The following is a 72,089-nucleotide window of genomic DNA, read 5'->3' on the forward strand; positions in this document are numbered from 1 at the left end:
GAAACATAATATATTTGGGTTTTGTTCACTCCTTAAGTAAAAATGGTAAAATGAAAAAAAAGTGAAAATCTGCCAGATGGGGTAGGGATGTAATGTTTCATTTTTTTGGGGTAAGAAATGAGTGCAGACTAGTATTCTTTATTGTAATATGTTCCAAAGTAAGAAGTCTATGAATCATAGGTGTCATAACTGGTTTCAAGTTTGATATGTCTTGGTTAAGGGGGATATATATTTTTACACTAAATCAATAAAGGAACTTTTTTTACCCATGCAATTTGTAAGTTTATCAATAAAAAGTTGATTAAGGGCAACTATGATAAAAACAAGCCTTAAATTCCACCCATGAGAGTAAAAATTGCTGATTCAGCAAATTTTGACTGATATGTAGGTAATAATGTAAAAATTTACCTAGAAAGTAGAACTTCATTATTTTTATGTAACTTGCAAAATATTTGTAATTATAAATGCTCGCTTTAACTTTTCGCAGTGTCTGACACATGTGCAACCACTGAAATTTGAGACGCGACATTCTTCGGTTGCATGTACATCCTATTATTTTCACCGAAATAAATAAATTGCATAATTTCTTATATTTTTCCAACACAAGTACAGCTATACTAGTTTTCTTGAGGTTTAATTTGTAGTTCTAATGTAAAATGACACCAGAAGGAGCTTTTGGGGAACCAGTAAGTGGTTAAGGGGTTCTTACTTAGTCATTTATCTCTCATATTGGTCTGAAAAAGAGATAGAAATAGGGGTTTCTGTACATTAACTAGACATTATTTTTGACAAAGAATGTATTTATAATGCTATATCAGTAAGATTAAATGGTTTATTCATTTTCCATGCAAATACCATTAGTTGTTAATATTTTCTGACAGTGAAAAGCACAATTAAGGCAAATTGATTATGTAAGGGGACATAATTTAACTTAATGCATACATGAGAAATAGACAAACAGTCAACTTAGAGATGTATTCTAGTACATGTATTGTCAAACAGATTTTGGAATAATAGTTAACTGCAATATAAAGACTCTTGTTGTATTGCCCTCATAATCTGGAAATGTTTAAAGTAATATAAGGCATGCTGTAAAATGTGGAATGGACTTTAATATCAGTTTTCATGATTTGGTGCTTAAACTGTTTCTTTTAGTCAGATTAACCATAAACATAGTTGGCAATCCAATAATTCCTCCTGAATCACCATGTTTGACTTCTGTGTAGATTTGAAACATAATATATTTGGGTTTTGTTCACTCCTTAAGTAAAAATGGTAAAATGAAAAAAAAGTGAAAATCTGCCAGATGGGGTAGGGATGTAATGTTTCATTTTTTTGGGGTAAGAAATGAGTGCAGACTAGTATTCTTTATTGTAATATGTTCCAAAGTAAGAAGTCTATGAATCATAGGTGTCATAACTGGTTTCAAGTTTGATATGTCTTGGTTAAGGTGGCACGGTAGTATTTGCATTCCAGAATTTAGGTTGCTCTTTTGTGTACCCTACTTAGGTAAATATATCTAAACAGTGTGATTGGACAAAAAATACAGTATCAACTGAACATACTTTCCCAAACTGAGGGATGAATCAGGTGTAGAAAAATATGAAATAATTTTACATACAGATGAAAATGAATTTTTGAGAATTTTTTTAAATTTTGTATTCACTGCACCATAAAATACCTAAAAGTACTAGTGGCCTTAGGTTTTTAAAAATAGCAAAAAAAGTAAACGGTCATGATACATATTCAAATTCATTTCTGAATAGTAAAATGAAAGTACTTCAGTTAACTGTGAATGTAGAATTTTTTGCAGTGTTAGAAAGTGGTGAAAATTCTAAAAAGGCTATCATTATCCCTTATGGGCCAGGAAATACTACCGTGCCACCTTAAGGGGGATATATATTTTTACACTAAATCAATAAAGGAACTTTTTTTACCCATGCAATTTGTAAGTTTATCAATAAAAAGTTGATTAAGGGCAACTATGATAAAAACAAGCCTTAAATTCCACCCATGAGAGTAAAAATTGCTGATTCAGCAAATTTTGACTGATATGTAGGTAATAATGTAAAAATTTACCTAGAAAGTAGAACTTCATTATTTTTATGTAACTTGCAAAATATTTGTAATTATAAATGCTCGCTTTAACTTTTCGCAGTGTCTGACACATGTGCAACCACTGAAATTTGAGACGCGACATTCTTCGGTTGCATGTACATCCTATTATTTTCACCGAAATAAATAAATTGCATAATTTCTTATATTTTTCCAACACAAGTACAGCTATACTAGTTTTCTTGAGGTTTAATTTGTAGTTCTAATGTAAAATGACACCAGAAGGAGCTTTTGGGGAACCAGTAAGTGGTTAAGGGGTTCTTACTTAGTCATTTATCTCTCATATTGGTCTGAAAAAGAGATAGAAATAGGGGTTTCTGTACATTAACTAGACATTATTTTTGACAAAGAATGTATTTATAATGCTATATCAGTAAGATTAAATGGTTTATTCATTTTCCATGCAAATACCATTAGTTGTTAATATTTTCTGACAGTGAAAAGCACAATTAAGGCAAATTGATTATGTAAGGGGACATAATTTAACTTAATGCATACATGAGAAATAGACAAACAGTCAACTTAGAGATGTATTCTAGTACATGTATTGTCAAACAGATTTTGGAATAATAGTTAACTGCAATATAAAGACTCTTGTTGTATTGCCCTCATAATCTGGAAATGTTTAAAGTAATATAAGGCATGCTGTAAAATGTGGAATGGACTTTAATATCAGTTTTCATGATTTGGTGCTTAAACTGTTTCTTTTAGTCAGATTAACCATAAACATAGTTGGCAATCCAATAATTCCTCCTGAATCACCATGTTTGACTTCTGTGTAGATTTGAAACATAATATATTTGGGTTTTGTTCACTCCTTAAGTAAAAATGGTAAAATGAAAAAAAAGTGAAAATCTGCCAGATGGGGTAGGGATGTAATGTTTCATTTTTTTGGGGTAAGAAATGAGTGCAGACTAGTATTCTTTATTGTAATATGTTCCAAAGTAAGAAGTCTATGAATCATAGGTGTCATAACTGGTTTCAAGTTTGATATGTCTTGGTTAAGGGGGATATATATTTTTACACTAAATCAATAAAGGAACTTTTTTTACCCATGCAATTTGTAAGTTTATCAATAAAAAGTTGATTAAGGGCAACTATGATAAAAACAAGCCTTAAATTCCACCCATGAGAGTAAAAATTGCTGATTCAGCAAATTTTGACTGATATGTAGGTAATAATGTAAAAATTTACCTAGAAAGTAGAACTTCATTATTTTTATGTAACTTGCAAAATATTTGTAATTATAAATGCTCGCTTTAACTTTTCGCAGTGTCTGACACATGTGCAACCACTGAAATTTGAGACGCGACATTCTTCGGTTGCATGTACATCCTATTATTTTCACCGAAATAAATAAATTGCATAATTTCTTATATTTTTCCAACACAAGTACAGCTATACTAGTTTTCTTGAGGTTTAATTTGTAGTTCTAATGTAAAATGACACCAGAAGGAGCTTTTGGGGAACCAGTAAGTGGTTAAGGGGTTCTTACTTAGTCATTTATCTCTCATATTGGTCTGAAAAAGAGATAGAAATAGGGGTTTCTGTACATTAACTAGACATTATTTTTGACAAAGAATGTATTTATAATGCTATATCAGTAAGATTAAATGGTTTATTCATTTTCCATGCAAATACCATTAGTTGTTAATATTTTCTGACAGTGAAAAGCACAATTAAGGCAAATTGATTATGTAAGGGGACATAATTTAACTTAATGCATACATGAGAAATAGACAAACAGTCAACTTAGAGATGTATTCTAGTACATGTATTGTCAAACAGATTTTGGAATAATAGTTAACTGCAATATAAAGACTCTTGTTGTATTGCCCTCATAATCTGGAAATGTTTAAAGTAATATAAGGCATGCTGTAAAATGTGGAATGGACTTTAATATCAGTTTTCATGATTTGGTGCTTAAACTGTTTCTTTTAGTCAGATTAACCATAAACATAGTTGGCAATCCAATAATTCCTCCTGAATCACCATGTTTGACTTCTGTGTAGATTTGAAACATAATATATTTGGGTTTTGTTCACTCCTTAAGTAAAAATGGTAAAATGAAAAAAAAGTGAAAATCTGCCAGATGGGGTAGGGATGTAATGTTTCATTTTTTTGGGGTAAGAAATGAGTGCAGACTAGTATTCTTTATTGTAATATGTTCCAAAGTAAGAAGTCTATGAATCATAGGTGTCATAACTGGTTTCAAGTTTGATATGTCTTGGTTAAGGTGGCACGGTAGTATTTGCATTCCAGAATTTAGGTTGCTCTTTTGTGTACCCTACTTAGGTAAATATATCTAAACAGTGTGATTGGACAAAAAATACAGTATCAACTGAACATACTTTCCCAAACTGAGGGATGAATCAGGTGTAGAAAAATATGAAATAATTTTACATACAGATGAAAATGAATTTTTGAGAATTTTTTTAAATTTTGTATTCACTGCACCATAAAATACCTAAAAGTACTAGTGGCCTTAGGTTTTTAAAAATAGCAAAAAAAGTAAACGGTCATGATACATATTCAAATTCATTTCTGAATAGTAAAATGAAAGTACTTCAGTTAACTGTGAATGTAGAATTTTTTGCAGTGTTAGAAAGTGGTGAAAATTCTAAAAAGGCTATCATTATCCCTTATGGGCCAGGAAATACTACCGTGCCACCTTAAGGGGGATATATATTTTTACACTAAATCAATAAAGGAACTTTTTTTACCCATGCAATTTGTAAGTTTATCAATAAAAAGTTGATTAAGGGCAACTATGATAAAAACAAGCCTTAAATTCCACCCATGAGAGTAAAAATTGCTGATTCAGCAAATTTTGACTGATATGTAGGTAATAATGTAAAAATTTACCTAGAAAGTAGAACTTCATTATTTTTATGTAACTTGCAAAATATTTGTAATTATAAATGCTCGCTTTAACTTTTCGCAGTGTCTGACACATGTGCAACCACTGAAATTTGAGACGCGACATTCTTCGGTTGCATGTACATCCTATTATTTTCACCGAAATAAATAAATTGCATAATTTCTTATATTTTTCCAACACAAGTACAGCTATACTAGTTTTCTTGAGGTTTAATTTGTAGTTCTAATGTAAAATGACACCAGAAGGAGCTTTTGGGGAACCAGTAAGTGGTTAAGGGGTTCTTACTTAGTCATTTATCTCTCATATTGGTCTGAAAAAGAGATAGAAATAGGGGTTTCTGTACATTAACTAGACATTATTTTTGACAAAGAATGTATTTATAATGCTATATCAGTAAGATTAAATGGTTTATTCATTTTCCATGCAAATACCATTAGTTGTTAATATTTTCTGACAGTGAAAAGCACAATTAAGGCAAATTGATTATGTAAGGGGACATAATTTAACTTAATGCATACATGAGAAATAGACAAACAGTCAACTTAGAGATGTATTCTAGTACATGTATTGTCAAACAGATTTTGGAATAATAGTTAACTGCAATATAAAGACTCTTGTTGTATTGCCCTCATAATCTGGAAATGTTTAAAGTAATATAAGGCATGCTGTAAAATGTGGAATGGACTTTAATATCAGTTTTCATGATTTGGTGCTTAAACTGTTTCTTTTAGTCAGATTAACCATAAACATAGTTGGCAATCCAATAATTCCTCCTGAATCACCATGTTTGACTTCTGTGTAGATTTGAAACATAATATATTTGGGTTTTGTTCACTCCTTAAGTAAAAATGGTAAAATGAAAAAAAAGTGAAAATCTGCCAGATGGGGTAGGGATGTAATGTTTCATTTTTTTGGGGTAAGAAATGAGTGCAGACTAGTATTCTTTATTGTAATATGTTCCAAAGTAAGAAGTCTATGAATCATAGGTGTCATAACTGGTTTCAAGTTTGATATGTCTTGGTTAAGGGGGATATATATTTTTACACTAAATCAATAAAGGAACTTTTTTTACCCATGCAATTTGTAAGTTTATCAATAAAAAGTTGATTAAGGGCAACTATGATAAAAACAAGCCTTAAATTCCACCCATGAGAGTAAAAATTGCTGATTCAGCAAATTTTGACTGATATGTAGGTAATAATGTAAAAATTTACCTAGAAAGTAGAACTTCATTATTTTTATGTAACTTGCAAAATATTTGTAATTATAAATGCTCGCTTTAACTTTTCGCAGTGTCTGACACATGTGCAACCACTGAAATTTGAGACGCGACATTCTTCGGTTGCATGTACATCCTATTATTTTCACCGAAATAAATAAATTGCATAATTTCTTATATTTTTCCAACACAAGTACAGCTATACTAGTTTTCTTGAGGTTTAATTTGTAGTTCTAATGTAAAATGACACCAGAAGGAGCTTTTGGGGAACCAGTAAGTGGTTAAGGGGTTCTTACTTAGTCATTTATCTCTCATATTGGTCTGAAAAAGAGATAGAAATAGGGGTTTCTGTACATTAACTAGACATTATTTTTGACAAAGAATGTATTTATAATGCTATATCAGTAAGATTAAATGGTTTATTCATTTTCCATGCAAATACCATTAGTTGTTAATATTTTCTGACAGTGAAAAGCACAATTAAGGCAAATTGATTATGTAAGGGGACATAATTTAACTTAATGCATACATGAGAAATAGACAAACAGTCAACTTAGAGATGTATTCTAGTACATGTATTGTCAAACAGATTTTGGAATAATAGTTAACTGCAATATAAAGACTCTTGTTGTATTGCCCTCATAATCTGGAAATGTTTAAAGTAATATAAGGCATGCTGTAAAATGTGGAATGGACTTTAATATCAGTTTTCATGATTTGGTGCTTAAACTGTTTCTTTTAGTCAGATTAACCATAAACATAGTTGGCAATCCAATAATTCCTCCTGAATCACCATGTTTGACTTCTGTGTAGATTTGAAACATAATATATTTGGGTTTTGTTCACTCCTTAAGTAAAAATGGTAAAATGAAAAAAAAGTGAAAATCTGCCAGATGGGGTAGGGATGTAATGTTTCATTTTTTTGGGGTAAGAAATGAGTGCAGACTAGTATTCTTTATTGTAATATGTTCCAAAGTAAGAAGTCTATGAATCATAGGTGTCATAACTGGTTTCAAGTTTGATATGTCTTGGTTAAGGTGGCACGGTAGTATTTGCATTCCAGAATTTAGGTTGCTCTTTTGTGTACCCTACTTAGGTAAATATATCTAAACAGTGTGATTGGACAAAAAATACAGTATCAACTGAACATACTTTCCCAAACTGAGGGATGAATCAGGTGTAGAAAAATATGAAATAATTTTACATACAGATGAAAATGAATTTTTGAGAATTTTTTTAAATTTTGTATTCACTGCACCATAAAATACCTAAAAGTACTAGTGGCCTTAGGTTTTTAAAAATAGCAAAAAAAGTAAACGGTCATGATACATATTCAAATTCATTTCTGAATAGTAAAATGAAAGTACTTCAGTTAACTGTGAATGTAGAATTTTTTGCAGTGTTAGAAAGTGGTGAAAATTCTAAAAAGGCTATCATTATCCCTTATGGGCCAGGAAATACTACCGTGCCACCTTAAGGGGGATATATATTTTTACACTAAATCAATAAAGGAACTTTTTTTACCCATGCAATTTGTAAGTTTATCAATAAAAAGTTGATTAAGGGCAACTATGATAAAAACAAGCCTTAAATTCCACCCATGAGAGTAAAAATTGCTGATTCAGCAAATTTTGACTGATATGTAGGTAATAATGTAAAAATTTACCTAGAAAGTAGAACTTCATTATTTTTATGTAACTTGCAAAATATTTGTAATTATAAATGCTCGCTTTAACTTTTCGCAGTGTCTGACACATGTGCAACCACTGAAATTTGAGACGCGACATTCTTCGGTTGCATGTACATCCTATTATTTTCACCGAAATAAATAAATTGCATAATTTCTTATATTTTTCCAACACAAGTACAGCTATACTAGTTTTCTTGAGGTTTAATTTGTAGTTCTAATGTAAAATGACACCAGAAGGAGCTTTTGGGGAACCAGTAAGTGGTTAAGGGGTTCTTACTTAGTCATTTATCTCTCATATTGGTCTGAAAAAGAGATAGAAATAGGGGTTTCTGTACATTAACTAGACATTATTTTTGACAAAGAATGTATTTATAATGCTATATCAGTAAGATTAAATGGTTTATTCATTTTCCATGCAAATACCATTAGTTGTTAATATTTTCTGACAGTGAAAAGCACAATTAAGGCAAATTGATTATGTAAGGGGACATAATTTAACTTAATGCATACATGAGAAATAGACAAACAGTCAACTTAGAGATGTATTCTAGTACATGTATTGTCAAACAGATTTTGGAATAATAGTTAACTGCAATATAAAGACTCTTGTTGTATTGCCCTCATAATCTGGAAATGTTTAAAGTAATATAAGGCATGCTGTAAAATGTGGAATGGACTTTAATATCAGTTTTCATGATTTGGTGCTTAAACTGTTTCTTTTAGTCAGATTAACCATAAACATAGTTGGCAATCCAATAATTCCTCCTGAATCACCATGTTTGACTTCTGTGTAGATTTGAAACATAATATATTTGGGTTTTGTTCACTCCTTAAGTAAAAATGGTAAAATGAAAAAAAAGTGAAAATCTGCCAGATGGGGTAGGGATGTAATGTTTCATTTTTTTGGGGTAAGAAATGAGTGCAGACTAGTATTCTTTATTGTAATATGTTCCAAAGTAAGAAGTCTATGAATCATAGGTGTCATAACTGGTTTCAAGTTTGATATGTCTTGGTTAAGGTGGCACGGTAGTATTTGCATTCCAGAATTTAGGTTGCTCTTTTGTGTACCCTACTTAGGTAAATATATCTAAACAGTGTGATTGGACAAAAAATACAGTATCAACTGAACATACTTTCCCAAACTGAGGGATGAATCAGGTGTAGAAAAATATGAAATAATTTTACATACAGATGAAAATGAATTTTTGAGAATTTTTTTAAATTTTGTATTCACTGCACCATAAAATACCTAAAAGTACTAGTGGCCTTAGGTTTTTAAAAATAGCAAAAAAAGTAAACGGTCATGATACATATTCAAATTCATTTCTGAATAGTAAAATGAAAGTACTTCAGTTAACTGTGAATGTAGAATTTTTTGCAGTGTTAGAAAGTGGTGAAAATTCTAAAAAGGCTATCATTATCCCTTATGGGCCAGGAAATACTACCGTGCCACCTTAAGGGGGATATATATTTTTACACTAAATCAATAAAGGAACTTTTTTTACCCATGCAATTTGTAAGTTTATCAATAAAAAGTTGATTAAGGGCAACTATGATAAAAACAAGCCTTAAATTCCACCCATGAGAGTAAAAATTGCTGATTCAGCAAATTTTGACTGATATGTAGGTAATAATGTAAAAATTTACCTAGAAAGTAGAACTTCATTATTTTTATGTAACTTGCAAAATATTTGTAATTATAAATGCTCGCTTTAACTTTTCGCAGTGTCTGACACATGTGCAACCACTGAAATTTGAGACGCGACATTCTTCGGTTGCATGTACATCCTATTATTTTCACCGAAATAAATAAATTGCATAATTTCTTATATTTTTCCAACACAAGTACAGCTATACTAGTTTTCTTGAGGTTTAATTTGTAGTTCTAATGTAAAATGACACCAGAAGGAGCTTTTGGGGAACCAGTAAGTGGTTAAGGGGTTCTTACTTAGTCATTTATCTCTCATATTGGTCTGAAAAAGAGATAGAAATAGGGGTTTCTGTACATTAACTAGACATTATTTTTGACAAAGAATGTATTTATAATGCTATATCAGTAAGATTAAATGGTTTATTCATTTTCCATGCAAATACCATTAGTTGTTAATATTTTCTGACAGTGAAAAGCACAATTAAGGCAAATTGATTATGTAAGGGGACATAATTTAACTTAATGCATACATGAGAAATAGACAAACAGTCAACTTAGAGATGTATTCTAGTACATGTATTGTCAAACAGATTTTGGAATAATAGTTAACTGCAATATAAAGACTCTTGTTGTATTGCCCTCATAATCTGGAAATGTTTAAAGTAATATAAGGCATGCTGTAAAATGTGGAATGGACTTTAATATCAGTTTTCATGATTTGGTGCTTAAACTGTTTCTTTTAGTCAGATTAACCATAAACATAGTTGGCAATCCAATAATTCCTCCTGAATCACCATGTTTGACTTCTGTGTAGATTTGAAACATAATATATTTGGGTTTTGTTCACTCCTTAAGTAAAAATGGTAAAATGAAAAAAAAGTGAAAATCTGCCAGATGGGGTAGGGATGTAATGTTTCATTTTTTTGGGGTAAGAAATGAGTGCAGACTAGTATTCTTTATTGTAATATGTTCCAAAGTAAGAAGTCTATGAATCATAGGTGTCATAACTGGTTTCAAGTTTGATATGTCTTGGTTAAGGTGGCACGGTAGTATTTGCATTCCAGAATTTAGGTTGCTCTTTTGTGTACCCTACTTAGGTAAATATATCTAAACAGTGTGATTGGACAAAAAATACAGTATCAACTGAACATACTTTCCCAAACTGAGGGATGAATCAGGTGTAGAAAAATATGAAATAATTTTACATACAGATGAAAATGAATTTTTGAGAATTTTTTTAAATTTTGTATTCACTGCACCATAAAATACCTAAAAGTACTAGTGGCCTTAGGTTTTTAAAAATAGCAAAAAAAGTAAACGGTCATGATACATATTCAAATTCATTTCTGAATAGTAAAATGAAAGTACTTCAGTTAACTGTGAATGTAGAATTTTTTGCAGTGTTAGAAAGTGGTGAAAATTCTAAAAAGGCTATCATTATCCCTTATGGGCCAGGAAATACTACCGTGCCACCTTAAGGGGGATATATATTTTTACACTAAATCAATAAAGGAACTTTTTTTACCCATGCAATTTGTAAGTTTATCAATAAAAAGTTGATTAAGGGCAACTATGATAAAAACAAGCCTTAAATTCCACCCATGAGAGTAAAAATTGCTGATTCAGCAAATTTTGACTGATATGTAGGTAATAATGTAAAAATTTACCTAGAAAGTAGAACTTCATTATTTTTATGTAACTTGCAAAATATTTGTAATTATAAATGCTCGCTTTAACTTTTCGCAGTGTCTGACACATGTGCAACCACTGAAATTTGAGACGCGACATTCTTCGGTTGCATGTACATCCTATTATTTTCACCGAAATAAATAAATTGCATAATTTCTTATATTTTTCCAACACAAGTACAGCTATACTAGTTTTCTTGAGGTTTAATTTGTAGTTCTAATGTAAAATGACACCAGAAGGAGCTTTTGGGGAACCAGTAAGTGGTTAAGGGGTTCTTACTTAGTCATTTATCTCTCATATTGGTCTGAAAAAGAGATAGAAATAGGGGTTTCTGTACATTAACTAGACATTATTTTTGACAAAGAATGTATTTATAATGCTATATCAGTAAGATTAAATGGTTTATTCATTTTCCATGCAAATACCATTAGTTGTTAATATTTTCTGACAGTGAAAAGCACAATTAAGGCAAATTGATTATGTAAGGGGACATAATTTAACTTAATGCATACATGAGAAATAGACAAACAGTCAACTTAGAGATGTATTCTAGTACATGTATTGTCAAACAGATTTTGGAATAATAGTTAACTGCAATATAAAGACTCTTGTTGTATTGCCCTCATAATCTGGAAATGTTTAAAGTAATATAAGGCATGCTGTAAAATGTGGAATGGACTTTAATATCAGTTTTCATGATTTGGTGCTTAAACTGTTTCTTTTAGTCAGATTAACCATAAACATAGTTGGCAATCCAATAATTCCTCCTGAATCACCATGTTTGACTTCTGTGTAGATTTGAAACATAATATATTTGGGTTTTGTTCACTCCTTAAGTAAAAATGGTAAAATGAAAAAAAAGTGAAAATCTGCCAGATGGGGTAGGGATGTAATGTTTCATTTTTTTGGGGTAAGAAATGAGTGCAGACTAGTATTCTTTATTGTAATATGTTCCAAAGTAAGAAGTCTATGAATCATAGGTGTCATAACTGGTTTCAAGTTTGATATGTCTTGGTTAAGGGGGATATATATTTTTACACTAAATCAATAAAGGAACTTTTTTTACCCATGCAATTTGTAAGTTTATCAATAAAAAGTTGATTAAGGGCAACTATGATAAAAACAAGCCTTAAATTCCACCCATGAGAGTAAAAATTGCTGATTCAGCAAATTTTGACTGATATGTAGGTAATAATGTAAAAATTTACCTAGAAAGTAGAACTTCATTATTTTTATGTAACTTGCAAAATATTTGTAATTATAAATGCTCGCTTTAACTTTTCGCAGTGTCTGACACATGTGCAACCACTGAAATTTGAGACGCGACATTCTTCGGTTGCATGTACATCCTATTATTTTCACCGAAATAAATAAATTGCATAATTTCTTATATTTTTCCAACACAAGTACAGCTATACTAGTTTTCTTGAGGTTTAATTTGTAGTTCTAATGTAAAATGACACCAGAAGGAGCTTTTGGGGAACCAGTAAGTGGTTAAGGGGTTCTTACTTAGTCATTTATCTCTCATATTGGTCTGAAAAAGAGATAGAAATAGGGGTTTCTGTACATTAACTAGACATTATTTTTGACAAAGAATGTATTTATAATGCTATATCAGTAAGATTAAATGGTTTATTCATTTTCCATGCAAATACCATTAGTTGTTAATATTTTCTGACAGTGAAAAGCACAATTAAGGCAAATTGATTATGTAAGGGGACATAATTTAACTTAATGCATACATGAGAAATAGACAAACAGTCAACTTAGAGATGTATTCTAGTACATGTATTGTCAAACAGATTTTGGAATAATAGTTAACTGCAATATAAAGACTCTTGTTGTATTGCCCTCATAATCTGGAAATGTTTAAAGTAATATAAGGCATGCTGTAAAATGTGGAATGGACTTTAATATCAGTTTTCATGATTTGGTGCTTAAACTGTTTCTTTTAGTCAGATTAACCATAAACATAGTTGGCAATCCAATAATTCCTCCTGAATCACCATGTTTGACTTCTGTGTAGATTTGAAACATAATATATTTGGGTTTTGTTCACTCCTTAAGTAAAAATGGTAAAATGAAAAAAAAGTGAAAATCTGCCAGATGGGGTAGGGATGTAATGTTTCATTTTTTTGGGGTAAGAAATGAGTGCAGACTAGTATTCTTTATTGTAATATGTTCCAAAGTAAGAAGTCTATGAATCATAGGTGTCATAACTGGTTTCAAGTTTGATATGTCTTGGTTAAGGTGGCACGGTAGTATTTGCATTCCAGAATTTAGGTTGCTCTTTTGTGTACCCTACTTAGGTAAATATATCTAAACAGTGTGATTGGACAAAAAATACAGTATCAACTGAACATACTTTCCCAAACTGAGGGATGAATCAGGTGTAGAAAAATATGAAATAATTTTACATACAGATGAAAATGAATTTTTGAGAATTTTTTTAAATTTTGTATTCACTGCACCATAAAATACCTAAAAGTACTAGTGGCCTTAGGTTTTTAAAAATAGCAAAAAAAGTAAACGGTCATGATACATATTCAAATTCATTTCTGAATAGTAAAATGAAAGTACTTCAGTTAACTGTGAATGTAGAATTTTTTGCAGTGTTAGAAAGTGGTGAAAATTCTAAAAAGGCTATCATTATCCCTTATGGGCCAGGAAATACTACCGTGCCACCTAGAGGTGGGACATTTAAAGACGTATCGTATCCGTATCTGATACGTTGGCGTATATGCACGTATCTATGGGTTATTGAACTGATAAATCATGTTAAGGAGGGGTATTTGCGAAAAATATCAGTCGAGGGAAATTCATTCTCAAGACTGGTATTTTTTCGCAAATACCCCTCAAGAACATGCGGCTATATCTGTTTACTTACACCGAATGTCAATGCTAAAAAATGCATCAATTGATGATCGTGACGTTACCAGCGTCCAGTCGGATAGAGTATTTTTTGGCAAATACCACGGCAGAGAGGGTAAAAAAGGCATATCCTTTTTTGCATATACCCCGGCGGCGTTAAAAATGAACGATATTCATATGATAACAGTAAATTGGAGAAAATACAGTGGCTATCAACCAATCAAAACCAAGGATTCTTACATAAGGTGTAATTATGCCTATAATTGATTATTTATGTGTTTAGATAGTACATATTTATATGTTTTATTTTTGTTTTGTTAGATGTCTTTCGGTCATTAGCACACTGTTTTTATTACACGATAGTTTTCAATCTATTTATGTTTACTCGTTTATAACTAAACACACAATATTTAAACCTTTAATCATCACTTTTCAGACATAAATTTAAATAAATTTAAGTTAAGCAACAAACAATCAATCAATCAATCAAAATTGTGTTATAGGTAGTGTGAATATGTAACATAGAAACGTAACTTTTAGACCAATTCAGTTATTAAAAATGAAAGAGACAACGATGAAGTCCTTTCACTATGTTTTTCCAACTCTTTGACATATTCTCCCGATTGATTGCTATATATATATGTATTTTAACAATAACCAATATATAAGTTCAGATACGTCAACGTATCAGATACAGATACGATACGTCTTTAAATGTCCCACTTCTATTGGTCGGTCATTTAAAGACGTATCAACCGTATCATATACGTTGACGTATCCGCATCTGCAGGTATACCAAAAAACAGTATATGATCCCGAGCTTTAATTTTCTGTACTTTAAATAATGCAAATGGGCGACTGATTAATTTCTAATGCAGAAATTTACAAAACAATAAGGAAATATCGAGTTTTTGTGGAATATCTAACCCTACTTTTAAAGATATTCCGGATAGTTGGAACAGTTTACAGGCATGATAGGAGTGAATACGGTAAAATCGTTTGTTTGTTTATGAAGTTGTGCTCGCGTAGCATTGACAAATTGTTAATTGTTGATTGACAAATAGAGTGATACTCAGTACTTTCTATTACCTTTTATGATAAAATCGCAAATGAACAATATTCAAAGTGCCTAACATGTATATAAGTAATGTATTTAATTTTATTTTTTTTTTTGTTAATTCATCTTGAAGATCTTGAAATATTTTTTAGCTAGATTATTAAAGGATTGTGTACGATATTCGTGTACCTGCCCTACATTGGATCCTTCTTAAGGGCACGTAAAAGTAGTTGATAGAACCCCTTATTTTTTTTTAACAAAACACCACTATCACAAATATTGAAAGTGTATGTTTAATTTTTTCTAGGAGATTCCAATTTAGTTTTTTTTTAAATAAATTACGGTCTTATTAATAAGCTCGGGATCACATAATATTTTTTTATATATCTGCAGATGCGAATACGTCAACGTATACGATACGGTTGATACGTTTGTAAATGACCGACCTCTATTATGATAGGTTAGTTGTAGAATCGGCGGTCGGTAATTCATTGTTTAATTGGCACAAAAACGGATCAAGCTATTTTTGTAGTACGTTTGTCTTTGGATAATATGTTTATGAAAGGTTATCATAACAAAAACACTGCACCCCACCTAAAATCTAAACTTTTCAAAAGAAGTTTAAGATTCATCCGAGTACTTGCGAGTACTCGAGTATCATGACCGAGTATCCGAGTAATGAATTTCAGATCTTTTGACATCCCTACTATATACATACAATAAGTCTTTCGAGGACCATGTGGTAGATCAACAATAACCTTTCAAAGTTTTGAATTGTTTTGAAAATTCTATAATTCAACATGTTTTAAAACTTATTTGTATCTCAAATAGAAGTAACCCCATGATTGTGGTTAACGTTGTTTTTCCTGGATTTGATACAATTACAATTTTTGGTACACTTTGTGAGTCAGTACTCTGAATAACCACAATTATTGAAGAATGGATTATATGCATGTCATTATGTAATGATAATTCATACAAAGTAACAGCAAATTTATCTTGCTTAATACAAATAATTCTGTTTCAGAATACAATCATTTTGCTTTTGATAAACATATCAATAGGACTTCCCCCTAGTGTTCTATAACGATATAATTTAGTGTAATATTCTTCAAACTATGTATATATTTATAAAATTGCAGACATAATTGTTCTATTTGACTTTCCTCTGGTATCTTTTGTCCCTCTTTTACTGTTAAACCCTAATTTCACAATCATACACTGAGATAGGTAAAATCATTTCCAACTGAAAATCAACCAGTAAATCCAGTTTTCTACTTTTTTTCCATAATCCTAAATACTAATCCATAGCCCTTTTAGCTTGACAAACTAACTTTTCTTTAGCTTTACAGAATGATCCATATGAAATTATTTCAATATATGTAAAATCATTAACAATGTCTATAATTGTACTATTACAAGTAAATGCAAGGCTTTTAAATATCAGTTTAAAAAGTTCATTTTTCAAAATTACAATCTTACTCTTAGCTTCATATGCTTCTAATTTCAACTGTTTGAAAAACAAATAAAAGGAATTCAAGGCAACTTGTTATTTAGAATAAGACTCTGATAAAATAACAGTATCATCAGCACAGAGATGCAATAACAACTTTAAAATAAACAGCAACAATCATCATTATCAAGGAAAATATAAGCAGCATTGACAAACCATTATAAAATTGTTATAAAAATTTAAGTATAAAAAGAAGATTTAGTATGATTGCCAATGAGACAACTCTCCAAAATAGAACAAAAATAACACCGAAATTGACAACTTTAGGTCACCATACGGCCTTCAACAACGAGCAAAGTCCATACCACATAGTCGGATATAAAAGGCCCCGATATGACATTGTAAAACAATTCAAACGAGAAAACTAACGGTCTAATTTATGCACAAAAAAATAAATGAACGAAAAACAAATATGTTACACATAAACAAACGACAACCACTGAATTACAGGCTCCTGACTTGGAACAGGCACATACATACAGAATGTGGCGGAGTTAAACATGTAAGCGGGATCTCCCCCTCCGAACCTGGTACAGTGGTATAACAGTACAACATAAGAACGAACTATCGTTTTAGGTTATATTATTTAAAAACCACAAAAATAGTTGAGCTGACAAATTTTCTTCGCGCACGCCAACATTACGAAAGCGGAAACTTGCAGTTTTACAAACTTAACGTACCTAAATTTTCGCATTCTTATACAAACTCTGATTTACTTTAGACACTTAACCATCAACACATTGTTGGAGAAACTTGTGAACCTTTTTTCTAAACATCATTTTTGGGTTTATATGGCTGTAAAAAAATGATTGGTGCAGAAAAAAAATGTGGTGGTGCGTTTCTTTTTTTGCTACGGTCCTTTGAAAGTACCCAATTTTGATAATTTCCCATTTTTGGGCTATTATCGTTAAAAAAAATAACAGTTCCACAATTAAACTTCTTTTCATACTCTCAATAAAGATGAAGATGACCAATCTGAATAAATTCAACTAAAAAAAATATAGGTAGGTGTTATTATAAGAAAGTTTTATCATATTTTGATGATTTTTCGTGTCAAATTTACCATCTCTGTTTAAAGAACAAAATGCAAATTATTTCAACTTCCTTATTATAAATGATTGAAACAAATACATTATCTAAGACAGTTCAAACGAAAAAATTATATTGGATGTTTTCGCTTCTGGAAAAATCATTTTTTGTATCCCTCACCCATTTTTCTCAAAATTTCAGCTTAAAAGACTGAATTGATAGTAGAATTTAAAAATTTCATTACTAAAAAACTACTTATTTGAAATACACAATTCTTTCACAGAGTTAAGCTTGATAATGATAATTATCAAATTCATTGCTATTTTTCACTGGTATCACATGTTTTTGGAAATAATTCCAGAACGAGATTTCAGTGAGACTGAATGAGACTGAAACGTCAGAAGAATACATCCTTAAGGATGTATTTAGGTGAGGTTTTGGAATTCGTGTCATATTTTCGGACTCCTTGGTGTTTTTCCATACAAAACAAGGTAAAATATTTTGCCCCATAACACCCATTTATTTTCTCATATAAGACTAAATAGCTCATGAAAGGTCATTTACCAAAATTTAAGAAGATTCTTAATTTTCTTTCTTTTGTTTTTGGACCCACATAATACCAATGCAAACATAAAGTAAAAGTCCGAGTCAGCCTTTTCCCGCCATATTTTAAATCTCAAATATCTCGAGAATGAGTTCCATGACCTACAATATTTTGTGCTTATTTATATCCTTAAAGAATGGTCTACCAGCTTATTAAATCAATTTTAAATTCTTGATTTATTAATTTTCACCTTACCTCAACTAAGTACATCCTTAAGTTAAAGGATTATCTTTAATCAACGAAAGCACTAAATAAAGTTTTGCTGAACCTCAAGTAATAATCAATCAAACATTTCATATTAAAAATATGATATAAGTAGTACCATAATGCTTTCTATAGGACCTATGGGGTAATAGTTACTTATTCTTTAATGAACTATTTAGATTTGACCTGGTTATTTGAAAAATCTCATAAACAATAAAATAAGTTTATTTCTCTTCCTGAGTCTAGATTGTGTTGCTTTAAATGCATATCTTGTTTTTACATTAATCAAGTCGTATTCTAATGTGTAAAAAAAAAAAACATTTAAAGCGATTGTGGTTTTTTTTGTATTTTCAACAAAAAACAACAGTTAGTTTTCCCTCCTTTAATCTACAGACGAAAGATGCCAGAGTAACATTCAAATACACAAATCTGACAACGCCATGTCTAAAAAGATAAAAGACAAATCAAACAATAGTACATAAAACACAACATATAATACTAAAGACTAAGCTACTAGAACACCACCAAAACTGGGGGTGGCCTCGGAATTGACAAAGTTGAAACCACTTCTTCTTGGCAATATCTGTCGTCTTTAAATTTTTATCTGAAAATCACGGCGCACGTAATAATCAGAACACGTTGATTGAGACACGTGTCTTGCAAGACTGAATGTCAAAAGAAAAAAGTATAAACATCGATTGTGATACATGTAAAATAACGGCATTCACGTTGCACGAAATTGACCCTTTATCATCTTCTGTATTCAGTGCTGTTAATACGTCTATAATTTACAATCCTTTAGAGCATATGAGTATTGTAAATATTTTTTTTGAGATTCAGTTTTTATTTTCATTGCAGTTCGATCACAATTTATCCAAACCGTAACTGAAACTTTCCATTTTTCCTATGTCTTTTCCGTTTATAAAATTTTCGAATAAGTTTCATAAGTTTGTGATAATTCCAACGTGTACTCATGTTATTCCAAGACAAACTGCTTTTCTTCGATCTATGGAATAATATTTTTCTGTTTTGACGTTCTTGATGTGATTTTGCATTGTCGTCAATCGACCGTCCGTGTCGCAGCTGTATGCTTCCAGATCCGTTTGAATTCTTCCATAACCAGTATTGTTGAAGAGTTTGAGCGGAAGTTGGATCTAGTTGTCGTTTGCCTCTTTCTTTTATATTCCTTGTGTTTAAATGTTTACTAGAAATTACTGACAATAATTTCGAATATGTCATTTGAGAATGTATGCCGGTTATATCATTGTCTTTTGAAATTGGTAATGGTATGACTGATCCATAAACATAGTATATTAACACTAGACTACAACACGCGCATCTTGTAACGTCCTTCCTGCAAAATAATTAAGAACTGTTTAGGCAGACCTATGCAAATGCATTTAAAATGAAAATCCAGCATCACATATAGACTATGCACTAGAATTTTGTAAAGTTGCTGGGTTGTCAGTATTATATATAGAAAATAGAGTAATCATATACAAAATATTTGCACATTTGCATTTGATATAAAGTGAAATTCAATAAAGAATAATATAAAAAAAAACCATACACTTGTTAAGGTTAAATTAAGTTTCTTTACCTCATTGCCAACATGTACAACTTCGGTTATAACAAATGAAGTCAAGTTTCGTATCTAAATACATTGGATAACAATGCAGGAGACATTCCTGTGCTATCGCCCTTCAGATAAATATCTTTAGGGGAGATTCCTCAGGTAATAATTTTTGATTATGGGAGATGATCATGGTGTGTTGTTGATCTACGGGACATCCTGAAATACCATATACCATCATATTCTGGACATAAATGGTGTCTTTAACAAAAATGACTACTCCACATTGCCGTTGGTTCATAAAATATTACAATGTGAATCAACATTGTATAGATTGGACAATTCTACAAAACATGAAAATAAAAACCTGAATTGAAATTGAATAAATAACAGGACATTTAAAAGATGATAAAATGGGTTCTCTCCATTGCCAGTAAAAGCGTAGTAATGACCCATTCGTATTTTGAGGCCGCAGTTAATCGATTGCCACCTTTGTAAACAATCAACAGGAAATCATGGATATTTAGGTAAGAACGTGTATATACATAAAGCTGGGTTCACACTGCCGATCAGATCAACTCGATGATCCCGATTGTCAAAATTTCTACGACCTAGCGTAACCAAATTCGTGATCAGGTCTGTTTACGACTTCTACCCGACCGGTATCCGACTGTACACGACTTTAACTCGACCCGTCACGACTCCTTAATGGCTGTATCAAGACCAAAACCCGACCACTAACAAAAATTGTGTATAGGGCCCAAACATAAACCTATACATGTTACTTGTATATAAGATAAGATAAGATAAGATAAATTTTATTATCCAATTTTGGGCCCCGAAAGGCATAAAGATTATAATAAACAAAGAAAGAAAATCCAACTAATGACAGAATACATATCAAAAGAAACTACAAATTGTAAGAATATATATTTTTATACTGGTATAGCCTTTAGCCTTTTTCCCACATGCTGCAGCGAATGGCCTTCTTCGGTGACAAAAGTTTTAACAATAATGAGATATAATGTATAAGGTGTAAACATAGGTCACTAATAATACAGGTAAGTTTTGGTCGATTGATTTTAATCCAAAATCCTGAATATAATAATATAAACACTAGACTCTTGTATACAATCAGAACCAAAATCAATATCAAAGGAAGAAACAAACACTAATAAGACTGTATCTGCAGAACATTTCAACTTGTCATATGTAATAAAATGATTTCAACTGGCTACTTGTTTTTTAAACCTTTCATAGCCTTCTGACCTCATTTCTCATACAGCTCTATTTAGGTGAGTATTTTAACAACTAATATTTTCTATTTTCTGGTTGTCTTGTATGTTTTTTAATTTAATTTTATTTTATTTAACATGTTTTGGAGTTAAGTGTGATGTAAAAAAAATCAATTTTCACTGAAATGGTACACAAATTTTATTGAGAGACCAGCTGAGGACCAACTCCGGGTGCGTGATTTTCTCTCTGCGTTGAAGACCCATGTGTGGCCGATCGGCTGGTATGTTTGGCTGGGTTGTTGCCTCTTTGACATATTCCCTATAATTTTTTACCTCAAAATTAAAAAAAAATATATATATATCATCATTTTCATCTTGGGAAGAGTTAAGTTTTATAAAATTAATAAAAAATAAATAAATCAATAGACACTTTATAAACAATATAATGTTCAGTCTGAGAGTTACATGCTCTGTTAAAGTCCGGAATGGAGCAGATGTATTCCATTCCTTTGATTAGTTTGACCTTAGGGTTTTGCCATTTAATAAAGGACTTTCAGATTTGAATTTTCTTTAGAGTTCGGTATTTTTGCTATTCTATTTTTTCCTGACTTGGTCCAGACATTTTCTTATATACAAAATGGTAGATTGAACCTGGTTTGATAACTATCTAAACCTCTCACTTGTATGACAGTCGCATAGAATCCATTATATTGACAAGAATGTGCATGCGAAACAAATACATAATAGGTAATAGGTAAAATAATTAGTTATATTGGTTAAAACTTTGATTTTCGAAAAACTAAGAATTTTCTTATCCCAGGAATAGATTACCTTAATCATATTTGGCACAACTTTTTTGAATTTTGAGTCCTCAATGCTCTGCAACTTTGTACTTTTTTAGCTTTAAAACTACTTTGATCTAAGCGTCACTGAACAGTGGTGAGTTTTATGTAGCCGAAAAGCGCGTCTGGCGTATTAAATTATAATCCTGGTACCTTTGATAGCAATTACAGCTGTCAACATTGTGTTATGATCTGCGGTGCTTTGCTTTTGCGCCAATTGGCATTTCATTTGCGCCAAAAAAACCTTCATTTGCACCAATAATTAAACCTTTCATTTGTAAATACGCATGATATAGATTAATACAGGTATTAATTTTAAAAAAAAGTTAAAAAAAAAAAAAAAAAAACACTTTTGATAAAGTTCTTGTTAGTCAAAACATATTCCTCAGAAATAAGTAATCATAAAACCATAAGTAAACTTTTCAATGAGTTTTTGAGATTATACTTTTTGCTGGTTTACCTAATGGTTGCGATTGTTCGAAGTTTTGATAATTGTTTTGTGTTCCATATCAGTTGTACTTTTCACAATTTTTCAGAACATCTGAATTGACAATGTCCATATTGATACATGTACATTTAAAATGTGAACACTATAAAGATCTAAACCTAAGTGACTTTCAGTTTTGTATTTAGAAATGAGTATGATTGAACTGAATCAATTATCCAGAGGTAATACTCTGAGACTACTTGTATTGTATTCTCAGTAATACTGTCTAAAAAATCTTTAATATTCATGATAGAGCGATGATTATTTCTTTCTTGTTATATATAACCTGTATTACCTGTAAAATGGCGCAAATGAAGTAGTTAATTTTTGTCGCAAATGAAATATAACCTTGTGGCGCAAATGGGAAAGACTGGATTTTTCAAAAATTGGTGCAAATGCAATGCGCCCATGATCTGAACGCTTAAATCAATATAAAAACAAGCATCTAGGCAGAAAAGAAAAACAATATGGCATTAAGACACTATACAGACGAAGAACATCAGCAAAATTGAAAGAATATATGATACATAATTATTGATAATATTTCAATAGACCCTATTCAAATTAAAAAAGAATTAATAAAAACCTACTAAAGAGGTTTTGTAGGAATCGGGTCTGTCTGTCTTCAAAGTAAAGATGTTAAACGGCACATACACGTCCCCTGGTTTTACTAACATATACATGCGATATGTCTAAGGACAAATTTTGGATTTTTATCTTCTGAATCGAACTACAATTAAAGTTTCAAGTTTTTCAAGTTTCAAGTTTTTTTATTTCTCAAAGACCCCAACAGGGGTATGTGAACATTTACATAATATAACAAAATAACAAAGTATCAAAGTAATGCAGTGGACATTATAAACATTCATTAACATATATACTTTGAAAAAGTAATGCATTTAAAGGAAGACAGTAAACTTCAAATGGACATATAAATGGTTGAAAAAATATTAGTTTGACAACATCTAGTACAATTTTACAAAATTTTGCAATTTTAAGAACAACATTGTATAAGAGTCAGAATTAAATAACTCATAAAATGTGTCACTTTTGTGGTTGGTAATAAGATTACAAGGTAATAAAGATTTCCTTTCATTATTGAAAAAAAGTACAATTAAATAAATAATGATATTCATCCCCTAGTTGGTTTTTGTTACATATGTCACAAATTCTGTCATCACGTTCTATACCCCAAAAGCGACCCCTTTCAATAGGGAGTCGATGATTTAGACATCTACAATTGCATAAGGCTTTTTTCAAATCATCTGGTAAATTAAGTAAATAATATTCTAAACCATGATTATATTTAAAAATTCTGTAGTTAAGACATTTTGGTGAGTTAAAAATAGTTGTACCCCAATTCTGCTTAAATTGGTCACATAATCTCTGTTTAACAAGTTTTGATAATTTTATACATTTTGGTACATTTTGTGCAATCCAATATTCAGAAAAACCACAATCATTCAAGATATTTTCAATATATGTTATCCACTTAGAATGGAAAAATCTTTCTTATGCATATTAAACAACAATTTGTACAACATAGCAGATATCTTGTCTTGTTTATTACATATGAGCCTTTTCCGCATACCTATCATTTTGCTCTTTATAAATATGTCAGTAGGATATCTACCTAGTTCTCCATATAAAATACAATTGGGAGTAGATTTTTTAAAACCAAGTATAATTTTGTAAAATTGTCAAAACAAAGATTCAACAGCAGAAAAAGATCCATTTGACATAAAAATTATACCAAAATACACAAAGTCATCTACAACATTTAAAATTTCACCATTTAAAGTAAATACAGGTTTGTCAATTATTTTACGTTTATTAAATATAACAACTTTTGTCTTTGAAGCATTAATTTCCAGTGGCGGATCCAGAACTTTTCCTAAGGGGGCCCGCTGACTGACCTAAAGGGGGGGGGGGCGCTCCAGTCATGCTTCAATGATTCCCTATATAATCAACCAAATTTTTCCCACGAAAGGGGGGCCCGGGCCCCCAGCCCCCAACCCTCCCCCCCCCCCTGGATCCGCCTATGATTTCTAAATTCCATAAAGTTATGACACATCGTAACGTGGAACTCTTTCGAAAACATATATATCTTTCGACTATGACATATATGTCCCAAGACCATCGTAAGATATATTAAATTAAGTCATATGATACATTTAACAACCAGGCCCTTGATGTTTCTTTTTCAACTTATTTACAAGTATGCAAGGTTCATTTAATAATAACATGGACTTTCCCTAAAATTAATAGTCACATGATAAAATTAAAACGCTTCTCCCACTACACATACATAATCTATTTATAACAAATAATGATTAAACGTCTTTGTATTTTACCTGGATTTTGGTCTTTAAAATCGATTTATGATATTTGTACACCGGTATATAAAAATGCTGATGCAGAAATTGTGATGTACTTAAATAATCCATACACAGTCATACCAAGTTATTACCCCTGATATCTTAGGAAGAGATACAACAACACATTTGGTGTTTCAGAGATCTTTACTTGCGAAACATGTCGGAAAAGTTACGGCCAAGACTTGAATTGGAACAGGTAGGTGAAAGTTATTTCTCAAATTAGTTTGGTAATTAACAGTCACATATTCATATGACGGTACATATATAGGGGGGGGGGGGGATGACTAAGATTAGCTTAATGTGTAAGCCTTGAATAAATGCGTTTGTTCATATATTCTACATGTACCTCTGATTGCAGGAATTTTAAATGACGAGTTATATACAAACATTCGAATCGTATTCTGATTTTTATTAATTTTGATTAATATAAAATTTCCCTGGAAGCAGGCTCCCAATAAAAATAATTTTGGTAATCGATACTCGTTGTCAATATAATGGAATTTTATGCTATTTTCATACAAGTGAGAGGTTAAGCTAGCTTTAAAACTTGATTTAACCCACCATTTCCTTCAGAACATACTTGTACCGGCCTCTGGATAAAAGAAACCTAAAGAAGTTTTTCGCTTTTTTTCTTATGAGAAATTACTATTACGTTTATCTTTCTTGTCAGATTGACAAACAAAAAATCATGGCAAAAACAAAAGATGACTCCATAAAAACTACATAAAGACTGATGAAAAAGAGCCTAACTAAAAGACGGAACTGACTTGGGATCGGGGTAAGGGTTAGCAGATCGTGCTCCATATGTTACCCCGTCGTATGTTGCTCCTATCAAATAAGTTGATAAGTAATATCATGCTATTTGAATCACATATAGATACTTCTTTTAATCCATGATATATTTCACCGAATTAAAAAGCACAAAGGAACATAACTGAAAACCTAAGCCATAATTTCACACGAACCTGTAAACAGAACTATGAACGAACTTCGAAAGGAAAGCTGAACCTGTACCACATGTGACCCAACAAAACCATATTAAGATTCTACAACTTGATCATGTTGATCAAATCTTTACTCTTGTCATAAACACTTTATCGATACCATTATGTCAACCTGTAACTAACAAGAGTTTATAACCTTTTTCTATATATTACGTTGTCTATCACAGATATGCTATCAACATCTTGTTCTTTAGAAGATAAATACACGCAAGTATAGTTATTTAGTAAATTAGTAGCTGGGTAGAATTACCTGTGAGAGTTCTCCTAACCACCTTCCTAACCAACCCTTTCTCTATATCCATATTATGATATTAATAAAACTGTTTTCCTTTGCAGGCATTCAATATTATTGCCAAACAATTTGAATTTAAAGATGCCCATTTAGAGTTGATGTCTGACGGAAGACAAGCGGACTTGCTAACCTTCATCAAAGAGCATTTTCATCCTGACGAACCGATAATGCGAAGTATCGGTTATACTCCTGACGAAGAATATGATCAACTTGTCACAATGTTTCACAAAGATAATCTGTCTCTCGTGCTTGTTTCTGATAAAACTAATGAGATTATTGCATGCAGAACAATGGGTTTGGCACATAGAGATGAACCATTGGATCCTTCCGAACTAGAAAACGAAAAACTTGTAACACTCTTTAAGTTTTTTACCCATAAACACGAAGAAATGAATGTTTACAAGCGTTTCAACATAGAAACGTCTCTAGATTTTTTTGTTTTAGGCACGCATAGAGACCATAGAAAACAAGGGATTGCTTCCAAAATTTTCCAAGCTGCAATGTTGTTTGCAAAAGAGCTTGGACTGAAGCAAACGTGTATCCATGGTGACGCAACAGGTGTTTTTTCTCAAAAGATATTTGAGAAATTTGGATTTGAGACTTTGCACACTTTTAAATACGACGAGTACAAAGTTGACGGCGAAATCGTGTTTAAAGATACTGGTATTCATAAATCAACGAAAGTGTTTGTGAAAAAATTATAAAAAAAAGTGCAACGTAATAACAAATAAAATACCAATAAAAGCAATGCAAATTAATAACAAATCAACGCTACGAAAATGGTAGTTTTGATAATATAAAGTACTAGTATAGTGTTTTCAAAAAATGACATCTTTATGAACTAGCTGTCATCATGAATAGAATTAAGTATTTGATTTAAAACAGAGGAGAGAATAGATGACAAGACGTCATGGTGCGTTTCAATTCATGTTATTGGACTAAGAGAACCACCAAACTTTTGAAGGAAAACAGGCTATCATAGTCATCCAAGATCGACGTCTGATCTCATAGCCTAAGTGTTGAAAGGCTCGAAATTACTGTAGATGATTCTGGTTGTTAATTTGTATTATTAAATTAAAAAATATCAATATTCAGTGTCGTATATGGCAATGTTTTTGGTGTGTTACAATATGTATAACACCAGGCAAAGGTCTAATAATGACAAATGTCCATTCTATTGAGGAGATATCCTATAAAGTCATCTATGATTCTATACCTTTTACTTTAGCACCCCATTATTCCATTACTTTTGTCTCTAATTTTATTTTAGGGCCCCTTATTCTGCTATTTTGGCTCATTAATTTCAATTCTATAAACCCCATCCAAACCGTAGCTGTTGTATTGCTATAGTCTTCGATGAACATGTTCTCTGTGCAGTAACTGTAATTGTCTTCTTGTACGGGTTCACGGGTGTCTGTGAAACAAAATTCGTTTTCCATCATCGACCTCATGTTGTTTCATTGTATCATTTTGTGTACCCACTGCATTTTGGTGTTTACTGCATCCATTTGTAATAGTACTGGTATGTATTTTTTAACCATGAGGCATTTTTATCGTGTTGTTGAATTTGACCCTTGTAAATAGGTACCAGGATTATAATTTAGTACGCCAGACGCACGTTTCGTCTACACAAGACTTGTCAGTGACGTTCATATCAAAATATTTATAAAGCCATACAAGTACAAAGTTGAAGAGCATTGAGGATCCAAAATGCAAAAAAAGTTGTGCCAAATATGGCTAAGGTAATCTATGCCCGGGATAAGAAAAGCCTAAGTTTTTCGAAAAATTCAAAGTTTTGTAAACAGGAAATTTATAAAAATGACCACATTATTGTTATTTATGTCAACACCGAAGTGTTGACTACTGGGCTTGTAATACCATCGGAGACCGGAAACGTCCACCAGCAGTGGCATCGACCCAGTGGTGTAAATAGTATTCAAAGGTACTAGGATTATAATTTAGTACGCCAGACGCGCGTTTCGTCTACATAAGACTCATCAGTGACGCTCATATCAAAATATTTATAAAGCCATACACGTACAAAGTTGAAGAGCATTGAGGATCCAAAATTCAAAAAAGTTGTGCCAAATACGGCTAAGGTAATCTATGCCTGGGATAAGAACTTTGTCTGTTCCTAGTTTCACATAACATCTCATCCATCAAGTCACATCCTAGCAACAGGTCAACAACTTGGCAAAAAAAAGACAAAAATCAAAAGACAAAAAATATAAACACAAAACACAACTTAAAAAATCTAAATACTGAGCAACATGAACCCCACATACTATAGGGAGTTGGTGTCAGGTACTCTAGAAGGACAAGTAGATCCACTTTCACCTGAGACATTTGTCATGTTACTTTAACTGCTGCTGCTGTTGCTCCTCATCTAACAGTTAAAGAACAGTTATTCCGCCTCAGCCTGGCACCTTGGATTTGTTTTACTTGACATTGATTGTTTGGAAGTTTCCCTTCTTCTCTGGTCTCTTAGCTTTTGTATATATCAAAATGTCAAAACATGTATCTTTGCATTGCACAAGCTCATGTTTTTCTCTTGCAGTTAATGACATGTTTTAAACTTTGAATGTTGGATGTGAATTGACTTATTTTATTTTTGTCTTAGATGCATATTTTTTTTCATTTTTATTGTTACTGGCTTTGAACTAGCTGTAATTGTGAGTACTCTCAGATCTGTCCTTACTTTTTTGTTGTGGAGATGTATATTCTGCCAGGTCCAGTCTGTTTTTATTGGACATTGTTACTGCTGTGTATCTATCTGATAAGTAAAGCCCTTTTCAACTGATTTTTATAGCTTGTTCTTGTGTTGTACGATTGCACCAGTGTCCTATATAAATCATGCAGTTATTTTTCTCATTGAAATTGTTTTACATTTTTCATTTTGGGGGCTTTTTATAGCTGGCTATACAGTATGTGCTTTTCTTATTGAGGAAGGCTGTACAGTGACCTATAGTTGTTAACTGCTATGTTATTTGGACTCTGGTGGAGAATTATCTCATTGGCAATCATATGACATATTCTTATTTTAACAACTGCATTATTTTATTGACTTTATAATAGGTGTTCCTCTTTAAAGTGATACAATGATTAATCATAAAACAATTGTTGTCCTAGCACTCCCTAGGGTTGGGATTGTCCTTGTAAACATTGTTATAAAAAAGTGTGTGACACATCTCCATTAATCCCAAAAGGTGTACACAGATTCCACTGTACCCTCGCAGTTCTCGAGGGGTGCTCTGAATAACGGAGGAATCTACCAGTACATACATACATGGAACCAACATTTATAACACCATGCAGAAGAATGGCTTCCACAGTCTATTCAAGATTGACAAAATTAAATGAAAATGAACAAATTTAATTGCATCTTTAATTATCATCATCAGATATAGTAACAACACTCCCAACAGGTGTGTCCTCTTCCCCACCAGCATCCTCTTCCATTGCTTCTCCCTGTCCTTCTTCGTCTGAGTCTGCAGCAGTTTTTTCTTCTTCTTTCACTTTCTTTTTCCTTTCTGATGCAGCATCCTTTTTACTTTTCTGTTCTTTCCTGTATTCTGTAAAATAATAGTTTTTAACATTAAACAGTTTCAATGTTAATGCACCAGATGTGCAACAAAATTACTACCTAAGGGTCTGGATGGGGTTTACAAAAGAGAGAATAATGAGCAGAATATGCAGAATAAAGGGCCAATAACAGTGTGTGTGTGGTGTGTTTTAAAAATGATAGGTAATAACTTTGATGCACACCTGTTGCCAGAGGGGGGATTCGAGGGGACTGTATCAATCCCCTCCTTGAAAACAAATAAGCAGTTAAAAGTCGACATTCCGTTTGAATTGTCATTGCTAAAGTTGAGAATGATTGTATTGCCAGTCCATGTAACACCTTCTTGGAAATTCTTGTTACAGGCCTGTGATGAATAATAAGAAACTATGGAACAGAAAAAAATATCTTAAATGCTTTACATGGTTAGAAAAGATTTTTATAATCTGTCATTATAAGCTATAGTTATATTAGTATAATTGTATTGTAATGAAGGGTTAATGTTATACAAATAATGATAATAAATTACCTTCTAAAACTTGTTTCAGGGGTTCTACAAACTGGTCAAACTCCATGTCTTCCATTGAATTAATCACATCTGTAGCTGATATTGTCTTTCTTTTTCCTTTCAATGCAAGGTTATTGGCACTAGAAATGAAGATTATAATTTCTTTATTTTATACAATTTTCATAACACAATACAGAAAAGACCACAAGCTATTATTACTTTATGTCATAAAAACAGTTATTTGTTAAAAAGTATGATCAGAGAGAAGATTACAGGTACAATTAAGAAATGTTTGACATGAATGCTGTGGTAACAAAATCTCCTATTTTTACCAAACGTTTATAAATCAATGTATACATATAATTACAAAATAACAAAAAAGAGTATGTTTGAACATATGTACATGTGTGATTATTTTTTTGGTCAGCACAAACAAAAGGCTACAGGGGCGGATCCAGCCATTTTAAGGACAAAGGTGGGTTCCAACTATATGTCCCCATTCAAATGTATTGATCGGCCAAAAAAAAGGGGGGTTCCAGGTCACTGGTCACATTTTTTAAACTAGATACCCCAATGATGATTTTGCCAATTGACCATTTTGCTCATCATGACTTATTTGTAGATCTTACTTTGCTGTACTTAATTGCTGTTTACAGTTTATCTCTATCTATAACAATATTCAAGATAATAACCAAAAACAGCAAAATTTCCTTAAAATTACCAATTCAGGGGCAGGAACCCAACAACTGGTTGTCTGATTCATCTGAAAATTTCAGGGCAGATAGATATTGATCTGATAAACAATTTTACCCCATGTCATAGTCAAAATCTACATTTTACCCCTATGTTCTATTTTTAGCCATGGCAGCCATCTTGGTTGGTTGCCTGGGTCACCAGAAACATTTTTTTAACTAGATACCCCAATGATGATTGTGGCCAAATTTGTGGTTAAATTTGGCCCAGTAGTTTCAGAGGAGAAGATTTTTGTAAAAGTTAACGACGACAACAGACGACAGACGCCAAGTGATGAGAAAAGCTCACTTGGGCCAGGTTAGCTAAAAACAGGAAATGGTTGAATTCCAAGTTTGATGCAAGAGGAACAAATGTTCCAAAAACTAAAAAAAACAATTTTGAATGTTTTCCTTTACATTATTCCTATTTATATACCCTTTCACTGAAAATATTTCATGATACTTTTAAAATTGTGAAACACATTATATTTTATTGATTGTCATTTGCTAAAGGTCACTCACTCACCATGATGTAGCATATAAAACAAACACACTGGCAGCTTTAGATATAGCTAGTCTGGCTTCTTTTGATATATTAACACCTTCTGGGATCTGATAAATAAAAGATCAATATATGTCAAGCAAAATACATTGAAAACACAATAATTAATACACAAATGTCAATATAAGGAAACTAAATTGAAATAGTATAAAAGAGAGCTACTGGGAACTTCAATGGAGAGGCTCACAGGAGCTGGTATTCCTCAATTGGCTTAATTGTATAATTAGAAGTATATATATAATAAAAGTAATAAATTTATCATTTGCATTTCAAAAAATATTCAATTACAATATCACACTTATTTACCATCAAAGTCATGTCATAGGAAATCTCATCAAAAACTACAGGAATGAAGGTTTAAATATCATATTCAGGTTATACATGTCATATAAATAAATTATTTCATTTACTTAGTATGTTCAACACCACTTTTATATGAATAAAACATTCAGGTTGGGTATGTTTAGTAAAACTGGCCCCCAAAGTACAATTGGGTACTCTAATTTCCTTATAAATGTACATTATGTACATTGTATATGACTTTTTGAGTGTCATGTAAGTATACAACAGAAGAACAAATGAACTGAAAAAATAATTTTTATAAATACTTACAGCATCTTTTATAATTCTCGTGACAACTGCATTTGGAAGATTGAGATCTTCAGGTCTTTCTGCCATTGTTCAAAAGTCTAAAATGGACAAAATAATAACATTTATCAAGCTAGTTTTTAATCATATGCACAAGTTTTCTCATTTGAATTGTTTAACATTTCGCAATTTTGGGGCAATAACAGCCAACTAAGCGTTCTGGGGTTTGCTCATTGTTGAGTGCTGTATAGTGACATAGTTGTTAATTTCTGTGTCATTTGGTCTTTTGTATTGTGAAGAGTAGTCTCATTGGCAATTTTACCAGATTTTCTTTTGTATAATTGAGTGTATATCAAAGAGACAGCAGCCTTATGTCACAAACAACCAACAAACATCTAATGGTAAACATGCAGTCTTCAACATAGACACATGTTATATATATACAGTGATTTTCCAACCCTAATTTTGGGGCCGAATTTCGGCCCCATTCCCAAAGAGAAATATGCTCTTTTTTTCCCAATTTTCAGCTCTAAAATTCCCAATCGTATATGGACATCGTCGCGAGATTTTGCTATTGTCGTATCTCCGTATCATGTATTATTTTGTTGACAAATCTCTGAGCGTTCGGGGTATTTCGGGAGTTATCATTATCGTTCACTTAAGACGATGATTGGTTTGCAATCTTTTTTGGATTGCATTGCAATCTACGATATTCTGGTCACGTTTGCGCTTGAAACATCCGAATGAATAATTCAATGACAAAGCAAAAAAATGAGACATAATGTAAACAAAATGAACGTAGATCATGTCTCATAATTCCAAATATTACACAAAGAAGCTAAAGGCGGCGGACGGTAGTAAATGCCGGAAGCTGGAAGCTTTTGGATTCAAAATGTCGTTTCTACTTCCTTCTGATGAAACAAGTGAAAGAAGGAAAAGACCGACTCTCAGATACAGAACTGGAACAACTAGTTGACATGTTTAAAAATAAACATGAAGGAAAACTTGGAATTTTAAATAAAACTAAAAAATAAATGCTTCAGATTTCAAATGTGTCTTTTTAGAATTTCTATAGATTCTCATCATTATAAATAGAATCAGAAGGGATAGGTTGAATTTTACCTTTCAAGAGTAAAGTTACAAAGCTTGAGTGCATGCAAATGTGTCCTCAGACACATTCAACTTTTATTTTTAATCCTTTTCCTTAAAAAGATAGCTTATTTTGTAGGCAATTCATGCAGTTAATCCTTTTCAGAATGCAGGATTTTGCACCTAATTTTCAAAATTTTCTTGGGGGGGGGGGGCATGCCTCCATACCTCCCTAGCGAGGCGCACACGGCTTATGCCGTGTGCCCGCCGTCGTAAAGACCAATCATATTTTTCCCAAACCATAATTTTTTCCCAATTGCATGGGCCCCAGGACCCTTCCCCTAAACACCAGGAAAAACACTGATATACATGTATACAAAGGGTCCACTGTTCATAACATTATTTTTCCCATTCAAAACCTTTCGTAAAATATGGCCATATTCACACCACATTACAAACAATACTCTATGTAAAGAAAACATGTGCACCTGGTCGTGTTCTCCCCAGGATTTTTTATAGGGCTGTGGTAAACCCGAGATTCTCAGTAACTTTTTGGCAGTGCCAGTGCTTGGTTCATATTTTAATGGATTTTTTTCTATGTTTTTATATAATATGCTGCTGACATTGGCTCTTGTAATGTTCAATGTTGTCCTGATTGAAGTTATCCATTTAAAGGATTTGTATAGTAAGATACAAATCAATGCCCATTAAGTGTTTGTAAATGTTATTGTTTCAGAATTATCTTTTTACCTCCAAATGTAAATTCAGATAATTATATATAATCAAGCAAAAATAAGTACTGACAAATTCATTCCATGTCAAAAAGTGGATATTTGCCCTTCCAAAATGGATGCGCCTCTTCATTATTTCTAGAGCCAACTGACAGTTTTGCATCCATATAATCAGGCCTCAATTTGTTAATTTTTCATTTCTCTCTTCATTTACATAAGTTTAATCTTTCTGTCACACGTCTAGTTATTTATGTCTTTATTTTATTCACTTGAATCACCAACACAGTTTTGTTAATATATTTTAATAAATTTTTGGTCAGAAAAATCACATTTGCTAATCTTAGGCACCGAAACAGTGAAAGTCACAAAAATTTTTAGCATTTGCTGAAAAGTAAATTCAATAATGCAATCAATCATTTCTATTATCTTCTGTCGGATGTGTAAGTCGATCTACCTGTTCAATAGTCCGAGATGATGTCCATGGCTATTTTGCCAGACAAGCTGGAAACTTATGTAAACAAATCTTTGGGCCAGGTGAGCTAAAAATGAACAAATTGATACCGGATTTATATAATTCTGAGGTCGCCGTTGGCACCAGAAGCGACGGAGCAGCGCATCTATTTGGAAGGGCAAATATCCACTTTTTGATATGGGACAAGCTCTGACGTCCCACGGCCCCAGCTTGTCTGGCAAAACAGCCGTTGGACGTCAGAGTAATCTTGAACTACCTGTTCAATAGCTCCATCATAAAATAAGGTTAAGGAGGCATATATAACAGGTCAGGAATAACCACCAATTGATGGATTATACCTCAATTGACGTATAATCCACCAATTGACATATAATGATATAGACCAATTGGTGTATAATTCTTTGTTTTTCAAAGCAAATTATTCCACCAAAATGGAGCATTGTTTTCTAAAAACCATGTTTTGGTATGAAAACTTGTCAAATATTTCTAGTTTATTATAGTCACATAACATATTGCATTTAATCAATAATTGTATTTGCAGTTTCTTCTATTGTTATCTTGTCAATTCTTGATTGGAAAGTTAACCACTAATCACCTGTCAATGGACATCAATACTGTGAGCAGTCGTGTGATCAGGAGTACAACTCCACAGGTGAATGGAGCTCTTTGTTAATACTTGACTTTCATTATTAAAAGTCAATCATGGTCAATAGTACAAATGTTTCAACAAAAGAATTGTTGTACACATGCATTCTCAAGAGATGCAGCAGGCTTTGACAAAACTGAAACCTTTGGAGGACTTATAGGGGTCATAAAATAGGTTGCAAGTTGCAAAATCATGCTCCTATCTCACACTAGCATTTTATTACAAAAAACATGCATTATACGTCAATTGGTCTATACCAATATACCTCAATTGGTGGATTATACGTCAATTGAGGTATAATCCACCAATTGGTGGTTATTCCTGACCTGTATAACAAGATTAGAATATTGTGGCCGAATTGACTATTGCAGAAACGACTACGGCTGAACTAGATTTTTTTCACAGCCACTTGTTTCTCTCCATGGGAAGACCCACTATCAACGTTTATTTACGAGTAAACAAGTGCCTGTGATTTTTATTTTAAAATTTGTTAATTTTAAATTTAATTTTTAGTTGTGTTAAAAAATAACACTAACAGCCCCGGACGTCAGTACAATCTTACATTTGTCAAAATGTAGTAGATGAAGAAAACAGGATAGTTGATGTGCAAGTCTCTTGTCGTGTTAATGTTGCAGGACGTTTACTTATGTTGGTATCTTTCTTTGTTTTCTAAGCTTCCCGCCATTTTAATTACTACTGGTGCTGTTAAAAACCGAAAAGACGATCAATCAAATAAAGATAAATTTCTGTCAATATTTATATAAATGATTAATGCAAGTCCATCCAGTTATTATATCTTTCCTTCTTAATTTCGAATTTAAAAGATTTCAAAGGCGAAATTAATATCATTAGTAAATATATTGGTATTTCATTTCTTGCTATATTTTCGGTCCTTTAGATATATTTTCATATATGCAGAAAATTTAATGTTCCATTTTTCCTTTATAATGATCAATGTATAGAAGTGATCGTTAAAACTAATGTTTCATATTTTTATTAATAAGCACTTTATGCACATAATGTGTCATTTGTTTTTAATTTATTCTATGCAGACCATTCCCATAACCGGAAGTTGGAAAAGTGTCAAGAGGCTCGGTCGGTACATAATTACGACTGTCCTAATTTTGGTAAACAGCGAACACTTCATTGGGCTTAAGGTACACCCATAGCACGTAAAGTGAAAGTAATTAACTAATTGCATTTTCTAGTTCAACTTATAACATTTCCTTGTCAAAATTTCAGCTCCAATAAGTTTACAAAAACAGTGCCATGGTCCATTTTGTCTTGTTTTTCTTATTACATGTGCTGTATGCTACTGGTGATTTCTTCATTATATTTCTTTTGACTCTTATAATAATGATTATTCAGGGATACAAGACACAAAATATTAAAACAAAATTTGTAAGAACATGAAGAATGGTACCAGTTGTATGATTGTTTAAGGTTCATCCACAGGGGCTTGTTACAATTGCCGGGTTTACTATCCATAGGAACCCCTAAAAAAACACAAGGGAGGAAGCTCATTTGCGACAATGCTTCAAATTATTGCTGTAAAATTTTTCTAAGACTTACACTTACTTTGTGACCTGGATAAATCTGTTCCCACTTGAATTATCTCTTCAATGACATATATTAATTACCTTAAGTAACCTCTATAACTATTGTAATCCTTAAAACAAACTGGACATTTCTGAAATAGAACGAACCCGGCAATTGTATATATTTTTGCAATCAAGGAAGAATCCAAATTTCAATAAAAGAAGTTTTTATGCCCCACCTACGATAGTAGAGGGGCATTATGTTTTCTGGTCTGTGCGTCCGTTCGTCTGCCTGTCTGTTCGTCCGTCTGTCCCGCTTCAGGTTAAAGTTTTTGGTCAAGGTAGTTTTTGATGAAGTTGAAGTCCAATTGACTTCAAACTTGGTACACATGTTCCCTATGATATGATCTTTTTAATTTTAATGCCAAATTAGAGATTTTACCCGAATTTCACGGTCCACTGAACATAGAAAATGATAGTGCGAGTGGGGCATTCGTGTACTGAGGACACATTCTTGTTTAATTTGTTTAATTTCAATGCCCTGTGCTGAAAAAAGACTTTATAAATAGATCAAAAGGCACTCTACAAATCTTAATCTTTAATGCCATGCATATAACCTATGTTTTAACTTACAAAATGCCCCAAAACAACTTATTTAGATTCTTTTTGTTGACACTTTAAATTTCTTAGCTTCAGGTTTATCCGTCGGTCTTTAATCATGTCTTACAACTTCAATCAGGGCTCATGCTACGAGGCGACTTGGGCGAAGAAGTCGCCTTCCCGACCGTCACTTCGCTTTCCCCGACCCCCAAAAGCGAAAACAAGTCGCCCTGCTCTTGACGACAGTCGCTTTCAGTCGCTTCCGTCATCGGACATTTTCAATTTTTACCAAGTTGATGAAACATCAATTTTTTACTGATAATTAAAGAAATTCAGACATAAACGATTCATTATCTTTAGAAAAGAGGTTGAAGCATTGTCTCCCCAGTGTGTAGCAGGTTATTTGATAAAAATACAACTTTTTATCACTTCGTGCATTTCCAGAAGTCCCGGTGCTTGTTACTCGAAAACGTACATCAACCTTAATTTCGGCGGCAAAATAAGTTTGTTACTTCATTTAAACGTGATAAAAGTTGCCTCCAGTAAATGTTTAATCCATTTATTGCATTAAAACCGTCATGTTCCTTTCCAAATAACTTGTCAAACATCGTTTATTTTTGTAAATTTTCTTGCATTCGTCCGCCATTGACCGATTTCTAAACTACGGATCTGAACCGGACCAGCTTTGACCGAAATCCGTACTTTTACAATAATTACTACGGACGCACGGATGGAACAGCTGACAGAAGAATATTGATCCCAAAGGGAAAAATTACGCATTCCACACACATTAAGAGACTTTTGGTTACATCTAATTGATTGGTGTATATAATTCCCTATATTTTTTTATGGATTGTTTCAAACTATTGATTAAAGTTGCTTAACTCTGAGACTATTCTACTAATATCAATATATTATGGCCCAGCTTAATAACTTTTATATTTTTTTATGAGAAACACTGAATTTCATACACAAGATAATTTTTAATTAAATTGTAATTGATATATTATAATTTCTTTACATTTTTTAAAATAATTTTTTTTTTAGTGCTAGATATTTAGTTGGTTAGTTTCTCACAAGAACCTAAGTAAAACTTAAACAACTTTTAATTTCAAATGTTACTTTAATTGTAATTTTTTACTCATATGAATTGAACAACATAAAAAGAACATTATTTACATATGGCCCTTTATACTATTGTAAAATCCAAACATTGCAGCGCACTGCGCGAATGAGCACTTCTCTTTCAAATCTCACCACTTCTCCCTATCAGTTTCAAAAAGAGAAGTCACTTCTCCCTATAATTCTGAAGTAGTGTGAGCCCTGCCGTCTTACAAGGATAGTTAGTAAAATTAACTAGTCATTGCTAGTAGAAGTTGAATTTTTTATTTGCAATTTTTTTTTTTGAAACATGTTCAAAACAGGGAAGATTATTTGTTGAGATATTAACTGCAGTTTCAATAAAATTGTGCAAATTAAGAGTTAAATTGAGCTCATTTTATCTGGAAAAGCACTTATCCTTATAAAGACCTACAGTTAATGCAATTATCAGAAATATTGCTTTATTAATGTTCTTGTTTGTCCACACCATACCTATATGAATTTATTCAAACTACTCTTCCAATCTTTCCATGAGTGATATCCATCACTTTGATTTACCTGAGGGAGCATCTAAAAGTTGTACCACAACTTAGTTAATTTTCACACCTTATGCATGAAGGGAAAAAAAATGCTCATCAAAATCCAAAAGAGATTTTGTCTTTCTGAAACACAAAATGCATTTAACTTTTATATATCTAGTGGATGCTAGACATTAAAAATTTTCCAAGTTCACAGGTAAGTCTGTAAGTTTTTGGCATGTAAATACATCCATATTTGTCTGTTTGTTATGATGAACCTTAATTAAGAATGTAGGACAGAAAGTCACAGGACAAAAAGTCACCGGACAAAAAGTCACAAACCAGTTGTGAGATTATTTTTCTTTGAACAAGAAAACACTTATTTTGAAAATATTTTATTTGTACTTTTCTTGAAGTTTTACTGTAAACAGGGAAATTTTTCGCACCCTCTTTATTTCGCGATTTACTTACACGATCCAAATTCACACCGTTTTGAATTCGCGATTTCCCAGTGGTCTAGATAAATATTTTCATAAATGATTTGGAAAGTGAACAGCTTTACATATATCTTAAATCAAATGATAAAATCAATCAAAATATTTTGTTTTCGGTTCATTAATGTTAAAGTAGATTGAAAGTTTGGCATGTTTCAATGCTCGTAAAAACACATACACAACAATAGAAAAGTAAACCTAATTAGGAATGAATTAAAATAACGAGCTGTCAGGATAAATACTAATTAGTCGATCTTTTGATCTGATCAATCTTTGTAGTAGATTCAAGGATGTGATACTTTTATTACTGATTGACAGGTGTCATTAACATAATGGTAATGAGTGTTTGTTTACATAACAATATCCGTAATGTTGGCTTCAGTGAAATAACTGATTTGAGTTAAAGACATGACTTTTAACATTGCTTTTCATTAAGAGATACTGTTATAATTTAAATTATATAGTTGTCGTCTTTGAAATCAGTGTTATACAGTATTCCTATATATATTCTATTCATATACGTGGATATAAGAAGATGTGATATGTGTGCCAATGAGGCAACTCTCCATCCAGGTCACAATTTGTAAAAGAAAATGTAATTAAAAGAGTTTTTCCTTGATATTTTCGCGGTCATTTTATTTTTCGCGTTTCATTTTTTACCGCGAAAATAGCGAAAATAAAACTACCGTGAAAATTTCCCTGTTTACAGTATATATGAAGCAACTTTGCAATTAAAATGTATTCATTAATATCAGTAATGATCAAATAATAGTTATGAAAACAAAATGTCAAAGTGGCTTAGTAAAGCTTCCAAAGCACAAAAACACTATGCAACTGAAGCGTTCACTTCTCCCCCTCCAAAATCGTAGATTAGGTCCTGTTTGGTAATTAAAGGAATGAGATTTAAATCTTATTCAGTTATTGGTTAATATTTTGAGATCTTGGAAATTTCAAAGCCAGATAAAATGGACATAAAAAGAATGTTATTGATTTCAACATGTAGGTACACATACATATATATATATAGAACAAACTTCAGCATGTTCACTATAAAAGCAATCCTTTAAAAACACGGTCAACAGGAAAATATGGACCACTCTTTTTTAAGCCAAATGCCCTGCATACAGAAAACTCACTCACAGCGCAAGAAAATGTTTTTATATTATATGTTTCTTTCAATGTAGATGTGCTGTTAAAACCTGATACCATTTACATTTATGTGTATATTTTTAGGTAGAAGATGAGTAGCTCAGAAGAAGTATCATGGATATCTTGGTTTTGTGGATTGAGGGGAAATGAGTTTTTCTGTGAGGTAAAATTGTAATATACTGGGCTTAAATTAAAATATTGTTTGTTTGCAGTTTACCGACCGACCCTTGAAAATCCTCCCGACTGTGAAAATTTTATTGGTTTATATTTAAAGAATTTTTTTTTAATACTTCTATTGACGCGATCCGGAACTTTGGGTCTTTTCCGGAAATGATTTAAAGTCTGGGTCAATTACGCATTTCAAATTCGGTTTTTCTTAGCTTCCCGTCAAGCGTTCATGTGACCATTTAATGATAAAGCACATGGAAATTGTTTATAGGTATCCATGAAGTCACGGAGGAGTACTTTATGCTGTCGTCTCGTGTCAATTTTAAGACAAATAACAAAAAAAAAAAGTTTATTAGTAAACTGTTTATACAGATTCAGGCACATGTAATGATGTGTGATGATATCATTGACGATGATGCAGTGGATATTCATAACTGACTAGATAACCATTCTGTCTCAAACAAATCGGGTACAGAATCTGTGGAGCCTGACTTTATGGAACCAATTTCAGTGGTTAAATAATTCGACAGCAGCTTGAAGTATGGCATAATTTCTACAAATCGTTGTGAAGACGACAAAGATGAAACCACTCCTCCGTGACTTAAATCTTCATGGATATCTGTAAACACGCCTGTACGGAGGAAGGGCTCATTTGAAATGTTCATGGATATAGATCATTCCAAATCAATAAGAAGCAACCCTAACTACACAAAGATGTAGAGAAAATGAATGGTTAGCTTGAAAAATAAATATACTCTCTCTATATTAAATATATCTTCGATTGCAATGAGTATGCTCCTTTAGGATAAGGGGGACTGCCCCACTCATTGCAATTATTCTCTTTCTTACAATATTAAATATACCCAAACTGTGTGGCCTGTGTGAATTCAATTAAAACATGTCCTTAGGAGCTATGCTGCCAATTTCTTTTATGCATTAATGGGGTGCTATGGATTTCACCCCAAACTTTAGATTTCTTTGGTTTTAATTAAAGCCTGGCAAAAATATAACCTTATCACATATAATTAAATATTGTTAGAAATATGAAAACAGTCGAATGTCTTAATACTTTTTTTTCAAGTTGCATTTTTTCAATTGAGGAAGATTCAATGGTTATTTTTTTTTTTATTAGAAATACACTCTTTAATACATTTTCTTATAAATCTTTAACTTCTTTCTTATGAAAATACTCTACTCATGAAAACATTCTAGTCAAGAAGCATACATGTCGGAATATATTTCTTTAAAACAGTTCTAGTCATAATGACATTCCTTGTTTATAAGTGTTCCAGTATTTAATAATTATACCATATTTTGTGTCATAAATTGGATAATGACACTATGTTAAAGTTTCAGTTTTGGTTAAAAAGTTTTTTATCTGAAAATGCCTGTTCATTTGATGTTGGTTTTCAGCATGTCCAGTGTTTGTTGTTTTAAAATGTTTTTTTTTTCTTCACAAGAAACTTGGTTTAGTGTAACTGCTTGTTTAAACTGTATTTTAGCTGATAAAATAAAATATTTTTCCTACCTACCGACCCTTCAGTCTGAAGGTACAGTCGGAAAACTGCAAACAAACATATTTTTAAGGTTGGCCCTGTACATGTACAGCTTATAATTCTTCCATACAGCAAATATAGTTGACCTATAGTATTAAATGCTTTTTGTTTAAAGAAAAACAGATCAAAACACAAAAACAAAACAATAAGCAATGAACTGTAAAAAAGAGGTCATGGTCAAATAAAACCTGCAAGACTGACAAGTACATCATAAAATATTTTCATACACCAAATATAGTTGACCTATTGCATATATATATACTATAGTATTAGAAAAAAAGACCAAACTCTAAAACTTCATGCATTCAAGACCTTGATCATGTTGATAGTATCAATTTTCTTACATGTAACTTAATCACTAAATTTGAGATTTAATAAAGATATTAAATACAATTTGTACAACATTTTATACATCCTATCCTTAAAGATTTCAAGAAATTTATCAATCAATGTGATTGAAATACAGATGCAATGTCCATGCTACAAGGATCTGGCTTCATTCTGTTCTACTTTCTGTTTTAAAGATATCTCGGCATCCTCTGTATTGCTATATATCAGGGGTGTGGAAATGCTATGCCCGACTCACCCGACTCGTACAGTTGACCGACCGGACAAGCAATTTTTTGTGTCTTTGTTGCCCGTGGACAAGTAAAAAAATGATGCTTGACACTGTTGATTTATATAATCATATAGAAAAGTCCTCCAAATCCATTCACAAAAGTAGAAAAAATATCAAATAAGACGAAAACAACATGTTTTAGTAAAACTCAATCAATGATCAAGATAGATCGATTATCAAACAAAAAAATAGGTATGCGGATCCGGGTTTCATTCATATTCTGTGATTTTTTCCCATTGATCCAGGATCGTTGATCATGTCATAGCAACGGTACACCAGAAATGGTCATTATTAATTTAGAAGACTGATTTCTCAAGAATGAAAACTAAATGACCGGTCGAGATGGGTAAACATCGCTTGGAAGTAAAGAAACGTAAATCAGAGGCGGCAAAGCGCAAATATCATGAGAAAAAAAACTAAATAGAGGATTTTAAAGATCTATAAAATTTTGATTTCGCTTAGGTATCTAAAATAAATCTCAAATTCACAATTGGTCCACCAAAAGTTTTTTGGGGGTGAAAGGAGGGGGTGCAAACAACAATTCAGTAATTCATCAATTATTTGGTTTTCATCCCTTCATTAACTTTAAAACTTCGCACTGGCTCACAGTGAAGAAAATATAAGCCATGATATAATATCCCTGGTTCATGTGTAAGCTAGCATTGAAAAATATTGCAATAATGGCCTCTAGATTCTTTAATTTAGAACTGTATTTTGGTTTTTTTTATAGCTCATAGTGGTCTATACTCCACTTATCTTTTTATCATTCAAATATACAAACAAAGACCATGAATACCATTTCCATTGTGTTTCAAAACTGTTTGAGAAACATACACGTTTACAGTAAAATACATCAACCACTTTCCAAATTCATTAAGAAATCAGGGCAAGTAATTTTTCTTCCGGACAAGTAAAATTTACAATTTCACTTGCCCAGGGACAAGTGGTCACAACAAATATTTCCACACCCCTGTATATGATAACTGTTTAATAATTTGGATTAAAAATTCCATTGGTTGATGCAATGATTACCATGACAGATACATATGATATAGTAGAACAGAGTGTTGTTACAAAAATGTAGATCCTTTTAGCTAAACATGGGTACAGGATTTATATTTTAATCAAATTGTTTATCTATTTAATGAATAGATATATACATGTAAGAGGATGTTATATGCATGCCAATGAGACAACTCTACATCCAAGTCATAATGTGTAAAAAGTAAACCATTACAGGTCAAAGAACAGCCTTCAACAAGGAAATTTGGCGCGCACTGATCAGATGAAACATACACGTATACGAGAACTCAGTATACTAGCTATATAGTACTTAGTCATTCAAGTTACAAGATGATGTCTATGTGCTTATATATAATTAACTGTACTTGTCAAGAATTAAACATCAATTGTGCACAGTGCTGCATGAATCTAGCATCTGTCATAAAAATATTGATGATGTCATTGTTCGAGTGATATTTAAAGTTATCTCCCTTTGTTCATGATTGTTTAATTTAATACAATTTTCATTATGTCACTTGTATTGATTGATATCCTTACAAAGTAAATGCTTACAAATTACTCGATTAAATATTTATTTTGTTGTTGGTTATCCATTTTTCAGGTGTTTAATTCTTTCATCATGTTCATGTGAAAAAGTGCCGTGGTTGTTGTAACTTAAACGAAATTTTTACAGTACACTTGATTCCTGTTCTGCCAAATTTTTTAATCAAGTCATCACTATCACTAAACATGCTAAACATAAGCTTTAAAAAAAGACATACCTGCCAGCTTTTTAAAATGATATAATCAGTTTTTAATCATTTTGAAAGGTTGATGAAGATTACATACAAGATAAGTTCAACTTGACAGGACTGAATGAACAAGTTCCACATTACAGACAGGCTCTAGATATGATCCTCGACCTTGAACCAGGTAATTTCTCAATTTAGAAGTAAGTTCCTCTCAGGAATTACATGCAGGCTTTATCTTTTATTTAAATCTAGATAAGATATTGAATTCCCCTATAGCTGATGCTAGAGAATGTCTTCAACTAAAAATGTTGATATAAGCTTTTGCTCCATGTTGATGGCCTCACTTTGCCTTTGAAACGAAGAACAGCTTGTATACTGTTCCATTGTTATGTTTTTTTTAACCAAAAAATGAAGGTGCTTGCAGGATTTTGTGTAAACATATTGATAATCCATAATATCCTATCTTTTTAATTAGAATGTTCCTAAATAACAACATATTGGGTCCCAGATTTAGACATACAGCTATTTCTTGAATTTATCAGAATAAATATCCGCTTGAAAGAGAGGTTCTAGATACAGTTTTTTTTGGGGGTTTATTCCTGGTTGTATAGTAGATTTTGTCACAAAACAAATACAAGAATACTTTGGGAATAAAAACATACTCTTTAATGAGATGTAATGTCATCTCGAATTGTTTCTTATGTTACATATGTACTTTTTGTCGAGCCTGCAACTTTTGTTGCAGAAAGCTCGACATAGGGATAGTGATCCGGCGGCGGCGGCGGCGGTGTTAGCTCACTTCTTAAAAGCTTTATATTTTAGAAGGTGAAAGACCTGGATGCTTCATACTTTGTATATAGATGCTTCATGTTACGAAGTTTCCGTCAGTCACCTGTCCAATAACCTTGACCTCATTTTCATGGTTCAGTGACTACTTGAAAAAAAAGTTCAAATTTTTTGTAATGTTGAATTCTCTCTTATTATAAGTAATAGGATAACTATATTTGATATGTGCGTACCTTGCAAGGTCCTCATGTCTGTCAGACAGTTTTCACTTGACCTCGACCTCATTTCATGGATCAGTGAACAAGGTTAAGTTTTGGTGGTCAAGTCCATATCTCAGATACTATAAGCAATAGGGCTAGTATATTCAGTGTATGGAAGGACTGTAAGGTGTACATGTCCAACTGGCAGGTGTCATCTGACCTTGACCTCATTTTCATGGTTCAGTGGTTATAGTTAAATTTTTGTGTTTTGGTGTGTTTTTCTCATACTATATGCAATAGGTCTACTATATTTGTTGTATGGAATGATTGTATGGTGTACATGTCTAGCGGGCAGATGTCATGTGACCTTGACCTCATTTTCATGGTTCAGTGGTCAAAGTTAAGTTTGTGAGTTTTGGTCTTTTTACCTAATACTATATGCCAAAGGTCAACTATATTTGGTGTATGGAAATATTTTATGATCTTTATGTCAGTCGCGAAGGTTTTATTTGACCGTGACCTCATTTTCACAGTTCATTGCACAGTGTTCAGTTTTTGTGTTTTGGTCTATTTTTCTTAAACTATAAGTAATGGGTCAACTATATATGTTGTATAGAAGCATTGCTAGCTGTACATGTCTGCCAGGCATGGTTCATCTGACTTTGACCTCATTTTCAAGGTTCATTGGTCTTTTTTGAGTTATCTTGGTTTATGTTAAGTTTATGTGACAGTTGTAATAAAGCTTATCTTTATACTCAGGACTATCAACATAATATCAATGATTAGTATAGAAGGCGAGACATTTCAGCGTGTGCACTCTTGTTTCTATTAGTTATGTCTTTTGAAGAAAATACATGTACATTAATTCACGGCCATTTGTTCTAGTGGCAGATAATTATAATGACTTACAAATTTGAAATATGTTTCCTTCTTCAAAATAAAAAAGCATAAAAAATTGATATACATTGGTTTTTTAAGAGCATTAAAGATTGACTTACTACATGATTTTAGATGATGAACTTGAAGATAACCCTAATCAAAGTGATTTGATTGAACAAGCAGCAGAAATGTTATATGGGTTGATTCATGCCAGATACATCATGACAAACAGAGGAATTGCACAAATGGTAATATTCATACACATGTCTTTCCTGTCACAAATTTCGTAGATTTTCACTAATTAAAGCATAAGCTTTCTTTTGATAGATATTTCTGTTCTTTATATGTATTTTCTTAAACCCTGTGCGAATGAAGTGTTATAATGTTCGTCTATATCACTTTGCCTAATTACTGCTCAATAATGTTACTAAAATATCCTCATATCTCTCAAATGGATAGTGAAATTTCCTACTGAGCATTAGAATGTATGAACCTTTTGTATCATTATACTGAAGGTAGATTATCTAGAGTGACATTTCAGAAGATACATTTATTATGATCAAAATAACTTTTTCAGACTACAATTCATTTACTAGTGCCTGCCAGTAAAAACTTGATAATGCTTAGCAGGAGTAAAATCAAAAGCTGGTCAGCACAGAATTGTGTAGGGTGACCTGTTGTATGTGGACTGTTACCTTGTGAACTACAACTGTAGCATATATGTTCTATTTAAGGTTTCTGAATATGTTTACATATATCTTTCTTGCTTCTTGCAAACAAAGGTATTATTTACTATGATTTTTGCAGCAAGATATTTTTACAACTTTTTATAAATTTTGACATGCAAGACAGAGATACTTTTCAAAATATCTTATTAGTTGACATGTTTATATCCTAAATCAACAGAGTTGACTATGAAGATCGTATTTTTGTAGATTGAAAAGTGGCAACAAGGAGACTTTGGTTATTGTCCAAGAGTATATTGTGAAAATCAACCAATGTTACCAATAGGTAAATAGGTTTATCATTATGTGGATTAATAATTATTGCATCAGGTTTAATTTGTGTTGCCATATGAACTTGATATAAAGGAAGTTTACATAGGAATTCACCATTTACCACAATGATCAGGTCAAAATTCATGTTTTTGGCTGTTTTAATATTAATTGTGTTGTAGATTTGGAGACTATATTGGCAATGTTTTTCATCTTGATCAAGTATATCAGTAATGCACCAAAAAAAAGACCAAGACATTTTTTCACATCACAAAAATTGAAATACCATCTAGAAGAACATAACAGATTGCCTTTATAGTATAAATTTTTATGGTATAAATTTTTATGAATTTACATCGCCGTAATCATCTATTCTGCAATCCAATTTTTACCATAATCATGCTATGCACTTTTGACTAGTGAAAAAACTTTATTTTCATATCCCACACAATACACCTTTCTAGTTAAACTTGCTTTGCAAGGATACAGTATGCCCTACTTATGTGATTCCATTTCCCAAAACAATTGAAATTTATTAACAAAGTTGGTAATCAAAATGGACCTTTTTGAAAAACAAGTTCCTTTTAGTATAGGAACAATAATAATAATCTTTATTGTCATATTAAGGTGGTACCTAACACTACAGGGAGATAACTCTGTAAAATCAGCTTAATGTTTTAAAAACGTTGTGTTGTAAAGGGAATAAATATTAAGCTTTTCAATGATAAAAAATGGTGTTTGTAAAACCACTATATAACCAGTGTAATTTTTCTGACAAAACGGTTGGTTCAAAATTTTTGAAATTTTTATATTTCTGTTAAAGGGTCAAAGTAAATACTTTATCAAAATTTTAAGAAAATTAAAGAGCCAAATTTATTTTAGCTAAAGTGTTGGGTGCCACCTTAACAAATAAACACATGTTTGTGACAAACTGAAAAAAACCCACATTGATACATATATATCATTAGTTGCAAATGTAATTCAAAGCTTTATGTTATAGGTTTGTCAGATGTACCAGGTGAAGCAATGGTGAAATTGTATTGTCCAAAATGTCAAGATGTTTACACACCCAAGTCTTCACGACATCATCACACTGATGGAGCCTATTTTGGCACAGGATTTCCCCACATGCTATTTATGGTTCATCCAGAATACAGACCAAAACGTCCAGCCAATCAGTTTGTGCCAAAGTAAGTCTTCATTCTTAAGTTATTTTCTTGTTATGTTGTATTTATATATAAGTATATGATGTCATGGTTCAAGGATTTTGACATTTCATGTTGCAATCTAAGCTGCACATGCAAAGAGCACCACTGTTTTGACTTGACGGAAGCCAAACTGCAACTCTTCATTTTGGTAAGCTTGTGATCTTTGAGAGTTCTGATTTATGTTCTTCTGATCTTCATTATTCTGTTTAATTTATTCACAACTTTAATTATCATGTTTAACTTTATTTGCAACTTTAAGTAGACTTATGATTTATAACTTACTGATTGTGAAGACACTTATCTGTCTTGTGTAAAAAAAAAAAAAAAGAGCCAAAAGAAATTAAAGAAGAATGAATACTCAGTCACAACTTGAACAGACACAGACAGAAACTAAAAACAAAACAATGGAAAGACAAAAAAAATCAGTTTTCTCTTTAAAATTGTTTTACGTTTGTCATTTAAGAGCTTTTTATAACTTATTATGTGGTATGGGTTTTGCTTTTTATTGAAAATCGTACAAAAACCTTCTGTTGTTTACTTTTGTTTCATTTTGTCTCTGGTAAAGAGTTGTCTCATTGGAAATCATTCCACATCTATTGTCGTCTAATGTAATCTGGAGTTTAGGCTTCCTACAAATAGAGAAAAATATAACAACTATTTAAATAAGGAAATTGTGTATATAAAGCAACTTATCATATGTGCTTTCTGTTTGTTTACAGATTATATGGATTCAAGATTCACCCACTTGCCTACAATTTACAGTATCAGGCGGCATCAAACTTTAAAGTACCATCAAGAGGACTGAGCCATAGTAATAATAAACGATAAACAAGTGACATAAACTATTATTTGTATGATCTGTGACAATAACTCAAAGTGCATCTGGGAATAATCGTGAATAATAATTGCCAGATAGGACAAAAACATTAAATAAATGTTTTTTTTTATACATTTCTGATTTTTATTTGCCTGCAAAGAAAGCAAAGGAGTATTAGATAAATGTTTTGGGATCATGCCTTTTTCTTAAAAAAACATGTATGAAAGGTCAATATTTGATAATAGTACTAGTATATAAAAAAATTAAAGCTGTACTGTAGAAAATTCTACATTGGCATCTGTCGGATGTCATTTGACAATTGTCTTTTCAAAGTTCATTAACTTTGCACACAAATGTTATATTGGTATTCTGACAATTATTAATCATCCATTAGATGTAAAGATGATGGACATTATTATAACAGTCTAAAAGCAGTAAACAGATATTTCCGTTCCTTATTATACCTCACACTCCAAGAGATAAAGATTGCTGATGACTTGTCTATCTGTCTGTCTAAATGTTCATCGATTTGTCCATCCTTAAAGAAATCATTTGCAATTTTCCTGGTAACTACATATATTATAAGAGCTTCCTGAAATTTGTTTTAAGTTTTTATGTGATAATTATTTGTAATATCCGTTTTTTTATGCAACTTGAAAGATGATCTTTGGTACAAGATATCATCACTTTATGAATTTCTTCATTTTTGAAAAATATTCAGACATAGTAACACTAAATCTTCCTTTATTGTTGTTTGATTTTTAATGCCACTTTGAACACTAAAGTGCTACTTCATGGCAGTCAGTTTTTATTGGTGGTCTAATGGTGGAGAAAGATGGAATGCCAAGAGAGGACCATCAATCAACCTAATCAATTAAAGATTGGAGTCGAGTGAAAATCTTCCTTGAGAACACAAATTTCTATCAATAGAATAAAGAAATTCTTCTTAATTTTATAATGGAATTCTATGCTTCGGTTAAAATTTTGTAATGTGTGTTATTCAAGTGACATGAATCAATGATGAGTTCTGAATTTTTATAAGTAGGTAAACGTCAATATGTATGTAGTATGTTTGCTTCATTTGACACATCACTCGTTTCTCTTTGATTTGAAAAGTAAATTATGTCATTAATGTTCAGTTTAGTAGGAAATTTCAAATATTTATAGTGTTTCAAAATTGACCAAACTTCTACCAAAGAAGATATGTGCAATCATCTGCACACTAGTGACCAATTTTTTGACGTAAATCAGAGGATCTGAAGTTCTGATCTATGGTGCTAAATTAATTGACTCTATTTGTCTTGTCAGCCATAAAATTTCTGTCCAGCCTGCAACAAAAGTCACAGAATGCAAGACATAAGGCAGCTTATCTTGCGGCTTAAGCATAAACAGTTTGTATTAAGCTTTAGATTTAAGATGCTTAAAGACACGGATGCTTCATACCTTGTACAGATGCTTTATGTTAAGAGGTTTCCATCTGTAAATGTCCAATGTTTTTTTCCTCTATTTCACAATTCAACAAGTGCTTAAAATAACTTGATATTTTTTTTTGTCATGTGAATATTTGCTTATTGCCTTGCCTTGATGGAGTAAAAAGGCAAGACAAAGGTATTCGGTTTCTATTATCAGCAGCGGCATCAACAATGTATTAAGTTGTAAATCGGACAGTTTATTAGGAACCACTAGTGGTAGGGCAAAGATATTCGGTATGCAGTTGTGTTAGCATTGGCAAATCACACTTCCATAGTACTATTTGGCCACATCTCCTCTGTCATGGTTTATTGACTTTGAAGCTTTTGCTTTATACTTGTATTGGGGTTTTTAGCTCACCTGTCCCGAAGGGACAAGTGAGCTTATGCCATCACTTGGCGTCCGTCATCGTCTGTCGTCGTCGTAAACTATTTCAAGAATCTTCTCCTCTGAAACTACTGGGCCAAATACTTTAAAACTTTAACTGAATGTTCCTTAGGGTATCTAATTTATAAATTGTATCTGAAGTTTTGATCTATCAACAAACATGGTCGCCATTGCTAAAAATAGAACATAGGGGTCAAATGCAGTTTTTGGCTTATAACTCAAAAACCAAAGCATTTAGAGCAAATCTGACATGGGGTAATATTGTTTATCAGGTCAAGATCTATCTGCCCTAAATTTTCAGATGAATCAGACAACCCGTTGTTGGGTTGCTGCCCCTGAATTGGTAATTTTAAGGAAATTTTGCTGTTTTTGGTTATTATCTTGAATATTATTATAGATAGAGATAAACTGTAAACAGGAATAATGTTCAGCAAAGTAAGATTTACAAATAAGTCAACATGACGGAAATGGTCAGTTGACCCCTTTAGGAGTTATTGCCCTTTATAGTCAATTTTAACCATTTTTCGTAAATCTTAGTAATCTTTAACAAAAATCTTCTTCTCTGAAACTACTGGGCCAAATACTTTCAAACTTTAACTGAATGTTCCTTAGGGTATCTAATTTATAAATTGTATCCGAAGTTTTGATCTATCAACAAACATGGTCGCCATTGCTAAAAATAGAACATAGGGGTCAAATGCAGTTTTTGGCTTATAACTCAAAAACCAAAGCATTTAGAGCAAATCTGACATGGGGTAATATTGTTTATCAGGTCAAGATCTATCTGCCCTGAAATTTTCAGATGAATCCGACAACCCGTTGTTGGGTTGCTGCCCCTGAATTGGTAATTTTAAGGAAATTTTGCTGTTTTTGGTTATTATCTTGAATATTATTATAGATAGAGATAAACTGTAAACAGGAATAATGTTCAGCAAAGTAAGATTTACAAATAAGTCAACATGACGGAAATGGTCAGTTGAGCCCTTTAGGAGTTATTGCCCTTTATAGTCAATTTTTAACCATTTTTCGTAAATCTTAGTAATCTTTTACAAAACTCTTCTCCTCTGAAACTACTGGGCCAAATACTTCCAAACTTTAATTGAATGTTCCTTAGGGTATCTAGTTTGTAAATGGTATCCGAAGTTATGATCCATCAACAAACATGGTCGCCATTGCTAAAAATAGAACATAGGGGTCAAATGCAGTTTTTGGCTTATAACTCAAAAACCAAAGCATTTAGAGCAAATCTGACGTTGGGTAATATTGTTTATCAGGTCAATTTCTATCTGCCCTGAAATTTTCAGATGAATCGGACAACCTGTTGTTGGGTTGCTGCCCCTGAATTGATAATTTTAAGGAAATTTTGCTGTTTTTGTTTATTATCTTGAATATAATTATAGATAGAAATAAACTGTAAACAGCAATAATGTTCAGCAAAGTAAGATCTTCAATTTAGTCAATTTGACCAAAATTGTCAATTGACCCCTTAAGGAGTTATTGCCCTTTAAAGACTTTTTTTCACAATTTGTTCATCATGTTGACTTACTTTAAAAAATCTTCTCCTTTGAAACTGCTGTATCAATTTCAGCCAAACTTAGGCTAAATGAGTTTCAGAGTATCTAGTATAAATTTTATATTTTATTTCCTTGTATGTCAAGAAACATAGTTCCTATGGCTAAAATAGAACATAGGAGAAAATGATTATTTTTTTTGGCTTTTGAAGAAAATAGGACGATCCAAAAAACATTTAAATAAATTGAAAAGCCAAAATAATCATTGATGAGAGATTTAACCAAAAGAATTAAGGTGAGCGATTCAGGCTCTTGAGAGCCTCTTGTTTACTACATCAGTTCATGGGGAACCACTAGTGCTGAGTCTATAATAATTAGTATGAGGTTGTATTATCGTTGACTTTCGTCACATCTCAATTCCATGGAGATTATTTGTCCAGCCTCATAGGTCTGTCGACTGAAATGTTATATTATGTATTTTTTGTTACTAGGTCAATTTAATGGAACCACTAGTGGTATAAAAATTTGTAAGGCTACTTTTGCTGTTAATCACAGGCTCAACAAAAGTGAGGGGGAAAAAATAATAAAAACATTCCTCTCAATACTATCTTTTGATTGTAAGAAGCTTTTATCCAAGTTTGGTAAAAATCCAGTATAGTTTATGAATCTGATAATTGTTTTAAAAACTAACTGCAGACTATATGTAATGTTAACTGGAAGAAAAAACTAAGTCCATTTATATAAGCAATAGGTTAACTGTATTTGATGTGTGATTGTAAAGTGTACATGTTAGAATGACAGGTTTTATCTGACCTTGACCTTATTTTCATGGTTCATAGGTCAATCTAATCTTATTGTTCTTTAACCAATTTCTCAGATACTATAGATCAGCTGTATTTGTGCAAGGTATATAATTATGCTTGTATGGCAGAATTCATCTGACCTTTACCCCTTTATTTTCATTGTTTAGGGACATATATATTATTCCAAGAGTGGTCCACTGGATAATTCAAAGTGATCACTCTTTTTTTTTTGGAAAAAATCAATGCGCAGAATCAGGAGACAGTAATGAAAAGTAGAAATATACCTGCATGGATGTATTTCCCAAGGTGATACCAATGTTTTGGCTCTAAGTCTATTTGTTTCATTTGTTAATACACACTGTGTATGTCCTACAAGGAGACCCAAAACTATCACAGAAATTTTATTATCCAACAGGATTTGCAACTGCTTTTCCCAAATGATGTTTTGGGTTTTAATGCGTAAAACATGAACTGTTTAAAAACTACACACAGTAAATGTGGGTATTAAGTTGGGAGCACAGATATAGTTATCAAGTTCTCTAAAATATTTGGCTTTATTGGTCTACATACAGAATTTTTATGTAAATCCATAGACGTTAGGCAGCAACCATTTGATTTTCTGGGGGGGGCTATGGTTTTTTTTTCTGTGCAAACTTTTGTTTTCGCCTTCGGCGAAGAACAATTTATTTTTTTAGCGACAAACCGAAAAAAATTTTTTCTTTCAATTTTAGCATTACATATAGTGGCAGCTGAGGGTGAAACAAACATTTTTTTTTCTCAGGGTCCAAAACAAATTATTTTTTTCACCAAAACCTGGAAACAAACTTTTTTTCCAAAAAAAACCATAGCCCCCCCAGAAAATCAAATGGTTGCTGCCTTATTATCCTCTTGTGAAACTCATTTTCTTAAAATTCCTGTCTCTTTCAGCATTTCTCTATAATTTTAATGCTTTCTATACAATAAAATTGAGAAAGGAAATGGGGAATGTGTCAAAGCGACAACAACCCGACCATATAGCAGACAACAGCCGAAGGCCACCAATGGGTCTTCAATGTAGCGAAAACCATATCTCGAATGGAAGAAAACACGACGTATAATCCATGTTCCATTCTTTTTTGGAAGTGCATGTTTGATTTTGCTCAAAACAAGTTTGATTTAGAAGTAGCCATTTTGCTTGGTAACACAGCAGGTTCAATGGCTGCCAAGGTATTCTATGTCAACTGGAAGGTAAATTAATAAATTGACATTAGCTGTTCACCGTTTATCTAGGTTTTAGACTTTAAATTTTGTTTTCGAGCATCACTGAAGAGACATTGTCGGAATGTGCATGTAGTGAGGTAAAATGGTCCCATGAATAGTATAAATGACATCTAGAGGTCAACATACTAGCTATAAAGTCTTTTACAAGGGCAAAGATATCAAAAGAAGATGTGATGCAATTGCCAATGCAATGATGATGCATCATTCGATAATACACAACGTGTTCTCAGCGTCAAAATCAACATTTCATTCATTTCCGTGATGAATAAGAATTATTTTATGTATTAAAACCCGCTTCCTTAAGGCATGTAACAACTCATTTTCAATTAGACCCGATAATTTTACCCTTCAAACTAGGAAAATTTGTGTTTCCATGGACCAGGGATATAAAGGCAAAAAGGGGTTGAACACCAAATAATTTTGAATAAAATGGTTTCAAATCACATGTTTATTATGATGTAATTGTTTACCAAATATCATAAACTTACAATGTACTGTTTAAATAATCAATCACCAGCCTTTAACACATTACTAATTAAAAACAAGAGTGCACACGCTGAAATGTCTCGCCTTCTTTACATTGGTATTATGGTGATAGTTCTCAATACAAAGCTTTACAATAACTATCACATAAACTTAACATGATCCAAGAAAGTTGACCGATCGCTTATAGTTTGAAAAAAAAACCAGACCAAAACACAATAACTTAACCGTGAAAATGATGTTTAAAAGTAAAATAAAACCTTGCGAGACCGACACGTACATCATAAAATATTGCCATACACCAAATATAGTTGACTTATTCCAGAGACATATATATATGTCTCTGCTTATTCATATCTATAATACTAAAATTATGAGGTCCAATATGTCAGCCGTCATCACGTAAAAACGACGAATCAAAGAATTCAACTTTATGTACAACTAATGTAGTAAAGGTGTAGATAAAAAATTACACCACTCCAGGCCCTTTTGTTTTCCACGTAATTAATAATGCCAATAATTAGGAAGTTCCGGTTCGAGTCCGATACCGATACCAATAGCATAACCTTATCTGTACGTTCCGCATCTGACAGGCGCACCACCAAACGGTGTATTCAGGATTAATATGCTATATACACGGGTCATAATCACAGGGTTGACACTACTAAATTGTCAAATTGTTACCTATTGTAGTATGTTAATCCGTAAGACTTTCTAAGATAACAATACGAATATCTGGACTAAAAATAAGTTTCAATTTGTTAGCGGGCATGACGTAAAACAGCGAATCAAAAAATTCAACTTTATTTATAACTAATATAGGACAATGCTGTTGATTAAAAAATACTCCATTCCAGGACCTTTTGTTTTCCAAATAATTAATATTACCAATAATTGATAAGTTCCAGTTCGACGGGTTCAAACAGAAAGATTTGAAAGCAGAGAAAATTGTGTATCTTATAATAGGCATGACCGGCTTTATCAGATGACAGTACTAATACTAAGATAAGGCTTGCGAATAGTTATATACTTTAATTCAGTCACGGACCCGCGATATCACGGGTGTGTTCTAGTAGTATTAGAAAAAAAGGACCAAAACTCAAAAACTTAACTTGACAACTGTACCATGAAAATGAAGTCAAGGTCGGATGACACCTGCCCGTTGGACATGTGATCACATGTACACCTTACAATCTTTCCATACACCAAACATACTAGCACTATTACTTTATAGTATCTGAGATATGAACTTGACCACCAAAACTTAACCTTGTTCACTGATCCATGAAATAAGGATTAGGTCAAGTGAAAACTGTCTGACGGGTTTGGGGACCTTGTAAAGTACGCACATACCAAATATAGTACTGTTATCCTATTACTCATAATAAGAGAGAAATTAACATTACAAACAAGAATGGACAGTCCCATCCGCACTATCACTTTCTATGTTCAGTGGACCGTAAAAATGGGATAAAATCTCTAATTTGGCATTAAAATAAGAAAGATCACATCATAGGTAACATGTGTACTAAGTTTCAAGATGATTGGACGGACGAACGGGTGCAGACCAGAAAATATAATGCGCCATAAAAATCTTTTTTTTCAAGTAGTCACTGAACCGTGAAAATGAGGTCAAGGACAAAAGACATGTGACAGACAGAAAATTCTTAACATAAGGCGTCTAAATACAAAGTATGAAGCATCCAGGTCTTCTAAAATATAAAGCTTTTAAAAAAGTTAGCTAACGCCGCTGCCACCGGATCACTAACCCTAGGTCGAGCTTTTTGGGACAAAAGTTGCAGACTGGACAAAAATGAGTATACACACGTCTTAGGATGGCAGGGCTCAAATAAAACTCAAGCGTTGTAATGCTAAGCACACGCATCTCAAATTTATAGCAAACGAATAAAAAAGTTCATGCATTTTATTTCAGCACTGATTATATTCTGTTGTTTTGTTGTTCAATTAAAGTTTGTTGAGCAAACCATATTCTTGAGTCTGTTTTTGTTTTGTTTTGCACAACATATTCCCGAGTCTGTTTCTTTTGGATCTTTATGTGTCTCTTCCCTTGCACAGCTTGTTCCCGAGTCCATTAGTGTTTGTAGTCTATATTCTATCACAGCAAACTAAATTCCAGAGTTGTTTATGACGGAGTCTCTTTCTTTTACAAATTTTGTTCTGTGTGATGATGTCCATCCTTCATTTTCACCTTTCCCCCAAAAAAATCCTTAAGAAGCAGCAAACAATACCTAAAAATGGACTGATCAATTCTATCACAAGGTTCTAAAATATAGAAAGGAGAAAGTTTTTCTTTTTCACAATATTTGTTCTTCATAATCAGGTTTATTATTGACAGTTTTAAGTATGTCTTGCTGCTTATTGCAGAAATTTTCTTGATTTTTATACCATTTGGTGTCAAACATTGAACAATTACAATGCAAGGCATGTGGCAAATATTGTTAAAAGAATACAAAATGTTTCAAATGGTAAAACTTTACCATTCTGTGGTTCTTGGATTCCCCCCCCCCCCAAAAAAAAAAAAAGAGTTAAACCTGACAGCAGACAGCAAGATCAAGATATTATTACAGCCCTATTAGCAGATCTCATTTGATGATGGTATAATATTGTATAAATTAATCCTGAAAATATAAATCCCAAAAATGGTCTCCTTTGAAATAAATATTTTCAGCAATGCATTTCCCCCATTTTTATCAGTATGATTGTGTGATGCACACATTTGTATATAATAAGTATATCTTCAATTGATGAGTTATTAATGAAATCAAATGTCTGAGCAACGAGACTTTTTAGGGGTCACTATAAAATATATAAACATTGCTAGAAATAAGGGAAATAACTGTCATCTGAATTTATAACAAACAAATTTGCATACAAGGATACGAGGTCTCTTAACAATGCATTTGTGTAGCGTTTTTATACTAATGCTTACTTACCTAAACATCAAATAAATTTCTTCCCATAAAGATTTCATCCAATCATGGATCTTTTAACCTTATTTGTATTTTGGCATTTATACACTTGACAATGTAAAGTTTCATTTCTTTTTCAATATATTCTTAATTTCTGCACATAAATGTTGGACTTATTTTTAGGTCTTACTTTGCTGTACATTATTGCTGTTTACAGTTTATCTCTATCTATAATAAAATTCAAGATAACCAAAAACTGCAAAATTTCCTTAAAATTACCAAGGATTTGTATAGTAACTATACAAATCCTTGAAATTACCAATTCAAGGGAAGCAACCTAACATCGGGCTACCAGAATGGTCCGAAAATTTCAGGGCAGATAGATCTTCACCTAATGAATAATTCTATCCTATCAGATTTGCTCTAAATGCTTCGGTTTCAGAGATATGAGCCAAAAGCTGCACTTTACCCTAATGTACTATTTTTAGCCAAAGCAGCTATCTTGGTTCGCGGGCGGGGTCATCGGACACATTCCTTAAACAAATACCCTAATGATGATTGTGGACAGCTTGGTTAAATTTTTGTCATTGTAGTTTGAGGAGAGGATTTTAGTAAGATTACAAAAATTTACGAAAAATTGTTATAAATTGACTACAGAGGTCAATAACTCCTTAAGGGGTCAACTGACAATTTTGGTAATGTTGACTTGTTTGTATATCTTACTTTGCTGAACATTATAACTGTTTACAGCTTATCTCTATCTATAATAAAATTCAAGAAAATAACCTAAAACTGCAATATGTTCTTAAAATTACCAATTCAGGGGCAGCAACCTAACAATGGGCTACCGGAATGGTCTGAAAATTTCAGGGCAGATAAATCTTCACCTAATAAACTATTTTATCCTGTCAGATTTGCTCTAAATGCTTCGGTTTCAGATATATGAGCCAAAAAATGCATTTTACACTATGTACTATTTTTAGCAAGGAAAGCCATCTTGGTTCGAAGGCGGGGTCATCGGACACATTTGTTAAACTAAATACCCTAATGATAATTGTAGACAGATTAGTTAAATTTGTCATAGTAGTTTCAGAGGAGAGGATTTTAGTAAGATTACAAAAATTTACGATAAATTGTTATAAATTGACTATAGAGGGCAATAACTCCTCAAGGGCTCAACTGACCATTTTGGTTATGTTGACTTATTTGTAGATCTTACTTTACTGAACATTATTGCTGTTTACAGTTTATCTCTATCAATAATAAAATTCAAGAAAATAACCAAAAACTGCTAAATTTTCTTAAAATTACCAATTAAGGGGCAGCTTCCTATCCATTTTGGTCATGTGACTTATTTGCAGATCTTACTTTGCTGAACATTATTGCTGTTTACAGTTTATCTCTATCTATAATAAAATTCAAGAAAATAACCTAAAACTGCAATATGTTCTTAAAATTACCAATTCAGGGGCAGCAACCTAACAACGGGTTGTCCGGTTCATCTGATAATATCTCAGCAGATAGGTCTTGACCTGATTAACAGTTTAACCCCTTGTCAGATTTGCTCTTAATGCTTTGGTTTCAGAGATAAGCCAAAATCTACATTTTACCCCTATGTTCTATTTTTAGCCATGGCGGCCATCTTGATTGGCCGAGTCACGAAACACATTTTTTTAAACTAGATATCCCAATGATGAGTGTGGCCAAGTTTGGTTTAATTTGGACCAGTAGTTTCAGAGAAGATTTTTGTAAAAGTTAAAGACGAGGGGTGCCAAGTGATGAGAAAAGCTCACTTGGCCAGGTGAGCTAAAAGGAACTATTAAATTTAATTTTTAACTAATTCTGCTTTCATATATGCAACTTAAACATCAAACTTAAGCAAAAGGGAGTTCAATTTCAAGTGCATTTCTATTTAATAAATATAATGTCTGATCAATTTCATAAAAAAGTTTTTTTTATGATCTTTCTCATTTTTTAAATATTTTTTTAGTATAATTTTAAATTTCATTATATGTGAAAATACCTGCTACAAGCAATTTTTTAATGATCATGAAAAGAAGGAGAAATAGCGCAAATATATATCTTTATTAGTATTCTGACAGAGTTTTTTTTCCATCTGGATATTTAAAATTTAAGAATTTAAAGCAGAAACCAGAAAAGAGCTGCTATCAACACCAAATTCTCTACTTAACAAATAAAAGAAAAAGGTGGACAAGGATCTGGACAATTTTAGCGTATGAATAATATGCACTACAATGGTAATATTAAGAAATAATTACGAAACATATCAAATTGTTAATGAATCAAATGAGACAATTTAATTAATTTTGATAATTCAAAAATAGATTATTTTTTTTTAAATCTTAAAATACCAATGAATAAAGTTCAGAAATACATAACTAAGAAACTCTTATAAAACTAAAGACAACGATTCGACTATCAAATAAAGAAAACCATTCAAACCAGCAAAATAGTCAGAGATAAAGAAATCGCAACTCAGAAATGACCAATGATAAAGAAAAATGTTAGGTTTGTTAGATTGTAGGTTAAATATTAGTATAGAAATGGCTAGAAAGTAAGATGTATTTCTGAATTTATAATTTGATATTTATTTGCATTAAAACATTAATTTTTACTTTTGAATACAAATATTTTTCTGCCAATTTATAATGTAGTGCACATATTCCCCTTAACATAAGATAATTAATTATGGCCATTAACACCAGATAACATCTCAAATTTATTTAATTGTTTATAATTCATCATTAACCAGACCAAATCTGGCATTACATGCTTCTGAAAATTGAAATATTTTTTTTTTTTAAATTAAGTAATTTGTTGATGATGAAGATCTTTGATAGTCTCAGCTAGATTCATACACTTTTTCTAAATTAGTGTTTAAACGAGGGACGAAAGATACCAAATGGACATTCAAACGCATAAATCGAAAATAAACTGACAACGCCATGGCTAAGAACAAAAAACCTAAGCAACGTCAACCCCACCAAAATGTGGGTGATCTAAGGTACTCCAGAAGGGTAAGCAGATCCTGCTTCAAATGTGACACCCGTCGTGTTGCCCATGTTAGTTTAAACCTAAAAGTCTTATTGGGTAGATCACATTCGAGAAAAGGGATTGTAGTTACCACAGAAGGAACATAACGTTGCTGACAAATTATACAATACACTTAATTTTCCATTGTTTGAGTAATTGGGTTGCTGCCTAATTGATAAAAGATGTAGGATTGATTTCCACTAAGCCTTTTTTGTAACTAAACAGGTTGTCAAATGCCAATTTTCAAAGCTTAGTTGCAATCTCAACTATTTATAATCTATTTTTTAAACTGTTCATTTTGCTTTAGATGTCCTTAATTAATCACTTAAATATATATTAGATCAGCAATTTAATATATGTGCTTCTGTACAGACACCAGCAAAGAGACATCTGATACATTAATTAAGGCTATAAGCTGACATTAATCCGTTTATAGTGAACAAAAAGATAAGTTATCATTATGCTGAAGTTTCTGATTAACAACATATTTGTTGAATTTGGAGGTAGACTTTTTCCATAACAAGTATATATATCCTATCTTAACTTAAGCAAAAAACTTAACATAAAAATTGGAAATTAATTCAAATTCGCTGGACCATGACCTACAGAGCAGAACCTCAAAATAGTTTTCAACATGTGATTGCAAAGTCTTGTCTTAAATTTGTTAATTATTATTGCAAAGTCAAAAACTTTTTAATTTGTAAAATTATATTGCATAGTCATAATTTTCTTTAATTTGTTAAATAATATTGACCTAAAAATATGTTTTTATTTTATTCTAAACACTTTCCTAAATTCCTTTACAGCCAATATTTGCTACTCCCAAATTGAGCTTAGTCCAGTTGTGTGAAGAACAATCTGCTACAAAGACAGTCTGATTCTGAACACTTTCATTGATTCCTTGAGAACCCACACTTGCTACTCCCAAATGGAGCTTAGTCCAGTTGTGTGAAGAACAATCTGCTACAAAGAGAGTCTGATTAAAACCAGCCCCTACCATCAACTTGCAGTAGGGGCTGGTTTTAATCAGACTGCAAAAAAGAAAGATTACACACACAAAAAACCATCATAAATAACATTAATAACATGGATGTATTTAAACATGTGATTGTGAAATCATTTTTTTCTAAAATTTGATAACAAAGACAAACTTTTCTGAAATTTGTTAAATTATATTGACAAAAAATATATTTTTCTTTTCTGAACACTTTCATTATATGCTGAAGAGAAAATACTTGCTACTCCCCAATGGAGCTGATAGTTCTGTTGTTTGAAGTACAATCTGCAACAAAGACAGTCTGATTAAAACCAGCCCCTACTACAAGTTGATGGTGAGGCTGGTTTTAATCAGACTGCAAAAAAGAAAGATTACACACAAAAAACATCATAAATAACAATAATAGCATGGATGTATTAAAACATGTGATTGCCAAGTCATCTTTTTCTAAAATTTGATAGCAAAGTCAATCTTTTCTTAAATTTGTTCAATTGTATTGCAAAGTCAAAATTTTCTTTAATTTGTTAAATCATATTGACCGAAAAAATATGTTTTTAATTTATTCTGAACACTTTCTTTAATTCCTTGAGAGCCCACACTTGCTACTCCCAAATGGAGCTAAGTCCAGTTGTGTGAAGAACAATCTGCTACAAAGAGAGTCTGATTAAAACCAGCCCCTACCATCAACTTGCAGTAGGGGCTGGTTTTAATCAGACTGCAAAAAAGAAAGATTACACACAAAAAAAACATCATAAATAACATTAATATCATGGATGTATTAAAACATGTGATTGTGAAATCATTTTCTTCTTAAATTGATAACAAAGACAAACTTTTCTGAAATTTGTTAAATTATATTGACCAAAAATATATTTTTCTTTTATTCTGAACACTTTCATTATATCCTGAAGAGAAAATACTTGCTACTCCCCAATGGAGCTGATAGTTCTGTTGTTTGAAGTACAATCTGCAACAAAGACAGTCTGATTAAAACCAGCCCCTACTACAAGTTGATGGTGGGGCTGGTTTTAATCAGACTGCAAAAAAGAAAGATTACACACAAAAAACATCATAAATAACAATAATAGCATGGATGTATTAAAACATGTGAATGCCAAGTCATCTTTTTCTAAAATTTGATAGCAAAGTCAATCTTTTCTTAAATTTGTTCAATTGTATTGCAAAGTCAAAATTTTCTTTAATTTGTTAAATCATATTGACCTAAAAAATATGTTTTTAATTTATTCTGAACACTTTCATTAATTCCTTGAGAGCCCACACTTGCTACTCCCAAATGGAGCTTAGTCCAGTTGTGTGAAGAACAATCTGCTACAAAGAGAGTCTGATTAAAACCAGCCCCTACCATCAACTTGCAGTAGGGGCTGGTTTTAATCAGACTGCAAAAAAGAAAGATTACACACACAAAAAACATCATAAATAACATTAATATCATGGATGTATTAAAACATGTGATTGTGAAATCATTTTCTTCTTAAATTGATAACAAAGACAAACTTTTCTGAAATTTGTTAAATTATATTGACCAAAAATATATTTTTCTTTTATTCTGAACACTTTCATTATATCCTGAAGAGAAAATACTTGCTACTCCCCAATGGAGCTGATAGTTCTGTTGTTTGAAGTACAATCTGCAACAAAGACAGTCTGATTAAAACCAGCCCCTACTACAAGTTGATGGTGGGGCTGGTTTTAATCAGACTGCAAAAAAGAAAGATTACACACAAAAAACATCATAAATAACAATAATAGCATGGATGTATTAAAACATGTGATTGCCAAGTCATCTTTTTCTAAAATTTGATAGCAAAGTCAATCTTTTCTTAAATTTGTTCAATTGTATTGCAAAGTCAAAATTTTCTTTAATTTGTTAAATCATATTGACCTAAAAAATATGTTTTTAATTTATTCTGAACACTTTCATTAATTCCTTGAGAGCCCACACTTGCTACTCCCAAATGGAGCTTAGTCCAGTTGTGTGAAGAACAATCTGCTACAAAGAGAGTCTGATTAAAACCAGCCCCTACCATCAACTTGCAGTAGGGGCTGGTTTTAATCAGACTGCAAAAAAGAAAGATTACACACACAAAAAACATCATAAATAACATTAATATCATGGATGTATTAAAACATGTGATTGTGAAATCATTTTCTTCTTAAATTGATAACAAAGACAAACTTTTCTGAAATTTGTTAAATTATATTGACCAAAAATATATTTTTCTTTTATTCTGAACACTTTCATTATATCCTGAAGAGAAAATACTTGCTACTCCCCAATGGAGCTGATAGTTCTGTTGTTTGAAGTACAATCTGCAACAAAGACAGTCTGATTAAAACCAGCCCCTACTACAAGTTGATGGTGGGGCTGGTTTTAATCAGACTGCAAAAAAGAAAGATTACACACAAAAAACATCATAAATAACAATAATAGCATGGATGTATTAAAACATGTGATTGCCAAGTCATCTTTTTCTAAAATTTGATAGCAAAGTCAATCTTTTCTTAAATTTGTTCAATTGTATTGCAAAGTCAAAATTTTCTTTAATTTGTTAAATCATATTGACCTAAAAAATATGTTTTTAATTTATTCTGAACACTTTCATTAATTCCTTGAGAGCCCACACTTGCTACTCCCAAATGGAGCTTAGTCCAGTTGTGTGAAGAACAATCTGCTACAAAGAGAGTCTGATTAAAACCAGCCCCTACCATCAACTTGCAGTAGGGGCTGGTTTTAATCAGACTGCAAAAAAGAAAGATTACACACACAAAAAACCATCATAAATAACATTAATAACATGGATGTATTTAAACATGTGATTGTGAAATCATTTTTTTCTTAAATTTGATAACAAAGACAAACTTTTCTGAAATTTGTTAAATTATATTGACCAAAAATATATTTTTCTTTTCTGAACACTTTCATTATATCCTGAAGAGAAAATACTTGCTACTCCCCAATGGAGCTGATAGTTCTGTTGTTTGAAGTACAATCTGCAACAAAGACAGTCTGATTAAAACCAGCCCCTACTACAAGTTGATGGTGGGGCTGGTTTTAATCAGACTGCAAAAAAGAAAGATTACACACAAAAAACATCATAAATAACAATAATAGCAAGGATGTATTAAAACATGTGATTGCCAAGTCATCTTTTTCTAAAATTTGATAGCAAAGTCAATCTTTTCTTAAATTTGTTCAATTGTATTGCAAAGTCAAAATTTTCTTTAATTTGATAAATCATATTGACCTAAAAAATATGTTTTTAATTTATTCTGAACACTTTCATTAAATCCTTGAGAGCCCACACTTCCTACTCCCAAATGGAGCTTAGTCCAGTTGTGTGAAGAACAATCTGCTACAAAGAGAGTCTGATTAAAACCAGCCCCTACCATCAACTTGCAGTAGGGGCTGGTTTTAATCAGACTGCAAAAAAGAAAGATTACACACAAAAACAAACATCATAAATAACATTAATATCATGGATGTATTAAAACATGTAATTGTGAAATCATTTTCTTCTTAAATTGATAACAAAGACAAACTTTTCTGAAATTTGTTAAATTATATTGACCAAAAATATATTTTTCTTTTATTCTGAACACTTTCATTATATCCTGAAGAGAAAATACTTGCTACTCCCCAATGGAGCTGATAGTTCTGTTGTTTGAAGTACAATCTGCAACAAAGACAGTCTGATTAAAACCAGCCCCTACTACAAGTTGATGGTGGGGCTGGTTTTAATCAGACTGCAAAAAAGAAAGATTACACACAAAAAACATCATAAATAACAATAATAGCATGGATGTATTAAAACATGTGATTGCCAAGTGATCTTTTTCTAAAATTTGATAGCAAAGTCAATCTTTTCTTAAATTTGTTCAATTGTATTGCAAAGTCAAAATTTTCTTTAAATTGTTAAATCATATTGACCTAAAAAATATGTTTTTAATTTATTCTGAACACTTTCATTAAATCCTTGAGAGCCCACACTTCCTACTCCCAAATGGAGCTTAGTCCAGTTGTGTGAAGAACAATCTGCTACAAAGAGAGTCTGATTAAAACCAGCCCCTTCTGCAAGTTGATGGTGGGGCTGGTTTTAATCAGACTGCAAAAAAGAAAGATTACACACAAAAAACATCATAAATAACATTAATAACATGGATGTATTTAAACATGATTGTGAAATCATTTTTTTCTTAAATTTGTATTTAAACATGTGATTGTGAAATCATTTTTTTCTTAAATTTGATAACAAAGACAAACTTTTCTGAAATTTGTTAAATTATATTGACCAAAAATATATTTTTCTTTTATTCTGAACTCTTTCATTATATCCTGAAGAGAAAATACTTGCTACTCCCCAATGGAGCTGATAGTTCTGTTGTTTGAAGTACAATCTGCAAACTTGCTACTCCCAAATGGAGCTTAGTCCAGTAGTGTGAAGAACAATCTGCTACAAAGAGAGTCTGATTAAAACCAGCCCCTACCATCAACTTGCAGTAGGGGCTGGTTTTAATCAGACTGCAAAAAAGAAAGATTACACACAAAAAACATCATAAATAACAATAATAGCATGGATGTATAAAACATGTGATTGCCAAGTCATCTTTTTCTAAAATTTGATAGCAAAGTCAATCTTTTCTTAAATTTGTTCAATTGTATTGCAAAGTCAAAATTTTCTTTAAATTGTTAACTCATATTGACCTAAAAAATATGTTTTTAATTTATTCTGAACACTTTCATTAAATCCTTGAGAGCCCACACTTGCTACTCCCAAATGGAGCTTAGTCCAGTTGTGTGAAGAACAATCTGCTACAAAGAGAGTCTGATTAAAACCAGCCCCTACCATCAACTTGCAGTAGGGGCTGGTTTTAATCAGACTGCAAAAAAGAAAGATTACACACAAAAAAAACATCATAAATAACATTAATATCATGGATGTATTAAAACATGTGATTGTGAAATCATTTTTTTCTTAAATTTGATAACAAAGACAAACTTTTCTGAAATTTGTTAAATTATATTGACCAAAAATATATTTTTCTTTTCTGAACACTTTCATTATATCCTGAAGAGAAAATACTTGCTACTCCCCAATGGAGCTGATAGTTCTGTTGTTTGAAGTACAATCTGCAACAAAGACAGTCTGATTAAAACAAGCCCCTACTACAAGTTGATGGTGGGGCTGGTTTTAATCAGACTGCAAAAAAGAAAGATTACACACAAAAAACATCATAAATAACAATAATAGCATGGATGTATTAAAACATGTGATTGCAAAGTCATCTTTTTCTAAAATTTGATAGCAAAGTCAATCTTTTCTTAAATTTGTTCAATTGTATTGCAAAGTCAAAATTTTCTTTAAATTGTTAAATCATATTGACCTAAAAAATATGTTTTTAATTTATTCTGAACACTTTCATTAAATCCTTGAGAGCCCACACTTCCTACTCCCAAATGGAGCTTAGTCCAGTTGTGTGAAGAACAATCTGCTACAAAGAGAGTCTGATTAAAACCAGCCCCTTCTGCAAGTTGATGGTGGGGCTGGTTTTAATCAGACTGCAAAAAAGAAAGATTACACACAAAAAACATCATAAATAACATTAATATCATGGATGTATTAAAACATGTGATTGTGAAATCATTTTTTTCTTAAATTTGATAACAAAGACAAACTTTTCTGAAATTTGTTAAATTATATTGACCAAAAATATATTTTTCTTTTATTCTGAACACTTTCATTATATCCTGAAGAGAAAATACTTGCTACTCCCCAATGGAGCTGATAGTTCTGTTGTTTGAAGTACAATCTGCAACAAAGACAGTCTGATTAAAACCAGCCCCTACTACAAGTTGATGGTGGGGCTGGTTTTAATCAGACTGCAAAAAAGAAAAATTACACACAAAAAACATCATAAATAACAATAATAGCATGAATGTATTAAAACATGTGATTGCCAAGTGATCTTTTTCTAAAATTTGATAGCAAAGTCAATCTTTTCTTAAATTTGTTCAATTGTATTGCAAAGTCAAAATTTTCTTTAATTTGTTAAATCATATTGACCTAAAAAATATGTTTTTAATTTATTCTGAACACTTTCATTAATTCCTTGAGAGCCCACACTTGCTACTCCCAAATGGAGCTTAGTCCAGTTGTGTGAAGAACAATCTGCTACAAAGAGAGTCTGATTAAAACCAGCCCCTACCATCAACTTGCAGTAGGGGCTGGTTTTAATCAGACTGCAAAAAAGAAAGATTACACACAAAAAACATCATAAATAATAATATCATGGATGTATTAAAACATGTGATTGTGAAATCATTTTTTTCTTAAATTTGATAACAAAGACAAACTTTTCTGAAATTTGTTAAATTATATTGACCAAAAATATATTTTTCTTTTATTCTGAACACTTTCATTATATCCTGAAGAGAAAATACTTGTTACTCCCCAATGGAGCTGATAGTTCTGTTGTTTGAAGTACAATCTGCAACAAAGACAGTCTGATTAAAACCAGCCCCTACTACAAGTTGATGGTGGGGCTGGTTTTAATCAGACTGCAAAAAAGAAAGATTACACACAAAAAACATCATAAATAACAATAATAGCATGAATGTATTAAAACATGTGATTGCCAAGTGATCTTTTTCTAAAATTTGATAGCAAAGTCAATCTTTTCTTAAATTTGTTCAATTGTATTGCAAAGTCAAAATTTTCTTTAATTTGTTAAATCATATTGACCTAAAAAATATGTTTTTAATTTATTCTGAACACTTTCATTAATTCCTTGAGAGCCCACATTTGCTACTCCCAAATGGAGCTTAGTCCAGTTGTGTGAAGAACAATCTGCTACAAAGAGAGTCTGATTAAATCCAGCCCCTGCCATCAACTTGCAGTAGAGGCTGGTTTTAATCAGACTGCAAAAAAGAAAGATTACACACACAAAAAACATCATAAATAACAATAATAGCATGGATGTATTAAAACATGTGATTGCCAAGTCATCTTTTTCTAAAATTTGATAGCAAAGTCAATCGTTTCTTAAATTTGTTCAATTGTATTGCAAAGTCAAAATTTTCTTTAAATAGTTAAATCATATTGACCTAAAAAATATGTTTTTAATTTATTCTGAACACTTTCATTAAATCCTTGAGAGCCCACACTTGCTACTCCCAAATGGAGCTAAATAGTCCAGTTGTGTGAAGAACAATCTGCTACAAAGACAGTCTGATTAAAACCAGTCCCTTCTGCAAGTTGATGGTGGGGCTGGTTTTAATCAGACTGCAAAAAAGAAAGATTACACACAAAAAACATCATAAATAATAATATCATGGATGTATTAAAACATGTGATTGTGAAATCATTTTTTTCTTAAATTTGATAACAAAGACAAACTTTTCTGAAATTTGTTAAATTATATTGACCAAAAATATATTCTTATTTTATTCTGAACACTTTCATTATATCCTGAAGAGAAAATACTTGCTACTCCCCAATGGAGCTGATAGTTCTGTTGTTTGAAGTACAATCTGCAACAAAGACAGTCTGATTAAAACCAGCCCCTACTACAAGTTGATGGTGGGGCTGGTTTTAATCAGACTGCAAAAAAGAAAGATTACACACAAAAAACATCATAAATAACAATAATAGCATGAATGTATTAAAACATGTGATTGCCAAGTGATCTTTTTCTAAAATTTGATAGCAAAGTCAATCTTTTCTTAAATTTGTTCAATTGTATTGCAAAGTCAAAATTTTCTTTAATTTGTTAAATCATATTGACCTAAAAAATATGTTTTTAATTTATTCTGAACACTTTCATTAATTCCTTGAGAGCCCAATTTGCTACTCCCAAATGGAGCTTAGTCCAGTTGTGTGAAGAACAATCTGCTACAAAGAGAGTCTGATTAAAACCAGCCCCTACCATCAACTTGCAGTAGAGGCTGGTTTTAATCAGACTGCAAAAAAGAAAGATTACACACAAAAAACATCATAAATAACAATAATAGCATGGATGTATTAAAACATGTGATTGCCAAGTCATCTTTTTCTAAAATTTGATAGCAAAGTCAATCGTTTCTTAAATTTGTTCAATTGTATTGCAAAGTCAAAATTTTCTTTAAATAGTTAAATCATATTGACCTAAAAAATATGTTTTTAATTTATTCTGAACACTTTCATTAAATCCTTGAGAGCCCACACTTGCTACTCCCAAATGGAGCTTAGTCCAGTTGTGTGAAGAACAATCTGCTACAAAGACAGTCTGATTAAAACCAGTCCCTTCTGCAAGTTGATGGTGGGGCTGGTTTTAATCAGACTGCAAAAAAGAAAGATTACACACAAAAAACATCATAAATAATAATATCATGGATGTATTAAAACATGTGATTGTGAAATCATTTTTTTCTTAAATTTGATAACAAAGACAAACTTTTCTGAAATTTGTTAAATTATATTGACCAAAAATATATTCTTATTTTATTCTGAACACTTTCATTATATCCTGAAGAGAAAATACTTGCTACTCCCCAATGGAGCTGATAGTTCTGTTGTTTGAAGTACAATCTGCAACAAAGACAGTCTGATTAAAACCAGCCCCTACTACAAGTTGATGGTGGGGATGGTTTTAATCAGACTGCAAAAAAGAAAGATTACACACAAAAAAACATCATAAATAACAATTATATCATTGATGTATTAAAACATGTGATTGTGAAGTCAAGTTTTTCTTCCATTTGAATGCAAAGTCCAATTTTATATTCTGTTCTGAACACTTTCAATAATTCCTTAACCGTAATTCCTTAATAGGCAATACTGGCTACTCCCCAATGGAGCTTATAGTTCAGATTCTGATTAAAATGATTACACACAAAAAAATCATAAATAACAAGAATATCATTCATTTATTAAAACATGTGATGGCAAAGTCAAACTATTCTTAAATTGATAAAATTTATATTGCAAAGTATAAAAAATCATTGTGAACATCAGTAATTTATTTTAACATATGTTTGCAGAGACAACTTTGTAAATTTAAAGTTATAAAACACACTGTTGAAGATCCTGGTGAAAAATTAAAAAAATTGGGCAGAAATTTTGTGATATTTTTTTGTAAATCTTATAGGACAGGTTATGAAACAAGCACGTCAGAAAACAATCAATTCATCAATTTGTGTCAATTAAAATTAAATTTACCAGAAATAGAGAGAATAATAACAACCACAAGAATAAGAACCATAAGATCAGCAAGTCAGCATAGCATTAAGTTTTTATGCTTATGTTTGCTATTAGTAGTGTTATTTTGGTGCAGCTGCTATGTTAATCCATGCCATGGTTATTTTTTCTTATGTTTTGCTAACCAAAGGTTACAATCTATCTTGCTTTGAAACAGATTGTAAACACTGTCAAGCAAAATTATGCTACACTGAACTTTTTAACATTATGGTGTTGTGCTTTACAATCATAGATTTAACCTTAAAATTAATTCTCAAAACCTTTTAAAACATATCACTGTTAATAACTTTTTGATTGAATTTTGTGCACCTACATAAAGGTTGAGAGTACAAAGCAAT

The 72,089-nt window shown here is 31.8% G+C and overlaps 2 protein-coding genes and 2 long non-coding RNA genes across 5 annotated transcripts; 2 read left to right on the forward strand and 2 right to left on the reverse strand.

The window, feature by feature from the left end:
• Window positions 1-18,890: 18,890 nt before the first annotated feature.
• Window positions 18,891-20,540, reverse strand: LOC143063708 (uncharacterized). The gene is made up of 2 exons (XR_012975081.1): window positions 20,124-20,540; window positions 18,891-19,877 (listed from the first exon to the last, which is right to left on the reverse strand). It is a non-coding gene; the product is annotated as an uncharacterized LOC143063708 (long non-coding RNA).
• Window positions 20,541-25,090: 4,550 nt separating this feature from the next.
• Window positions 25,091-26,546, forward strand: LOC143063709 (uncharacterized). The gene is made up of 2 exons (XR_012975082.1): window positions 25,091-25,234; window positions 26,379-26,546. It is a non-coding gene; the product is annotated as an uncharacterized LOC143063709 (long non-coding RNA).
• Window positions 26,547-29,705: 3,159 nt separating this feature from the next.
• On the reverse strand, window positions 29,706-36,234 carry LOC143063711 (DNA polymerase epsilon subunit 3-like). The gene is made up of 5 exons (XM_076236028.1): window positions 35,783-36,234; window positions 32,307-32,383; window positions 31,659-31,744; window positions 30,423-30,541; window positions 29,706-29,906 (listed from the first exon to the last, which is right to left on the reverse strand). Exons 2-5 carry the CDS (start codon window positions 32,370-32,372, stop codon window positions 29,719-29,721), a joined length of 459 nt encoding a protein of 152 aa, XP_076092143.1. The 5' UTR covers window positions 32,373-32,383; window positions 35,783-36,234; the 3' UTR covers window positions 29,706-29,718.
• A 36-nt stretch (window positions 36,235-36,270) lies between these two features.
• On the forward strand, window positions 36,271-49,732 carry LOC143063710 (casein kinase II subunit beta). 2 transcript variants are annotated; one of them, XM_076236027.1, is made up of 7 exons: window positions 36,271-36,377; window positions 40,705-40,783; window positions 44,796-44,898; window positions 46,715-46,830; window positions 47,518-47,593; window positions 48,578-48,767; window positions 49,505-49,732. In XM_076236027.1, exons 2-7 carry the CDS (start codon window positions 40,712-40,714, stop codon window positions 49,611-49,613), a joined length of 666 nt encoding a protein of 221 aa, XP_076092142.1. In that variant the 5' UTR covers window positions 36,271-36,377; window positions 40,705-40,711; the 3' UTR covers window positions 49,614-49,732. The 2 variants fall into 2 exon arrangements, with proteins under 2 accessions (XP_076092142.1, XP_076092141.1); XM_076236026.1 differs by having other exon boundaries at window positions 36,293-36,403.
• Window positions 49,733-72,089: the final 22,357 nt, after the last annotated feature.

The sequence above is a fragment of the Mytilus galloprovincialis genome, chromosome 2, assembly GCF_965363235.1.
Source record: "Mytilus galloprovincialis chromosome 2, xbMytGall1.hap1.1, whole genome shotgun sequence".
Lineage (NCBI taxonomy): Eukaryota > Metazoa > Mollusca > Bivalvia > Mytilida > Mytilidae > Mytilus > Mytilus galloprovincialis.

Coding starts and splice junctions, on each gene's coding strand:
- LOC143063711 (XM_076236028.1), bottom strand. CDS start 32,372: ATGGCAGAAAGACCTGAAGATCTCAATCTTCCAAATGCAGTTGTCACG. Junction 31,745..32,306: donor CGAGAATTATAAAAGATGCT/GTAAGTATTTAT, acceptor TTTATTTATCAG/ATCCCAGAAGGTGTTAATAT. Junction 29,907..30,422: donor CCTGAAACAAGTTTTAGAAG/GTAATTTATTAT, acceptor ATTATTTTACAG/AATACAGGAAAGAACAGAAA.
- LOC143063710 (XM_076236027.1), top strand. CDS start 40,712: ATGAGTAGCTCAGAAGAAGTATCATGGATATCTTGGTTTTGTGGATTG. Junction 46,831..47,517: donor ACAGAGGAATTGCACAAATG/GTAATATTCATA, acceptor GTATTTTTGTAG/ATTGAAAAGTGGCAACAAGG. Junction 48,768..49,504: donor GCCAATCAGTTTGTGCCAAA/GTAAGTCTTCAT, acceptor GTTTGTTTACAG/ATTATATGGATTCAAGATTC.